The sequence below is a fragment of the Pholis gunnellus genome (assembly GCF_910591455.1).
Source record: "Pholis gunnellus genome assembly, chromosome: 10".
NCBI lineage: Eukaryota > Metazoa > Chordata > Actinopteri > Perciformes > Pholidae > Pholis > Pholis gunnellus.
In genome coordinates, this window is record NC_136537.1 from 1,758,614 (window position 1) to 1,830,702 (window position 72,089).

The window sequence follows — 72,089 nt, forward strand, 5'->3', positions numbered from 1 at the left end:
AAATGCTAATGGTGTGATAGTTGTATCGTCATAAAGCCTTTGTTTACTTACATAGCGAAGACCATTGAAACTTCATCAAAAAGTAGGCGGAGTTCATGTGACTTGGCTGCATTCAGTATTTAAGATGGGCAAATCTGAGCAGGAATCACCACTTCCACAGCTTCATGTGGAAGACAGATGATGCGAGGAACGAACCATCTGGACTATGGGGATCTCATGACTGCTCTCTGTAAGTCCTTTATGTTTCCTCAACTTGAGCATTGGCTTGTGTTTTTAATTCAGTAAGTGCTACTTGTTGAGGCGCTTGAACATGACATATACTACAGACTACATCTTAAGATAGATGTCAATGAAATCACATTCAGATAACCTCAAACAGAGACACTGATGATTGTTTCGTTCATAAGTGCTTCTCTTTGGGGTTGTCTTAGTTGTGTGTTCTTCAACAGACATATCAAGGGTCAAATACACAGACAGTAGATTTCCACCATTTTTAAATGACTAGCTAAATGCATAAATTAGGCACCAAAGTTACACAAGCACTGACTTGACTTGTGAATGCAGTAAGTGCTATTTGTTGGGGTCATTCTTCTGAGCTCTGAAATCCCAGCCACAACACAGATGATGCGAGGAACGAACCATCTGGACTATGGGGATCTCATGACTGCTCTCTATAAGTCATTTATGTTTCCTCAACTTGAGCATTGGCTTGTGTTTTTAATTCAGTAAGTGCTACTTGTTGAGGCGCTTGAACATGACAAATACTACAGACTACATCTTAAGATAGATGTCAATGAAATCGCATTCAGATAACCTCAAACAGAGACACTGATGATTGTTTCGTTCATAAGTGCTTCTCTTTGGGGTTGTCTTGGTTGTGTGTTCTTCAACAGAAATATCAAGGGTCAAATGCACAGACAGTAGATTTCCACCATTTTCAAATGACTAGCTAAATGCATAAATTAGGCACCAAAGTTACACAAGCACTGACTTGACTTGTGAACACAGTAAGTGCTATTTGTTGGGGTAGTTTTGATGAGCTCTGAAATCCAAGCCTTCTTTTCAAAGACTTTATGAAAAAAGCCATTCTAGATTGATTGTTACTGGTTAAAGCCCATGATTTCTAAGTCTTCATACTACCTTAACTTGAGCATTGACTGTTGAATTCACTAAGTGCTAAATGTTAGGGCAGTTTTAAGTGACAAAAGCAACAGAATGGAAGAAGAGGACAGAAGAAGACATATTTAAAAAAAGAATTGACTTTCACTTCACTTTAAAGAGAGCCACTGGTGATGCTTTTGTTTGGGTTGTTTTAATTGTTACAATCAAGTGGGATTGAATGCAATGTTTTTTTTCCCAATCTGATATCCAGTAATGGTCATTGGGATTACCCTTACAAAAACACTAACTTTGTTTCTCAATGCAGTAAGTGCTTTTTGTTGGGGTAGTTTTGCTGATCTCTAAATCTTCAAATTTTTAAGCTGTATTTCACTTCAAAACTCTGGTGAGATATGCACTAACATTTTACTCCCTGATTCTGCATTGGAATCAGTTTCAGATCTGTTGTCTATTGTTTCAGAAGCTGTCTTGGGGTCTTAAAGTGCCTTTTGGAGTAGATCTACAGTGCTAACTGTATTTCTTTGTATTGGTTCTAAGTACTCCTGATTGAGCTCCAACTTCAGGCCACCATGTGGCAAAGATTTGCACCAAGAAGACTCATTGCACTCTAATTGACCATTCATCAAATGCTAATGGTGTGATAGTTGTATCGTCATGAAGCCTTTGTTTACTTACATAGCGAAGACCATTGAAACTACATCAAAAAGTAGGCGGAGTTCATGTGACTTGGCTGCATTCAGTATTTAAGATGGGCAAATCTGAGCAGGAATCACCACTTCCACAGCTTCATGGGCACAACACAGATGATGCGAGGAACGAACCATCTGGACTATGGGGATCTCATGACTGCTCTCTGTAAGTCATTTATGTTTCCTCAACTTGAGCATTGGCTTGTGTTTTTAATTCAGTAAGTGCTACTTGTTGAGGCGCTTGAACATGACATATACTACAGACTACATCTTAAGATAGATGTCAATGAAATCACATTCAGATAACCTCAAACAGAGACACTGATGATTGTTTCGTTCATAAGTGCTTCTCTTTGGGGTTGTCTTGGTTGTGTGTTCTTCAACAGAAATATCAAGGGTCAAATGCACAGACAGTAGATTTCCACCATTTTCAAATGACTAGCTAAATGCATAAATTAGGCACCAAAGTTACACAAGCACTGACTTGACTTGTGAATGCAGTAAGTGCTATTTGTTGGGGTCATTCTTCTGAGCTCTGAAATCCCAGCCACAACACAGATGATGCGAGGAACGAACCATCTGGACTACGGGGATCTCATGACTGCTCTCTGTAAGTCATTTATGTTTCCTCAACTTGAGCATTGGCTTGTGTTTTTAATTCAGTAAGTGCTACTTGTTGAGGCGCTTGAACATGACATATACTACAGACTACATCTTAAGATAGATGACAATGAAATCACATTCAGATAACCTCAAACAGAGACACTGATGATTGTTTTGTTCATAAGTGCTTCTCTTTGGGGTTGTCTTAGTTGTGTGTTCTTCAACAGACATATCAAGGGTCAAATACACAGACAGTAGATTTCCACCATTTTCAAATGACTAGCTAAATGCATAAATTAGGCACCAAAGTTACCCAATTACAAGCAATGACTTGACTTGTGAATGCAGAAAGTGCTATTTGTTGCGGTAGTTTTGCTGATCTCTGCATCTTCAAGTGTGTAAGCTGTATTTCACTTCAAAACACTGGTGAGATATGCACTAACATTTTACTCCCTGATTCTGCATTGGAATTAGTTTCAGATCTGTTGTCTATTGTTTCAGAAGCTGTCTTGGGGTCTTAAAGTGCCTTTTGGAGTAGATCTACAGTGCTAACTGTATTTCTTTGTATTGGTTCTAAGTACTCCTGATTGAGCTCCAACTTCAGGCCACCATGTGGCAAAGATTTGCACCAAGAAGACTCATTGCACTCTAATTGACCATTCATCAAATGCTAATGGTGTGATAGTTGTATCTTCATAACGCCTTTGTTTACTTACATAGTCAAGACCATTGAAACTTCATCAAAAAGTAGGTGGAGTTCATGTGACTTGGCTGCATTCAGTATTTAAGATGGGCAAATCTGAGCAGGAATCACCACTTCCACAGCTTCATGGACACAACACAGATGATGCGAGGAACGAACCATCTGGACTATGGGGATCTCATGACTGCTCTCTGTAAGTCATTTATGTTTCCTCAACTTGAGCATTGGCTTGTGTTTTTAATTCAGTAAGTGCTACTTGTTGAGGCGCTTGAACATGACAAATACTACAGACTACATCTTAAGATAGATGTCAATGAAATCGCATTCAGATAACCTCAAACAGAGACACTGATGATTGTTTCGTTCATAAGTGCTTCTCTTTGGGGTTGTCTTGGTTGTGTGTTCTTCAACAGAAATATCAAGGGTCAAATGCACAGACAGTAGATTTCCACCATTTTCAAATGACTAGCTAAATGCATAAATTAGGCACCAAAGTTACACAAGCACTGACTTGACTTGTGAACACAGTAAGTGCTATTTGTTGGGGTAGTTTTGATGAGCTCTGAAATCCAAGCCTTCTTTTCAAAGACTTTATGAAGAAAGCCATTCTAGATTGATTGTTACTGGTTAAAGCCCATGATTTCTAAGTCTTCATACTACCTTAACTTGAGCATTGACTGTTGAATTCACTAAGTGCTAAATGTTAGGGCAGTTTTAAGTGACAAAAGCAACAGAATGGAAGAAGAGGACAGAAGAAGACATATTTAAAAAAAGAATTGACTTTCACTTCACTTTAAAGAGAGCCACTGGTGATGCTTTTGTTTGGGTTGTTTTAATTGTTACAATCAAGTGGGATTGAATGCAATGTTTTTTTTCCCAATCTGATATCCAGTAATGGTCATTGGGATTACCCTTACAAAAACACTAACTTTGTTTCTCAATGCAGTAAGTGCTTTTTGTTGGGGTAGTTTTGCTGATCTCTAAATCTTCAAATTTTTAAGCTGTATTTCACTTCAAAACTCTGGTGAGATATGCACTAACATTTTACTCCCTGATTCTGCATTGGAATCAGTTTCAGATCTGTTGTCTATTGTTTCAGAAGCTGTCTTGGGGTCTTAAAGTGCCTTTTGGAGTAGATCTACAGTGCTAACTGTATTTCTTTGTATTGGTTCTAAGTACTCCTGATTGAGCTCCAACTTCAGGCCACCATGTGGCAAAGATTTGCACCAAGAAGACTCATTGCACTCTAATTGACCATTCATCAAATGCTAATGGTGTGATAGTTCTATCGTCATAAAGCCTTTGTTTACTTACATAGCGAAGACCATTGAAACTTCATCAAAAAGTAGGCGGAGTTCATGTGACTTGGCTGCATTCAGTATTTAAGATGGGCAAATCTGAGCAGGAATCACCACTTCCACAGCTTCATGTGGAAGACAGATGATGCGAGGAACGAACCATCTGGACTATGGGGATCTCATGACTGCTCTCTGTAAGTCCTTTATGTTTCCTCAACTTGAGCATTGGCTTGTGTTTTTAATTCAGTAAGTGCTACTTGTTGAGGCACTTGAACATGACATATACTACAGACTACATCTTAAGATAGATGTCAATGAAATCACATTCAGATAACCTCAAACAGAGACACTGATGATTGTTTCGTTCATAAGTGCTTCTCTTTGGGGTTGTCTTGGTTGTGTGTTCTTCAACAGAAATATCAAGAGTCAAATGCACAGACAGTAGATTTCCACCATTTTCAAATGACTAGCTAAATGCATAAATTAGGCACCAAAGTTACACAAGCACTGACTTGACTTGTGAATGCAGTAAGTGCTATTTGTTGGGGTCATTCTTCTGAGCTCTGAAATCCCAGCCACAACACAGATGATGCGAGGAACGAACCATCTGGACTATGGGGATCTCATGACTGCTCTCTGTAAGTCCTTTATGTTTCCTCAACTTGAGCATTGGCTTGTGTTTTTAATTCAGTAAGTGCTACTTGTTGAGGCGCTTGAACATGACATATACTACAGACTACATCTTAAGATAGATGTCAATGAAATCACATTCAGATAACCTCAAACAGAGACACTGATGATTGTTTCGTTCATAAGTGCTTCTCTTTGGGGTTCTCTTGGTTGTGTGTTCTTCAACAGAACTATCAAGGGTCAAATGCACAGACAGTAGATTTCCACCATTTTCAAATGACTAGCTAAATGCATAAATTAGGCACCAAAGTTACCCAGACACAAGCACTGACTTGACTTGTGAACGCAGTAAGTGCTATTTGTTGTGGTAGTTTTGCTGAGCTCTGAAATCCAAGCCTTCTTTTCAAAGACTTTATGAAGAAAGCCATTCTAGATTGATTGTTACTGGTTAAAGCCCATGATTTCTAAGTCTTCATACTACCTTAACTTGAGCATTGACTGTTGAATTCACTAAGTGCTAAATGTTAGGGCAGTTTTAAGTGACAAAAGCAACAGAATGGAAGAAGAGGACAGAAGAAGACATATTTAAAAAAAGAATTGACTTTCACTTCACTTTAAAGAGAGCCACTGGTGATGCTTTTGTTTGGGTTGTTTTAATTGTTACAATCAAGTGGGATTGAATGCAATGTTTTTTTTCCCAATCTGATATCCAGTAATGGTCATTGGGATTACCCTTACAAAAACACTAACTTTGTTTCTCAATGCAGTAAGTGCTTTTTGTTGGGGTAGTTTTGCTGATCTCTAAATCTTCAAATTTTTAAGCTGTATTTCACTTCAAAACACTGGTGAGATATGCACTAACATTTTACTCCCTGATTCTGCATTGGAATTAGTTTCAGATCTGTTGTCTATTGTTTCAGAAGCTGTCTTGGGGTCTTAAAGTGCCTTTTGGAGTAGATCTACAGTGCTAACTGTATTTCTTTGTATTGGTTCTAAGTACTCCTGATTGAGCTCCAACTTCAGGCCACCATGTGGCAAAGATTTGCACCAAGAAGACTCATTGCACTCTAATTGACCATTCATCAAATGCTAATGGTGTGATAGTTGTATCTTCATAACGCCTTTGTTTACTTACATAGTCAAGACCATTGAAACTTCATCAAAAAGTAGGTGGAGTTCATGTGACTTGGCTGCATTCAGTATTTAAGATGGGCAAATCTGAGCAGGAATCACCACTTCCACAGCTTCATGGACACAACACAGATGATGCGAGGAACGAACCATCTGGACTATGGGGATCTCATGACTGCTCTCTGTAAGTCATTTATGTTTCCTCAACTTGAGCATTGGCTTGTGTTTTTAATTCAGTAAGTGCTACTTGTTGAGGCGCTTGAACATGACAAATACTACAGACTACATCTTAAGATAGATGTCAATGAAATCGCATTCAGATAACCTCAAACAGAGACACTGATGATTGTTTCGTTCATAAGTGCTTCTCTTTGGGGTTGTCTTGGTTGTGTGTTCTTCAACAGAAATATCAAGGGTCAAATGCACAGACAGTAGATTTCCACCATTTTCAAATGACTAGCTAAATGCATAAATTAGGCACCAAAGTTACACAAGCACTGACTTGACTTGTGAACACAGTAAGTGCTATTTGTTGGGGTAGTTTTGATGAGCTCTGAAATCCAAGCCTTCTTTTCAAAGACTTTATGAAGAAAGCCATTCTAGATTGATTGTTACTGGTTAAAGCCCATGATTTCTAAGTCTTCATACTACCTTAACTTGAGCATTGACTGTTGAATTCACTAAGTGCTAAATGTTAGGGCAGTTTTAAGTGACAAAAGCAACAGAATGGAAGAAGAGGACAGAAGAAGACATATTTAAAAAAAGAATTGACTTTCACTTCACTTTAAAGAGAGCCACTGGTGATGCTTTTGTTTGGGTTGTTTTAATTGTTACAATCAAGTGGGATTGAATGCAATGTTTTTTTTCCCAATCTGATATCCAGTAATGGTCATTGGGATTACCCTTACAAAAACACTAACTTTGTTTCTCAATGCAGTAAGTGCTTTTTGTTGGGGTAGTTTTGCTGATCTCTAAATCTTCAAATTTTTAAGCTGTATTTCACTTCAAAACACTGGTGAGATATGCACTAACATTTTACTCCCTGATTCTGCATTGGAATTAGTTTCAGATCTGTTGTCTATTGTTTCAGAAGCTGTCTTGGGGTCTTAAAGTGCCTTTTGGAGTAGATCTACAGTGCTAACTGTATTTCTTTGTATTGGTTCTAAGTACTCCTGATTGAGCTCCAACTTCAGGCCACCATGTGGCAAAGATTTGCACCAAGAAGACTCATTGCACTCTAATTGACCATTCATCAAATGCTAATGGTGTGATAGTTCTATCGTCATAAAGCCTTTGTTTACTTACATAGCGAAGACCATTGAAACTTCATCAAAAAGTAGGCGGAGTTCATGTGACTTGGCTGCATTCAGTATTTAAGATGGGCAAATCTGAGCAGGAATCACCACTTCCACAGCTTCATGTGGAAGACAGATGATGCGAGGAATGAACCATCTGGACTATGGGGATCTCATGACTGCTCTCTGTAAGTCCTTTATGTTTCCTCAACTTGAGCATTGGCTTGTGTTTTTAATTCAGTAAGTGCTACTTGTTGAGGCGCTTGAACATGACATATACTACAGACTACATCTTAAGATAGATGTCAATGAAATCACATTCAGATAACCTCAAACAGAGACACTGATGATTGTTTCGTTCATAAGTGCTTCTCTTTGGGGTTGTCTTAGTTGTGTGTTCTTCAACAGACATATCAAGGGTCAAATACACAGACAGTAGATTTCCACCATTTTCAAATGACTAGCTAAATGCATAAATTAGGCACCAAAGTTACACAAGCACTGACTTGACTTGTGAATGCAGTAAGTGCTATTTGTTGGGGTCATTCTTCTGAGCTCTGAAATCCCAGCCACAACACAGATGATGCGAGGAACGAACCATCTGGACTATGGGGATCTCATGACTGCTCTCTATAAGTCATTTATGTTTCCTCAACTTGAGCATTGGCTTGTGTTTTTAATTCAGTAAGTGCTACTTGTTGAGGCGCTTGAACATGACATATACTACAGACTACATCTTAAGATAGATGTCAATGAAATCACATTCAGATAACCTCAAACAGAGACACTGATGATTGTTTCGTTCATAAGTGCTTCTCTTTGGGGTTGTTTTGGTTGTGTGTTCTTCAACAGAAATATCAAGGGTCAAATGCCCAGACAGTAGATTTCCACCATTTTCAAATGACTAGCTAAATGCATAAATTAGGCACCAAAGTTACCCAAGCACAAGCACTGACTTGACTTGTGAATGCAGTAAGTGCTATTTGTTGGGGTAGTTTTGCTGAGCTCTGAAATCCAAGCCTTCTTTTCAAAGACTTTATGAAGAAAGCCATTCTAGATTGATTGTTACTGGTTAAAGCCCATGATTTCTAAGTCTTCATACTACCTTAACTTGAGCATTGACTGTTGAATTCACTAAGTGCTAAATGTTAGGGCAGTTTTAAGTGACAAAAGCAACAGAATGGAAGAAGAGGACAGAAGAAGACATATTTAAAAAAAGAATTGACTTTCACTTCACTTTAAAGAGAGCCACTGGTGATGCTTTTGTTTAGGGTTGTTTTAATTGTTACAATCAAGTGGGATTGAATGCAATGTTTTTTTCCCCATCTGATATCCAGTAATGGTCATTGGGATTACCCTTACAAAAACACTAACTTTGTTTCTCAATGCAGTAAGTGCTTTTTGTTGGGGTAGTTTTGCTGATCTCTAAATCTTCAAATTTTTAAGCTGTATTTCACTTCAAAACTCTGGTGAGATATGCACTAACATTTTACTCCCTGATTCTGCATTGGAATCAGTTTCAGATCTGTTGTCTATTGTTTCAGAAGCTGTCTTGGGGTCTTAAAGTGCCTTTTGGAGTAGATCTACAGTGCTAACTGTATTTCTTTGTATTGGTTCTAAGTACTCCTGATTGAGCTCCAACTTCAGGCCACCATGTGGCAAAGATTTGCACCAAGAAGACTCATTGCACTCTAATTGACCATTCATCAAATGCTAATGGTGTGATAGTTGTATCGTCATAAAGCCTTTGTTTACTTACATAGCGAAGACCATTGAAACTTCATCAAAAAGTAGGCGGAGTTCATGTGACTTGGCTGCATTCAGTATTTAAGATGGGCAAATCTGAGCAGGAATCACCACTTCCACAGCTTCATGTGGAAGACAGATGATGCGAGGAACGAACCATCTGGACTATGGGGATCTCATGACTGCTCTCTGTAAGTCCTTTATGTTTCCTCAACTTGAGCATTGGCTTGTGTTTTTAATTCAGTAAGTGCTACTTGTTGAGGCGCTTGAACATGACATATACTACAGACTACATCTTAAGATAGATGTCAATGAAATCACATTCAGATAACCTCAAACAGAGACACTGATGATTGTTTCGTTCATAAGTGCTTCTCTTTGGGGTTGTCTTAGTTGTGTGTTCTTCAACAGACATATCAAGGGTCAAATACACAGACAGTAGATTTCCACCATTTTCAAATGACTAGCTAAATGCATAAATTAGGCACCAAAGTTACACAAGCACTGACTTGACTTGTGAATGCAGTAAGTGCTATTTGTTGGGGTCATTCTTCTGAGCTCTGAAATCCCAGCCACAACACAGATGATGCGAGGAACGAACCATCTGGACTACGGGGATCTCATGACTGCTCTCTGTAAGTCATTTATGTTTCCTCAACTTGAGCATTGGCTTGTGTTTTTAATTCAGTAAGTGCTACTTGTTGAGGCGCTTGAACATGACATATACTACAGACTACATCTTAAGATAGATGTCAATGAAATCACATTCAGATAACCTCAAACAGAGACACTGATGATTGTTTTGTTCATAAGTGCTTCTCTTTGGGGTTGTCTTAGTTGTGTGTTCTTCAACAGACATATCAAGGGTCAAATACACAGACAGTAGATTTCCACCATTTTCAAATGACTAGCTAAATGCATAAATTAGGCACCAAAGTTACCCAATTACAAGCAATGACTTGACTTGTGAATGCAGTAAGTGCTATTTGTTGCGGTAGTTTTGCTGATCTCTGCATCTTCAAGTGTGTAAGCTGTATTTCACTTCAAAACACTGGTGAGATATGCACTAACATTTTACTCCCTGATTCTGCATTGGAATTAGTTTCAGATCTGTTGTCTATTGTTTCAGAAGCTGTCTTGGGGTCTTAAAGTGCCTTTTGGAGTAGATCTACAGTGCTAACTGTATTTCTTTGTATTGGTTCTAAGTACTCCTGATTGAGCTCCAACTTCAGGCCACCATGTGGCAAAGATTTGCACCAAGAAGACTCATTGCACTCTAATTGACCATTCATCAAATGCTAATGGTGTGATAGTTGTATCTTCATAACGCCTTTGTTTACTTACATAGTCAAGACCATTGAAACTTCATCAAAAAGTAGGTGGAGTTCATGTGACTTGGCTGCATTCAGTATTTAAGATGGGCAAATCTGAGCAGGAATCACCACTTCCACAGCTTCATGGACACAACACAGATGATGCGAGGAACGAACCATCTGGACTATGGGGATCTCATGACTGCTCTCTGTAAGTCATTTATGTTTCCTCAACTTGAGCATTGGCTTGTGTTTTTAATTCAGTAAGTGCTACTTGTTGAGGCGCTTGAACATGACAAATACTACAGACTACATCTTAAGATAGATGTCAATGAAATCGCATTCAGATAACCTCAAACAGAGACACTGATGATTGTTTCGTTCATAAGTGCTTCTCTTTGGGGTTGTCTTGGTTGTGTGTTCTTCAACAGAAATATCAAGGGTCAAATGCACAGACAGTAGATTTCCACCATTTTCAAATGACTAGCTAAATGCATAAATTAGGCACCAAAGTTACACAAGCACTGACTTGACTTGTGAACACAGTAAGTGCTATTTGTTGGGGTAGTTTTGATGAGCTCTGAAATCCAAGCCTTCTTTTCAAAGACTTTATGAAGAAAGCCATTCTAGATTGATTGTTACTGGTTAAAGCCCATGATTTCTAAGTCTTCATACTACCTTAACTTGAGCATTGACTGTTGAATTCACTAAGTGCTAAATGTTAGGGCAGTTTTAAGTGACAAAAGCAACAGAATGGAAGAAGAGGACAGAAGAAGACATATTTAAAAAAAGAATTGACTTTCACTTCACTTTAAAGAGAGCCACTGGTGATGCTTTTGTTTGGGTTGTTTTAATTGTTACAATCAAGTGGGATTGAATGCAATGTTTTTTTTCCCAATCTGATATCCAGTAATGGTCATTGGGATTACCCTTACAAAAACACTAACTTTGTTTCTCAATGCAGTAAGTGCTTTTTGTTGGGGTAGTTTTGCTGATCTCTAAATCTTCAAATTTTTAAGCTGTATTTCACTTCAAAACTCTGGTGAGATATGCACTAACATTTTACTCCCTGATTCTGCATTGGAATCAGTTTCAGATCTGTTGTCTATTGTTTCAGAAGCTGTCTTGGGGTCTTAAAGTGCCTTTTGGAGTAGATCTACAGTGCTAACTGTATTTCTTTGTATTGGTTCTAAGTACTCCTGATTGAGCTCCAACTTCAGGCCACCATGTGGCAAAGATTTGCACCAAGAAGACTCATTGCACTCTAATTGACCATTCATCAAATGCTAATGGTGTGATAGTTCTATCGTCATAAAGCCTTTGTTTACTTACATAGCGAAGACCATTGAAACTTCATCAAAAAGTAGGCGGAGTTCATGTGACTTGGCTGCATTCAGTATTTAAGATGGGCAAATCTGAGCAGGAATCACCACTTCCACAGCTTCATGTGGAAGACAGATGATGCGAGGAACGAACCATCTGGACTATGGGGATCTCATGACTGCTCTCTGTAAGTCCTTTATGTTTCCTCAACTTGAGCATTGGCTTGTGTTTTTAATTCAGTAAGTGCTACTTGTTGAGGCACTTGAACATGACATATACTACAGACTACATCTTAAGATAGATGTCAATGAAATCACATTCAGATAACCTCAAACAGAGACACTGATGATTGTTTCGTTCATAAGTGCTTCTCTTTGGGGTTGTCTTGGTTGTGTGTTCTTCAACAGAAATATCAAGAGTCAAATGCACAGACAGTAGATTTCCACCATTTTCAAATGACTAGCTAAATGCATAAATTAGGCACCAAAGTTACCCAAACACAAGCACTGACTTGACTTGTGAACGCAGTAAGTGCTATTTGTTGGGGTAGTTTTGCTGAGCTCTGAAATCCAAGCCTTCTTTTCAAAGACTTTATGAAGAAAGCCATTCTAGATTGATTGTTACTGGGTAAAGCCCATGATTTCTAAGTCTTCATACTACCTTAACTTGAGCATTGACTGTTGAATTCACTAAGTGCTAAATGTTAGGGCAGTTTTAAGTGACAAAAGCAACAGAATGGAAGAAGAGGACAGAAGAAGACATATTTAAAAAAAGAATTGACTTTCACTTCACTTTAAAGAGAGCCACTGGTGACGCTTTTGTTTGGGGTTGTTTTAATTGTTACAATCAAGTGGGATTGAATGCAATGTTTTTTCCCCATCTGATATCCAGTAATGGTCATTGGGATTACCCTTACAAAAACACTAACTTTGTTTCTCAATGCAGTAAGTGCTTTTTGTTGGGGTAGTTTTGCTGATCTCTAAATCTTCAAATTTTTAAGCTGTATTTCACTTCAAAACTCTGGTGAGATATGCACTAACATTTTACTCCCTGATTCTGCATTGGAATCAGTTTCAGATCTGTTGTCTATTGTTTCAGAAGCTGTCTTGGGGTCTTAAAGTGCCTTTTGGAGTAGATCTACAGTGCTAACTGTATTTCTTTGTATTGGTTCTAAGTACTCCTGATTGAGCTCCAACTTCAGGCCACCACGTGGCAAAGATTTGCACCAAGAAGACTCATTGCACTCTAATTGACCATTCATCAAATGCTAATGGTGTGATAGTTGTATCGTCATGAAGCCTTTGTTTACTTACATAGCGAAGACCATTGAAACTACATCAAAAAGTAGGCGGAGTTCATGTGACTTGGCTGCATTCAGTATTTAAGATGGGCAAATCTGAGCAGGAATCACCACTTCCACAGCTTCATGGGCACAACACAGATGATGCGAGGAACGAACCATCTGGACTATGGGGATCTCATGACTGCTCTCTGTAAGTCATTTATGTTTCCTCAACTTGAGCATTGGCTTGTGTATTTAATTCAGTAAGTGCTACTTGTTGAGGCGCTTGAACATGACATATACTACAGACTACATCTTAAGATAGATGTCAATGAAATCACATTCAGATAACCTCAAACAGAGACACTGATGATTGTTTCGTTCATAAGTGCTTCTCTTTGGGGTTGTCTTAGTTGTGTGTTCTTCAACAGAAATATCAAGGGTCAAATGCCCAGACAGTAGATTTCCACCATTTTCAAATGACTAGCTAAATGCATAAATTAGGCACCAAAGTTACCCAAACACAAGCACTGACTTGACTTGTGAATGCAGTAAGTGCTATTTGTTGGGGTAGTTTTGATGAGCTCTGAAATCCAAGCCTTCTTTTCAAAGACTTTATGAAGAAAGCCATTCTAGATTGATTGTTACTGGGTAAAGCCCATGATTTCTAAGTCTTCATACTACCTTAACTTGAGCATTGACTGTTGAATTCACTAAGTGCTAAATGTTAGGGCAGTTTTAAGTGACAAAAGCAACAGAATGGAAGAAGAGGACAGAAGAAGACATATTTAAAAAAAGAATTGACTTTCACTTCACTTTAAAGAGAGCCACTGGTGACGCTTTTGTTTGGGGTTGTTTTAATTGTTACAATCAAGTGGGATTGAATGCAATGTTTTTTCCCCATCTGATATCCAGTAATGGTCATTGGGATTACCCTTACAAAAACACTAACTTTGTTTCTCAATGCAGTAAGTGCTTTTTGTTGGGGTAGTTTTGCTGATCTCTAAATCTTCAAATTTTTAAGCTGTATTTCACTTCAAAACTCTGGTGAGATATGCACTAACATTTTACTCCCTGATTCTGCATTGGAATCAGTTTCAGATCTGTTGTCTATTGTTTCAGAAGCTGTCTTGGGGTCTTAAAGTGCCTTTTGGAGTAGATCTACAGTGCTAACTGTATTTCTTTGTATTGGTTCTAAGTACTCCTGATTGAGCTCCAACTTCAGGCCACCATGTGGCAAAGATTTGCACCAAGAAGACTCATTGCACTCTAATTGACCATTCATCAAATGCTAATGGTGTGATAGTTCTATCGTCATAAAGCCTTTGTTTACTTACATAGCGAAGACCATTGAAACTTCATCAAAAAGTAGGCGGAGTTCATGTGACTTGGCTGCATTCAGTATTTAAGATGGGCAAATCTGAGCAGGAATCACCACTTCCACAGCTTCATGTGGAAGACAGATGATGCGAGGAACGAACCATCTGGACTATGGGGATCTCATGACTGCTCTCTGTAAGTCCTTTATGTTTCCTCAACTTGAGCATTGGCTTGTGTTTTTAATTCAGTAAGTGCTACTTGTTGAGGCACTTGAACATGACATATACTACAGACTACATCTTAAGATAGATGTCAATGAAATCACATTCAGATAACCTCAAACAGAGACACTGATGATTGTTTCGTTCATAAGTGCTTCTCTTTGGGGTTGTCTTGGTTGTGTGTTCTTCAACAGAAATATCAAGAGTCAAATGCACAGACAGTAGATTTCCACCATTTTCAAATGACTAGCTAAATGCATAAATTAGGCACCAAAGTTACCCAAACACAAGCACTGACTTGACTTGTGAACGCAGTAAGTGCTATTTGTTGGGGTAGTTTTGCTGAGCTCTGAAATCCAAGCCTTCTTTTCAAAGACTTTATGAAGAAAGCCATTCTAGATTGATTGTTACTGGGTAAAGCCCATGATTTCTAAGTCTTCATACTACCTTAACTTGAGCATTGACTGTTGAATTCACTAAGTGCTAAATGTTAGGGCAGTTTTAAGTGACAAAAGCAACAGAATGGAAGAAGAGGACAGAAGAAGACATATTTAAAAAAAGAATTGACTTTCACTTCACTTTAAAGAGAGCCACTGGTGACGCTTTTGTTTGGGGTTGTTTTAATTGTTACAATCAAGTGGGATTGAATGCAATGTTTTTTCCCCATCTGATATCCAGTAATGGTCATTGGGATTACCCTTACAAAAACACTAACTTTGTTTCTCAATGCAGTAAGTGCTTTTTGTTGGGGTAGTTTTGCTGATCTCTAAATCTTCAAATTTTTAAGCTGTATTTCACTTCAAAACTCTGGTGAGATATGCACTAACATTTTACTCCCTGATTCTGCATTGGAATCAGTTTCAGATCTGTTGTCTATTGTTTCAGAAGCTGTCTTGGGGTCTTAAAGTGCCTTTTGGAGTAGATCTACAGTGCTAACTGTATTTCTTTGTATTGGTTCTAAGTACTCCTGATTGAGCTCCAACTTCAGGCCACCACGTGGCAAAGATTTGCACCAAGAAGACTCATTGCACTCTAATTGACCATTCATCAAATGCTAATGGTGTGATAGTTGTATCGTCATGAAGCCTTTGTTTACTTACATAGCGAAGACCATTGAAACTACATCAAAAAGTAGGCGGAGTTCATGTGACTTGGCTGCATTCAGTATTTAAGATGGGCAAATCTGAGCAGGAATCACCACTTCCACAGCTTCATGGGCACAACACAGATGATGCGAGGAACGAACCATCTGGACTATGGGGATCTCATGACTGCTCTCTGTAAGTCATTTATGTTTCCTCAACTTGAGCATTGGCTTGTGTATTTAATTCAGTAAGTGCTACTTGTTGAGGCGCTTGAACATGACATATACTACAGACTACATCTTAAGATAGATGTCAATGAAATCACATTCAGATAACCTCAAACAGAGACACTGATGATTGTTTCGTTCATAAGTGCTTCTCTTTGGGGTTGTCTTAGTTGTGTGTTCTTCAACAGAAATATCAAGGGTCAAATGCCCAGACAGTAGATTTCCACCATTTTCAAATGACTAGCTAAATGCATAAATTAGGCACCAAAGTTACCCAAACACAAGCACTGACTTGACTTGTGAATGCAGTAAGTGCTATTTGTTGGGGTAGTTTTGATGAGCTCTGAAATCCAAGCCTTCTTTTCAAAGACTTTATGAAGAAAGCCATTCTAGATTGATTGTTACTGGGTAAAGCCCATGATTTCTAAGTCTTCATACTACCTTAACTTGAGCATTGACTGTTGAATTCACTAAGTGCTAAATGTTAGGGCAGTTTTAAGTGACAAAAGCAACAGAATGGAAGAAGAGGACAGAAGAAGACATATTTAAAAAAAGAATTGACTTTCACTTCACTTTAAAGAGAGCCACTGGTGACGCTTTTGTTTGGGGTTGTTTTAATTGTTACAATCAAGTGGGATTGAATGCAATGTTTTTTCCCCATCTGATATCCAGTAATGGTCATTGGGATTACCCTTACAAAAACACTAACTTTGTTTCTCAATGCAGTAAGTGCTTTTTGTTGGGGTAGTTTTGCTGATCTCTGCATCTTCAAGTGTGTAAGCTGTATTTCACTTCAAAACACTGGTGAGATATGCACTAACATTTTACTCCCTGATTCTGCATTGGAATTAGTTTCAGATCTGTTGTCTATTGTTTCAGAAGCTGTCTTGGGGTCTTAAAGTGCCTTTTGGAGTAGATCTACAGTGCTAACTGTATTTCTTTGTATTGGTTCTAAGTACTCCTGATTGAGCTCCAACTTCAGGCCACCATGTGGCAAAGATTTGCACCAAGAAGACTCATTGCACTCTAATTGACCATTCATCAAATGCTAATGGTGTGATAGTTGTATCTTCATAACGCCTTTGTTTACTTACATAGTCAAGACCATTGAAACTTCATCAAAAAGTAGGTGGAGTTCATGTGACTTGGCTGCATTCAGTATTTAAGATGGGCAAATCTGAGCAGGAATCACCACTTCCACAGCTTCATGGGCACAACACAGATGATGCGAGGAACGAACCATCTGGACTATGGGGATCTCATGACTGCTCTCTGTAAGTCATTTATGTTTCCTCAACTTGAGCATTGGCTTGTGTATTTAATTCAGTAAGTGCTACTTGTTGAGGCGCTTGAACATGACATATACTACAGACTACATCTTAAGATAGATGTCAATGAAATCACATTCAGATAACCTCAAACAGAGACACTGATGATTGTTTCGTTCATAAGTGCTTCTCTTTGGGGTTGTCTTAGTTGTGTGTTCTTCAACAGAAATATCAAGGGTCAAATGCCCAGACAGTAGATTTCCACCATTTTCAAATGACTAGCTAAATGCATAAATTAGGCACCAAAGTTACCCAAACACAAGCACTGACTTGACTTGTGAATGCAGTAAGTGCTATTTGTTGGGGTAGTTTTGATGAGCTCTGAAATCCAAGCCTTCTTTTCAAAGACTTTATGAAGAAAGCCATTCTAGATTGATTGTTACTGGGTAAAGCCCATGATTTCTAAGTCTTCATACTACCTTAACTTGAGCATTGACTGTTGAATTCACTAAGTGCTAAATGTTAGGGCAGTTTTAAGTGACAAAAGCAACAGAATGGAAGAAGAGGACAGAAGAAGACATATTTAAAAAAAGAATTGACTTTCACTTCACTTTAAAGAGAGCCACTGGTGACGCTTTTGTTTGGGGTTGTTTTAATTGTTACAATCAAGTGGGATTGAATGCAATGTTTTTTCCCCATCTGATATCCAGTAATGGTCATTGGGATTACCCTTACAAAAACACTAACTTTGTTTCTCAATGCAGTAAGTGCTTTTTGTTGGGGTAGTTTTGCTGATCTCTAAATCTTCAAATTTTTAAGCTGTATTTCACTTCAAAACTCTGGTGAGATATGCACTAACATTTTACTCCCTGATTCTGCATTGGAATCAGTTTCAGATCTGTTGTCTATTGTTTCAGAAGCTGTCTTGGGGTCTTAAAGTGCCTTTTGGAGTAGATCTACAGTGCTAACTGTATTTCTTTGTATTGGTTCTAAGTACTCCTGATTGAGCTCCAACTTCAGGCCACCACGTGGCAAAGATTTGCACCAAGAAGACTCATTGCACTCTAATTGACCATTCATCAAATGCTAATAGGGTGATAGTTGTATCGTCATGAAGCCTTTGTTTACTTACATAGCGAAGACCATTGAAACTACATCAAAAAGTAGGCGGAGTTCATGTGACTTGGCTGCATTCAGTATTTAAGATGGGCAAATCTGAGCAGGAATCACCACTTCCACAGCTTCATGGGCATAACACAGATGATGCGAGGAACGAACCATCTGGACTATGGGGATCTCATGACTGCTCTCTGTAAGTCATTTATGTTTCCTCAACTTGAGCATTGGCTTGTGTTTTTAATTCAGTAAGTGCTACTTGTTGAGGCGCTTGAACATGACATATACTACAGACTACATCTTAAGATAGATGTCAATGAAATCACATTCAGATAACCTCAAACAGAGACACTGATGATTGTTTCGTTCATAAGTGCTTCTCTTTGGGGTTCTCTTGGTTGTGTGTTCTTCAACAGAAATATCAAGGGTCAAATGCACAGACAGTAGATTTCCACCATTTTCAAATGACTAGCTAAATGCATAAATTAGGCACCAAAGTTACACAAGCACTGACTTGACTTGTGAATGCAGTAAGTGCTATTTGTTGGGGTCATTCTTCTGAGCTCTGAAATCCCAGCCACAACACAGATGATGCGAGGAACGAACCATCTGGACTATGGGGATCTCATGACTGCTCTCTGTAAGTCATTTATGTTTCCTCAACTTGAGCATTGGCTTGTGTATTTAATTCAGTAAGTGCTACTTGTTGAGGCGCTTGAACATGACATATACTACAGACTACATCTTAAGATAGATGTCAATGAAATCACATTCAGATAACCTCAAACAGAGACACTGATGATTGTTTCGTTCATAAGTGCTTCTCTTTGGGGTTGTCTTAGTTGTGTGTTCTTCAACAGACATATCAAGGGTCAAATACACAGACAGTAGATTTCCACCATTTTCAAATGACTAGCTAAATGCATAAATTAGGCACCAAAGTTACCCAATTACAAGCAATGACTTGACTTGTGAATGCAGAAAGTGCTATTTGTTGCGGTAGTTTTGCTGATCTCTGCATCTTCAAGTGTGTAAGCTGTATTTCACTTCAAAACACTGGTGAGATATGCACTAACATTTTACTCCCTGATTCTGCATTGGAATTAGTTTCAGATCTGTTGTCTATTGTTTCAGAAGCTGTCTTGGGGTCTTAAAGTGCCTTTTGGAGTAGATCTACAGTGCTAACTGTATTTCTTTGTATTGGTTCTAAGTACTCCTGATTGAGCTCCAACTTCAGGCCACCATGTGGCAAAGATTTGCACCAAGAAGACTCATTGCACTCTAATTGACCATTCATCAAATGCTAATGGTGTGATAGTTGTATCTTCATAACGCCTTTGTTTACTTACATAGTCAAGACCATTGAAACTTCATCAAAAAGTAGGTGGAGTTCATGTGACTTGGCTGCATTCAGTATTTAAGATGGGCAAATCTGAGCAGGAATCACCACTTCCACAGCTTCATGGACACAACACAGATGATGCGAGGAACGAACCATCTGGACTATGGGGATCTCATGACTGCTCTCTGTAAGTCATTTATGTTTCCTCAACTTGAGCATTGGCTTGTGTTTTTAATTCAGTAAGTGCAACTTGTTGAGGCGCTTGAACATGACAAATACTACAGACTACATCTTAAGATAGATGTCAATGAAATCGCATTCAGATAACCTCAAACAGAGACACTGATGATTGTTTCGTTCATAAGTGCTTCTCTTTGGGGTTGTCTTGGTTGTGTGTTCTTCAACAGAAATATCAAGGGTCAAATGCACAGACAGTAGATTTCCACCATTTTCAAATGACTAGCTAAATGCATAAATTAGGCACCAAAGTTACACAAGCACTGACTTGACTTGTGAACACAGTAAGTGCTATTTGTTGGGGTAGTTTTGATGAGCTCTGAAATCCAAGCCTTCTTTTCAAAGACTTTATGAAGAAAGCCATTCTAGATTGATTGTTACTGGTTAAAGCCCATGATTTCTAAGTCTTCATACTACCTTAACTTGAGCATTGACTGTTGAATTCACTAAGTGCTAAATGTTAGGGCAGTTTTAAGTGACAAAAGCAACAGAATGGAAGGAGAGGACAGAAGAAGACATATTTAAAAAAAGAATTGACTTTCACTTCACTTTAAAGAGAGCCACTGGTGATGCTTTTGTTTGGGTTGTTTTAATTGTTACAATCAAGTGGGATTGAATGCAATGTTTTTTTTCCCAATCTGATATCCAGTAATGGTCATTGGGATTACCCTTACAAAAACACTAACTTTGTTTCTCAATGCAGTAAGTGCTTTTTGTTGGGGTAGTTTTGCTGATCTCTAAATCTTCAAATTTTTAAGCTGTATTTCACTTCAAAACTCTGGTGAGATATGCACTAACATTTTACTCCCTGATTCTGCATTGGAATCAGTTTCAGATCTGTTGTCTATTGTTTCAGAAGCTGTCTTGGGGTCTTAAAGTGCCTTTTGGAGTAGATCTACAGTGCTAACTGTATTTCTTTGTATTGGTTCTAAGTACTCCTGATTGAGCTCCAACTTCAGGCCACCACGTGGCAAAGATTTGCACCAAGAAGACTCATTGCACTCTAATTGACCATTCATCAAATGCTAATGGTGTGATAGTTCTATCGTCATGAAGCCTTTGTTTACTTACATAGCGAAGACCATTGAAACTACATCAAAAAGTAGGCGGAGTTCATGTGACTTGGCTGCATTCAGTATTTAAGATGGGCAAATCTGAGCAGGAATCACCACTTCCACAGCTTCATGGGCACAACACAGATGATGCGAGGAACGAACCATCTGGACTATGGGGATCTCATGACTGCTCTCTGTAAGTCATTTATGTTTCCTCAACTTGAGCATTGGCTTGTGTTTTTAATTCAGTAAGTGCTACTTGTTGAGGCGCTTGAACATGACATATACTACAGACTACATCTTAAGATAGATGTCAATGAAATCACATTCAGATAACCTCAAACAGAGACACTGATGATTGTTTCGTTCATAAGTGCTTCTCTTTGGGGTTCTCTTGGTTGTGTGTTCTTCAACAGAAATATCAAGGGTCAAATGCACAGACAGTAGATTTCCACCATTTTCAAATGACTAGCTAAATGCATAAATTAGGCACCAAAGTTACACAAGCACTGACTTGACTTGTGAATGCAGTAAGTGCTATTTGTTGGGGTCATTCTTCTGAGCTCTGAAATCCCAGCCACAACACAGATGATGCGAGGAACGAACCATCTGGACTACGGGGATCTCATGACTGCTCTCTGTAAGTCATTTATGTTTCCTCAACTTGAGCATTGGCTTGTGTTTTTAATTCAGTAAGTGCTACTTGTTGAGGCGCTTGAACATGACATATACTACAGACTACATCTTAAGATAGATGTCAATGAAATCACATTCAGATAACCTCAAACAGAGACACTGATGATTGTTTTGTTCATAAGTGCTTCTCTTTGGGGTTGTCTTAGTTGTGTGTTCTTCAACAGACATATCAAGGGTCAAATACACAGACAGTAGATTTCCACCATTTTCAAATGACTAGCTAAATGCATAAATTAGGCACCAAAGTTACCCAATTACAAGCAATGACTTGACTTGTGAATGCAGTAAGTGCTATTTGTTGCGGTAGTTTTGCTGATCTCTGCATCTTCAAGTGTGTAAGCTGTATTTCACTTCAAAACACTGGTGAGATATGCACTAACATTTTACTCCCTGATTCTGCATTGGAATTAGTTTCAGATCTGTTGTCTATTGTTTCAGAAGCTGTCTTGGGGTCTTAAAGTGCCTTTTGGAGTAGATCTACAGTGCTAACTGTATTTCTTTGTATTGGTTCTAAGTACTCCTGATTGAGCTCCAACTTCAGGCCACCATGTGGCAAAGATTTGCACCAAGAAGACTCATTGCACTCTAATTGACCATTCATCAAATGCTAATGGTGTGATAGTTGTATCTTCATAACGCCTTTGTTTACTTACATAGCGAAGACCATTGAAACTTCATCAAAAAGTAGGCGGAGTTCATGTGACTTGGCTGCATTCAGTATTTAAGATGGGCAAATCTGAGCAGGAATCACCACTTCCACAGCTTCATGTGGAAGACAGATGATGCGAGGAACGAACCATCTGGACTATGGGGATCTCATGACTGCTCTCTGTAAGTCCTTTATGTTTCCTCAACTTGAGCATTGGCTTGTGTTTTTAATTCAGTAAGTGCTACTTGTTGAGGCACTTGAACATGACATATACTACAGACTACATCTTAAGATAGATGTCAATGAAATCACATTCAGATAACCTCAAACAGAGACACTGATGATTGTTTCGTTCATAAGTGCTTCTCTTTGGGGTTGTCTTGGTTGTGTGTTCTTCAACAGAAATATCAAGAGTCAAATGCACAGACAGTAGATTTCCACCATTTTCAAATGACTAGCTAAATGCATAAATTAGGCACCAAAGTTACCCAAACACAAGCACTGACTTGACTTGTGAACGCAGTAAGTGCTATTTGTTGGGGTAGTTTTGCTGAGCTCTGAAATCCAAGCCTTCTTTTCAAAGACTTTATGAAGAAAGCCATTCTAGATTGATTGTTACTGGGTAAAGCCCATGATTTCTAAGTCTTCATACTACCTTAACTTGAGCATTGACTGTTGAATTCACTAAGTGCTAAATGTTAGGGCAGTTTTAAGTGACAAAAGCAACAGAATGGAAGAAGAGGACAGAAGAAGACATATTTAAAAAAAGAATTGACTTTCACTTCACTTTAAAGAGAGCCACTGGTGACGCTTTTGTTTGGGGTTGTTTTAATTGTTACAATCAAGTGGGATTGAATGCAATGTTTTTTCCCCATCTGATATCCAGTAATGGTCATTGGGATTACCCTTACAAAAACACTAACTTTGTTTCTCAATGCAGTAAGTGCTTTTTGTTGGGGTAGTTTTGCTGATCTCTAAATCTTCAAATTTTTAAGCTGTATTTCACTTCAAAACTCTGGTGAGATATGCACTAACATTTTACTCCCTGATTCTGCATTGGAATCAGTTTCAGATCTGTTGTCTATTGTTTCAGAAGCTGTCTTGGGGTCTTAAAGTGCCTTTTGGAGTAGATCTACAGTGCTAACTGTATTTCTTTGTATTGGTTCTAAGTACTCCTGATTGAGCTCCAACTTCAGGCCACCACGTGGCAAAGATTTGCACCAAGAAGACTCATTGCACTCTAATTGACCATTCATCAAATGCTAATGGTGTGATAGTTGTATCGTCATGAAGCCTTTGTTTACTTACATAGCGAAGACCATTGAAACTACATCAAAAAGTAGGCGGAGTTCATGTGACTTGGCTGCATTCAGTATTTAAGATGGGCAAATCTGAGCAGGAATCACCACTTCCACAGCTTCATGGGCACAACACAGATGATGCGAGGAACGAACCATCTGGACTATGGGGATCTCATGACTGCTCTCTGTAAGTCATTTATGTTTCCTCAACTTGAGCATTGGCTTGTGTATTTAATTCAGTAAGTGCTACTTGTTGAGGCGCTTGAACATGACATATACTACAGACTACATCTTAAGATAGATGTCAATGAAATCACATTCAGATAACCTCAAACAGAGACACTGATGATTGTTTCGTTCATAAGTGCTTCTCTTTGGGGTTGTCTTAGTTGTGTGTTCTTCAACAGAAATATCAAGGGTCAAATGCCCAGACAGTAGATTTCCACCATTTTCAAATGACTAGCTAAATGCATAAATTAGGCACCAAAGTTACCCAAACACAAGCACTGACTTGACTTGTGAATGCAGTAAGTGCTATTTGTTGGGGTAGTTTTGATGAGCTCTGAAATCCAAGCCTTCTTTTCAAAGACTTTATGAAGAAAGCCATTCTAGATTGATTGTTACTGGGTAAAGCCCATGATTTCTAAGTCTTCATACTACCTTAACTTGAGCATTGACTGTTGAATTCACTAAGTGCTAAATGTTAGGGCAGTTTTAAGTGACAAAAGCAACAGAATGGAAGAAGAGGACAGAAGAAGACATATTTAAAAAAAGAATTGACTTTCACTTCACTTTAAAGAGAGCCACTGGTGACGCTTTTGTTTGGGGTTGTTTTAATTGTTACAATCAAGTGGGATTGAATGCAATGTTTTTTCCCCATCTGATATCCAGTAATGGTCATTGGGATTACCCTTACAAAAACACTAACTTTGTTTCTCAATGCAGTAAGTGCTTTTTGTTGGGGTAGTTTTGCTGATCTCTGCATCTTCAAGTGTGTAAGCTGTATTTCACTTCAAAACACTGGTGAGATATGCACTAACATTTTACTCCCTGATTCTGCATTGGAATTAGTTTCAGATCTGTTGTCTATTGTTTCAGAAGCTGTCTTGGGGTCTTAAAGTGCCTTTTGGAGTAGATCTACAGTGCTAACTGTATTTCTTTGTATTGGTTCTAAGTACTCCTGATTGAGCTCCAACTTCAGGCCACCATGTGGCAAAGATTTGCACCAAGAAGACTCATTGCACTCTAATTGACCATTCATCAAATGCTAATGGTGTGATAGTTGTATCTTCATAACGCCTTTGTTTACTTACATAGTCAAGACCATTGAAACTTCATCAAAAAGTAGGTGGAGTTCATGTGACTTGGCTGCATTCAGTATTTAAGATGGGCAAATCTGAGCAGGAATCACCACTTCCACAGCTTCATGGGCACAACACAGATGATGCGAGGAACGAACCATCTGGACTATGGGGATCTCATGACTGCTCTCTGTAAGTCATTTATGTTTCCTCAACTTGAGCATTGGCTTGTGTATTTAATTCAGTAAGTGCTACTTGTTGAGGCGCTTGAACATGACATATACTACAGACTACATCTTAAGATAGATGTCAATGAAATCACATTCAGATAACCTCAAACAGAGACACTGATGATTGTTTCGTTCATAAGTGCTTCTCTTTGGGGTTGTCTTAGTTGTGTGTTCTTCAACAGAAATATCAAGGGTCAAATGCCCAGACAGTAGATTTCCACCATTTTCAAATGACTAGCTAAATGCATAAATTAGGCACCAAAGTTACCCAAACACAAGCACTGACTTGACTTGTGAATGCAGTAAGTGCTATTTGTTGGGGTAGTTTTGATGAGCTCTGAAATCCAAGCCTTCTTTTCAAAGACTTTATGAAGAAAGCCATTCTAGATTGATTGTTACTGGGTAAAGCCCATGATTTCTAAGTCTTCATACTACCTTAACTTGAGCATTGACTGTTGAATTCACTAAGTGCTAAATGTTAGGGCAGTTTTAAGTGACAAAAGCAACAGAATGGAAGAAGAGGACAGAAGAAGACATATTTAAAAAAAGAATTGACTTTCACTTCACTTTAAAGAGAGCCACTGGTGACGCTTTTGTTTGGGGTTGTTTTAATTGTTACAATCAAGTGGGATTGAATGCAATGTTTTTTCCCCATCTGATATCCAGTAATGGTCATTGGGATTACCCTTACAAAAACACTAACTTTGTTTCTCAATGCAGTAAGTGCTTTTTGTTGGGGTAGTTTTGCTGATCTCTAAATCTTCAAATTTTTAAGCTGTATTTCACTTCAAAACTCTGGTGAGATATGCACTAACATTTTACTCCCTGATTCTGCATTGGAATCAGTTTCAGATCTGTTGTCTATTGTTTCAGAAGCTGTCTTGGGGTCTTAAAGTGCCTTTTGGAGTAGATCTACAGTGCTAACTGTATTTCTTTGTATTGGTTCTAAGTACTCCTGATTGAGCTCCAACTTCAGGCCACCACGTGGCAAAGATTTGCACCAAGAAGACTCATTGCACTCTAATTGACCATTCATCAAATGCTAATAGGGTGATAGTTGTATCGTCATGAAGCCTTTGTTTACTTACATAGCGAAGACCATTGAAACTACATCAAAAAGTAGGCGGAGTTCATGTGACTTGGCTGCATTCAGTATTTAAGATGGGCAAATCTGAGCAGGAATCACCACTTCCACAGCTTCATGGGCATAACACAGATGATGCGAGGAACGAACCATCTGGACTATGGGGATCTCATGACTGCTCTCTGTAAGTCCTTTATGTTTCCTCAACTTGAGCATTGGCTTGTGTTTTTAATTCAGTAAGTGCTACTTGTTGAGGCGCTTGAACATGACATATACTACAGACTACATCTTAAGATAGATGTCAATGAAATCACATTCAGATAACCTCAAACAGAGACACTGATGATTGTTTCGTTCATAAGTGCTTCTCTTTGGGGTTCTCTTGGTTGTGTGTTCTTCAACAGAAATATCAAGGGTCAAATGCACAGACAGTAGATTTCCACCATTTTCAAATGACTAGCTAAATGCATAAATTAGGCACCAAAGTTACACAAGCACTGACTTGACTTGTGAATGCAGTAAGTGCTATTTGTTGGGGTCATTCTTCTGAGCTCTGAAATCCCAGCCACAACACAGATGATGCGAGGAACGAACCATCTGGACTATGGGGATCTCATGACTGCTCTCTGTAAGTCATTTATGTTTCCTCAACTTGAGCATTGGCTTGTGTATTTAATTCAGTAAGTGCTACTTGTTGAGGCGCTTGAACATGACATATACTACAGACTACATCTTAAGATAGATGTCAATGAAATCACATTCAGATAACCTCAAACAGAGACACTGATGATTGTTTCGTTCATAAGTGCTTCTCTTTGGGGTTGTCTTAGTTGTGTGTTCTTCAACAGACATATCAAGGGTCAAATACACAGACAGTAGATTTCCACCATTTTCAAATGACTAGCTAAATGCATAAATTAGGCACCAAAGTTACCCAATTACAAGCAATGACTTGACTTGTGAATGCAGAAAGTGCTATTTGTTGCGGTAGTTTTGCTGATCTCTGCATCTTCAAGTGTGTAAGCTGTATTTCACTTCAAAACACTGGTGAGATATGCACTAACATTTTACTCCCTGATTCTGCATTGGAATTAGTTTCAGATCTGTTGTCTATTGTTTCAGAAGCTGTCTTGGGGTCTTAAAGTGCCTTTTGGAGTAGATCTACAGTGCTAACTGTATTTCTTTGTATTGGTTCTAAGTACTCCTGATTGAGCTCCAACTTCAGGCCACCATGTGGCAAAGATTTGCACCAAGAAGACTCATTGCACTCTAATTGACCATTCATCAAATGCTAATGGTGTGATAGTTGTATCTTCATAACGCCTTTGTTTACTTACATAGTCAAGACCATTGAAACTTCATCAAAAAGTAGGTGGAGTTCATGTGACTTGGCTGCATTCAGTATTTAAGATGGGCAAATCTGAGCAGGAATCACCACTTCCACAGCTTCATGGACACAACACAGATGATGCGAGGAACGAACCATCTGGACTATGGGGATCTCATGACTGCTCTCTGTAAGTCATTTATGTTTCCTCAACTTGAGCATTGGCTTGTGTTTTTAATTCAGTAAGTGCAACTTGTTGAGGCGCTTGAACATGACAAATACTACAGACTACATCTTAAGATAGATGTCAATGAAATCGCATTCAGATAACCTCAAACAGAGACACTGATGATTGTTTCGTTCATAAGTGCTTCTCTTTGGGGTTGTCTTGGTTGTGTGTTCTTCAACAGAAATATCAAGGGTCAAATGCACAGACAGTAGATTTCCACCATTTTCAAATGACTAGCTAAATGCATAAATTAGGCACCAAAGTTACACAAGCACTGACTTGACTTGTGAACACAGTAAGTGCTATTTGTTGGGGTAGTTTTGATGAGCTCTGAAATCCAAGCCTTCTTTTCAAAGACTTTATGAAGAAAGCCATTCTAGATTGATTGTTACTGGTTAAAGCCCATGATTTCTAAGTCTTCATACTACCTTAACTTGAGCATTGACTGTTGAATTCACTAAGTGCTAAATGTTAGGGCAGTTTTAAGTGACAAAAGCAACAGAATGGAAGGAGAGGACAGAAGAAGACATATTTAAAAAAAGAATTGACTTTCACTTCACTTTAAAGAGAGCCACTGGTGATGCTTTTGTTTGGGTTGTTTTAATTGTTACAATCAAGTGGGATTGAATGCAATGTTTTTTTTCCCAATCTGATATCCAGTAATGGTCATTGGGATTACCCTTACAAAAACACTAACTTTGTTTCTCAATGCAGTAAGTGCTTTTTGTTGGGGTAGTTTTGCTGATCTCTAAATCTTCAAATTTTTAAGCTGTATTTCACTTCAAAACTCTGGTGAGATATGCACTAACATTTTACTCCCTGATTCTGCATTGGAATCAGTTTCAGATCTGTTGTCTATTGTTTCAGAAGCTGTCTTGGGGTCTTAAAGTGCCTTTTGGAGTAGATCTACAGTGCTAACTGTATTTCTTTGTATTGGTTCTAAGTACTCCTGATTGAGCTCCAACTTCAGGCCACCACGTGGCAAAGATTTGCACCAAGAAGACTCATTGCACTCTAATTGACCATTCATCAAATGCTAATGGTGTGATAGTTCTATCGTCATGAAGCCTTTGTTTACTTACATAGCGAAGACCATTGAAACTACATCAAAAAGTAGGCGGAGTTCATGTGACTTGGCTGCATTCAGTATTTAAGATGGGCAAATCTGAGCAGGAATCACCACTTCCACAGCTTCATGGGCACAACACAGATGATGCGAGGAACGAACCATCTGGACTATGGGGATCTCATGACTGCTCTCTGTAAGTCATTTATGTTTCCTCAACTTGAGCATTGGCTTGTGTTTTTAATTCAGTAAGTGCTACTTGTTGAGGCGCTTGAACATGACATATACTACAGACTACATCTTAAGATAGATGTCAATGAAATCACATTCAGATAACCTCAAACAGAGACACTGATGATTGTTTCGTTCATAAGTGCTTCTCTTTGGGGTTCTCTTGGTTGTGTGTTCTTCAACAGAAATATCAAGGGTCAAATGCACAGACAGTAGATTTCCACCATTTTCAAATGACTAGCTAAATGCATAAATTAGGCACCAAAGTTACACAAGCACTGACTTGACTTGTGAATGCAGTAAGTGCTATTTGTTGGGGTCATTCTTCTGAGCTCTGAAATCCCAGCCACAACACAGATGATGCGAGGAACGAACCATCTGGACTACGGGGATCTCATGACTGCTCTCTGTAAGTCATTTATGTTTCCTCAACTTGAGCATTGGCTTGTGTTTTTAATTCAGTAAGTGCTACTTGTTGAGGCGCTTGAACATGACATATACTACAGACTACATCTTAAGATAGATGTCAATGAAATCACATTCAGATAACCTCAAACAGAGACACTGATGATTGTTTTGTTCATAAGTGCTTCTCTTTGGGGTTGTCTTAGTTGTGTGTTCTTCAACAGACATATCAAGGGTCAAATACACAGACAGTAGATTTCCACCATTTTCAAATGACTAGCTAAATGCATAAATTAGGCACCAAAGTTACCCAATTACAAGCAATGACTTGACTTGTGAATGCAGTAAGTGCTATTTGTTGCGGTAGTTTTGCTGATCTCTGCATCTTCAAGTGTGTAAGCTGTATTTCACTTCAAAACACTGGTGAGATATGCACTAACATTTTACTCCCTGATTCTGCATTGGAATTAGTTTCAGATCTGTTGTCTATTGTTTCAGAAGCTGTCTTGGGGTCTTAAAGTGCCTTTTGGAGTAGATCTACAGTGCTAACTGTATTTCTTTGTATTGGTTCTAAGTACTCCTGATTGAGCTCCAACTTCAGGCCACCATGTGGCAAAGATTTGCACCAAGAAGACTCATTGCACTCTAATTGACCATTCATCAAATGCTAATGGTGTGATAGTTGTATCTTCATAACGCCTTTGTTTACTTACATAGTCAAGACAATTGAAACTTCATCAAAAAGTAGGTGGAGTTCATGTGACTTGGCTGCATTCAGTATTTAAGATGGGCAAATCTGAGCAGGAATCACCACTTCCACAGCTTCATGGACACAACACAGATGATGCGAGGAACGAACCATCTGGACTATGGGGATCTCATGACTGCTCTCTGTAAGTCATTTATGTTTCCTCAACTTGAGCATTGGCTTGTGTTTTTAATTCAGTAAGTGCTACTTGTTGAGGCGCTTGAACATGACAAATACTACAGACTACATCTTAAGATAGATGTCAATGAAATCGCATTCAGATAACCTCAAACAGAGACACTGATGATTGTTTCGTTCATAAGTGCTTCTCTTTGGGGTTGTCTTGGTTGTGTGTTCTTCAACAGAAATATCAAGGGTCAAATGCACAGACAGTAGATTTCCACCATTTTCAAATGACTAGCTAAATGCATAAATTAGGCACCAAAGTTACACAAGCACTGACTTGACTTGTGAACACAGTAAGTGCTATTTGTTGGGGTAGTTTTGATGAGCTCTGAAATCCAAGCCTTCTTTTCAAAGACTTTATGAAGAAAGCCATTCTAGATTGATTGTTACTGGTTAAAGCCCATGATTTCTAAGTCTTCATACTACCTTAACTTGAGCATTGACTGTTGAATTCACTAAGTGCTAAATGTTAGGGCAGTTTTAAGTGACAAAAGCAACAGAATGGAAGAAGAGGACAGAAGAAGACATATTTAAAAAAAGAATTGACTTTCACTTCACTTTAAAGAGAGCCACTGGTGATGCTTTTGTTTGGGTTGTTTTAATTGTTACAATCAAGTGGGATTGAATGCAATGTTTTTTTTCCCAATCTGATATCCAGTAATGGTCATTGGGATTACCCTTACAAAAACACTAACTTTGTTTCTCAATGCAGTAAGTGCTTTTTGTTGGGGTAGTTTTGCTGATCTCTAAATCTTCAAATTTTTAAGCTGTATTTCACTTCAAAACTCTGGTGAGATATGCACTAACATTTTACTCCCTGATTCTGCATTGGAATCAGTTTCAGATCTGTTGTCTATTGTTTCAGAAGCTGTCTTGGGGTCTTAAAGTGCCTTTTGGAGTAGATCTACAGTGCTAACTGTATTTCTTTGTATTGGTTCTAAGTACTCCTGATTGAGCTCCAACTTCAGGCCACCATGTGGCAAAGATTTGCACCAAGAAGACTCATTGCACTCTAATTGACCATTCATCAAATGCTAATGGTGTGATAGTTCTATCGTCATAAAGCCTTTGTTTACTTACATAGCGAAGACCATTGAAACTTCATCAAAAAGTAGGCGGAGTTCATGTGACTTGGCTGCATTCAGTATTTAAGATGGGCAAATCTGAGCAGGAATCACCACTTCCACAGCTTCATGTGGAAGACAGATGATGCGAGGAACGAACCATCTGGACTATGGGGATCTCATGACTGCTCTCTGTAAGTCATTTATGTTTCCTCAACTTGAGCATTGGCTTGTGTTTTTAATTCAGTAAGTGCTACTTGTTGAGGCGCTTGAACATGACATATACTACAGACTACATCTTAAGATAGATGTCAATGAAATCACATTCAGATAACCTCAAACAGAGACACTGATGATTGTTTCGTTCATAAGTGCTTCTCTTTGGGGTTCTCTTGGTTGTGTGTTCTTCAACAGAAATATCAAGGGTCAAATGCACAGACAGTAGATTTCCACCATTTTCAAATGACTAGCTAAATGCATAAATTAGGCACCAAAGTTACACAAGCACTGACTTGACTTGTGAATGCAGTAAGTGCTATTTGTTGGGGTCATTCTTCTGAGCTCTGAAATCCCAGCCACAACACAGATGATGCGAGGAACGAACCATCTGGACTACGGGGATCTCATGACTGCTCTCTGTAAGTCATTTATGTTTCCTCAACTTGAGCATTGGCTTGTGTTTTTAATTCAGTAAGTGCTACTTGTTGAGGCGCTTGAACATGACATATACTACAGACTACATCTTAAGATAGATGTCAATGAAATCACATTCAGATAACCTCAAACAGAGACACTGATGATTGTTTTGTTCATAAGTGCTTCTCTTTGGGGTTGTCTTAGTTGTGTGTTCTTCAACAGACATATCAAGGGTCAAATACACAGACAGTAGATTTCCACCATTTTCAAATGACTAGCTAAATGCATAAATTAGGCACCAAAGTTACCCAAACACAAGCACTGACTTGACTTGTGAACGCAGTAAGTGCTATTTGTTGGGGTAGTTTTGCTGAGCTCTGAAATCCAAGCCTTCTTTTCAAAGACTTTATGAAGAAAGCCATTCTAGATTGATTGTTACTGGGTAAAGCCCATGATTTCTAAGTCTTCATACTACCTTAACTTGAGCATTGACTGTTGAATTCACTAAGTGCTAAATGTTAGGGCAGTTTTAAGTGACAAAAGCAACAGAATGGAAGAAGAGGACAGAAGAAGACATATTTAAAAAAAGAATTGACTTTCACTTCACTTTAAAGAGAGCCACTGGTGACGCTTTTGTTTGGGGTTGTTTTAATTGTTACAATCAAGTGGGATTGAATGCAATGTTTTTTCCCCATCTGATATCCAGTAATGGTCATTGGGATTACCCTTACAAAAACACTAACTTTGTTTCTCAATGCAGTAAGTGCTTTTTGTTGGGGTAGTTTTGCTGATCTCTAAATCTTCAAATTTTTAAGCTGTATTTCACTTCAAAACTCTGGTGAGATATGCACTAACATTTTACTCCCTGATTCTGCATTGGAATCAGTTTCAGATCTGTTGTCTATTGTTTCAGAAGCTGTCTTGGGGTCTTAAAGTGCCTTTTGGAGTAGATCTACAGTGCTAACTGTATTTCTTTGTATTGGTTCTAAGTACTCCTGATTGAGCTCCAACTTCAGGCCACCACGTGGCAAAGATTTGCACCAAGAAGACTCATTGCACTCTAATTGACCATTCATCAAATGCTAATGGTGTGATAGTTGTATCGTCATGAAGCCTTTGTTTACTTACATAGCGAAGACCATTGAAACTACATCAAAAAGTAGGCGGAGTTCATGTGACTTGGCTGCATTCAGTATTTAAGATGGGCAAATCTGAGCAGGAATCACCACTTCCACAGCTTCATGGGCACAACACAGATGATGCGAGGAACGAACCATCTGGACTATGGGGATCTCATGACTGCTCTCTGTAAGTCCTTTATGTTTCCTCAACTTGAGCATTGGCTTGTGTATTTAATTCAGTAAGTGCTACTTGTTGAGGCGCTTGAACATGACATATACTACAGACTACATCTTAAGATAGATGTCAATGAAATCACATTCAGATAACCTCAAACAGAGACACTGATGATTGTTTCGTTCATAAGTGCTTCTCTTTGGGGTTGTCTTAGTTGTGTGTTCTTCAACAGAAATATCAAGGGTCAAATGCCCAGACAGTAGATTTCCACCATTTTCAAATGACTAGCTAAATGCATAAATTAGGCACCAAAGTTACCCAAACACAAGCACTGACTTGACTTGTGAATGCAGTAAGTGCTATTTGTTGGGGTAGTTTTGATGAGCTCTGAAATCCAAGCCTTCTTTTCAAAGACTTTATGAAGAAAGCCATTCTAGATTGATTGTTACTGGGTAAAGCCCATGATTTCTAAGTCTTCATACTACCTTAACTTGAGCATTGACTGTTGAATTCACTAAGTGCTAAATGTTAGGGCAGTTTTAAGTGACAAAAGCAACAGAATGGAAGAAGAGGACAGAAGAAGACATATTTAAAAAAAGAATTGACTTTCACTTCACTTTAAAGAGAGCCACTGGTGACGCTTTTGTTTGGGGTTGTTTTAATTGTTACAATCAAGTGGGATTGAATGCAATGTTTTTTCCCCATCTGATATCCAGTAATGGTCATTGGGATTACCCTTACAAAAACACTAACTTTGTTTCTCAATGCAGTAAGTGCTTTTTGTTGGGGTAGTTTTGCTGATCTCTAAATCTTCAAATTTTTAAGCTGTATTTCACTTCAAAACTCTGGTGAGATATGCACTAACATTTTACTCCCTGATTCTGCATTGGAATCAGTTTCAGATCTGTTGTCTATTGTTTCAGAAGCTGTCTTGGGGTCTTAAAGTGCCTTTTGGAGTAGATCTACAGTGCTAACTGTATTTCTTTGTATTGGTTCTAAGTACTCCTGATTGAGCTCCAACTTCAGGCCACCATGTGGCAAAGATTTGCACCAAGAAGACTCATTGCACTCTAATTGACCATTCATCAAATGCTAATGGTGTGATAGTTCTATCGTCATAAAGCCTTTGTTTACTTACATAGCGAAGACCATTGAAACTTCATCAAAAAGTAGGCGGAGTTCATGTGACTTGGCTGCATTCAGTATTTAAGATGGGCAAATCTGAGCAGGAATCACCACTTCCACAGCTTCATGTGGAAGACAGATGATGCGAGGAACGAACCATCTGGACTATGGGGATCTCATGACTGCTCTCTGTAAGTCCTTTATGTTTCCTCAACTTGAGCATTGGCTTGTGTTTTTAATTCAGTAAGTGCTACTTGTTGAGGCACTTGAACATGACATATACTACAGACTACATCTTAAGATAGATGTCAATGAAATCACATTCAGATAACCTCAAACAGAGACACTGATGATTGTTTCGTTCATAAGTGCTTCTCTTTGGGGTTGTCTTGGTTGTGTGTTCTTCAACAGAAATATCAAGAGTCAAATGCACAGACAGTAGATTTCCACCATTTTCAAATGACTAGCTAAATGCATAAATTAGGCACCAAAGTTACCCAAACACAAGCACTGACTTGACTTGTGAACGCAGTAAGTGCTATTTGTTGGGGTAGTTTTGCTGAGCTCTGAAATCCAAGCCTTCTTTTCAAAGACTTTATGAAGAAAGCCATTCTAGATTGATTGTTACTGGGTAAAGCCCATGATTTCTAAGTCTTCATACTACCTTAACTTGAGCATTGACTGTTGAATTCACTAAGTGCTAAATGTTAGGGCAGTTTTAAGTGACAAAAGCAACAGAATGGAAGAAGAGGACAGAAGAAGACATATTTAAAAAAAGAATTGACTTTCACTTCACTTTAAAGAGAGCCACTGGTGACGCTTTTGTTTGGGGTTGTTTTAATTGTTACAATCAAGTGGGATTGAATGCAATGTTTTTTCCCCATCTGATATCCAGTAATGGTCATTGGGATTACCCTTACAAAAACACTAACTTTGTTTCTCAATGCAGTAAGTGCTTTTTGTTGGGGTAGTTTTGCTGATCTCTAAATCTTCAAATTTTTAAGCTGTATTTCACTTCAAAACTCTGGTGAGATATGCACTAACATTTTACTCCCTGATTCTGCATTGGAATCAGTTTCAGATCTGTTGTCTATTGTTTCAGAAGCTGTCTTGGGGTCTTAAAGTGCCTTTTGGAGTAGATCTACAGTGCTAACTGTATTTCTTTGTATTGGTTCTAAGTACTCCTGATTGAGCTCCAACTTCAGGCCACCACGTGGCAAAGATTTGCACCAAGAAGACTCATTGCACTCTAATTGACCATTCATCAAATGCTAATGGTGTGATAGTTGTATCGTCATGAAGCCTTTGTTTACTTACATAGCGAAGACCATTGAAACTACATCAAAAAGTAGGCGGAGTTCATGTGACTTGGCTGCATTCAGTATTTAAGATGGGCAAATCTGAGCAGGAATCACCACTTCCACAGCTTCATGGGCACAACACAGATGATGCGAGGAACGAACCATCTGGACTATGGGGATCTCATGACTGCTCTCTGTAAGTCATTTATGTTTCCTCAACTTGAGCATTGGCTTGTGTATTTAATTCAGTAAGTGCTACTTGTTGAGGCGCTTGAACATGACATATACTACAGACTACATCTTAAGATAGATGTCAATGAAATCACATTCAGATAACCTCAAACAGAGACACTGATGATTGTTTCGTTCATAAGTGCTTCTCTTTGGGGTTGTCTTAGTTGTGTGTTCTTCAACAGAAATATCAAGGGTCAAATGCCCAGACAGTAGATTTCCACCATTTTCAAATGACTAGCTAAATGCATAAATTAGGCACCAAAGTTACCCAAACACAAGCACTGACTTGACTTGTGAATGCAGTAAGTGCTATTTGTTGGGGTAGTTTTGATGAGCTCTGAAATCCAAGCCTTCTTTTCAAAGACTTTATGAAGAAAGCCATTCTAGATTGATTGTTACTGGGTAAAGCCCATGATTTCTAAGTCTTCATACTACCTTAACTTGAGCATTGACTGTTGAATTCACTAAGTGCTAAATGTTAGGGCAGTTTTAAGTGACAAAAGCAACAGAATGGAAGAAGAGGACAGAAGAAGACATATTTAAAAAAAGAATTGACTTTCACTTCACTTTAAAGAGAGCCACTGGTGACGCTTTTGTTTGGGGTTGTTTTAATTGTTACAATCAAGTGGGATTGAATGCAATGTTTTTTCCCCATCTGATATCCAGTAATGGTCATTGGGATTACCCTTACAAAAACACTAACTTTGTTTCTCAATGCAGTAAGTGCTTTTTGTTGGGGTAGTTTTGCTGATCTCTAAATCTTCAAATTTTTAAGCTGTATTTCACTTCAAAACTCTGGTGAGATATGCACTAACATTTTACTCCCTGATTCTGCATTGGAATCAGTTTCAGATCTGTTGTCTATTGTTTCAGAAGCTGTCTTGGGGTCTTAAAGTGCCTTTTGGAGTAGATCTACAGTGCTAACTGTATTTCTTTGTATTGGTTCTAAGTACTCCTGATTGAGCTCCAACTTCAGGCCACCATGTGGCAAAGATTTGCACCAAGAAGACTCATTGCACTCTAATTGACCATTCATCAAATGCTAATGGTGTGATAGTTCTATCGTCATAAAGCCTTTGTTTACTTACATAGCGAAGACCATTGAAACTTCATCAAAAAGTAGGCGGAGTTCATGTGACTTGGCTGCATTCAGTATTTAAGATGGGCAAATCTGAGCAGGAATCACCACTTCCACAGCTTCATGTGGAAGACAGATGATGCGAGGAACGAACCATCTGGACTATGGGGATCTCATGACTGCTCTCTGTAAGTCCTTTATGTTTCCTCAACTTGAGCATTGGCTTGTGTTTTTAATTCAGTAAGTGCTACTTGTTGAGGCACTTGAACATGACATATACTACAGACTACATCTTAAGATAGATGTCAATGAAATCACATTCAGATAACCTCAAACAGAGACACTGATGATTGTTTCGTTCATAAGTGCTTCTCTTTGGGGTTGTCTTGGTTGTGTGTTCTTCAACAGAAATATCAAGAGTCAAATGCACAGACAGTAGATTTCCACCATTTTCAAATGACTAGCTAAATGCATAAATTAGGCACCAAAGTTACCCAAACACAAGCACTGACTTGACTTGTGAACGCAGTAAGTGCTATTTGTTGGGGTAGTTTTGCTGAGCTCTGAAATCCAAGCCTTCTTTTCAAAGACTTTATGAAGAAAGCCATTCTAGATTGATTGTTACTGGGTAAAGCCCATGATTTCTAAGTCTTCATACTACCTTAACTTGAGCATTGACTGTTGAATTCACTAAGTGCTAAATGTTAGGGCAGTTTTAAGTGACAAAAGCAACAGAATGGAAGAAGAGGACAGAAGAAGACATATTTAAAAAAAGAATTGACTTTCACTTCACTTTAAAGAGAGCCACTGGTGACGCTTTTGTTTGGGGTTGTTTTAATTGTTACAATCAAGTGGGATTGAATGCAATGTTTTTTCCCCATCTGATATCCAGTAATGGTCATTGGGATTACCCTTACAAAAACACTAACTTTGTTTCTCAATGCAGTAAGTGCTTTTTGTTGGGGTAGTTTTGCTGATCTCTAAATCTTCAAATTTTTAAGCTGTATTTCACTTCAAAACTCTGGTGAGATATGCACTAACATTTTACTCCCTGATTCTGCATTGGAATCAGTTTCAGATCTGTTGTCTATTGTTTCAGAAGCTGTCTTGGGGTCTTAAAGTGCCTTTTGGAGTAGATCTACAGTGCTAACTGTATTTCTTTGTATTGGTTCTAAGTACTCCTGATTGAGCTCCAACTTCAGGCCACCACGTGGCAAAGATTTGCACCAAGAAGACTCATTGCACTCTAATTGACCATTCATCAAATGCTAATGGTGTGATAGTTGTATCGTCATGAAGCCTTTGTTTACTTACATAGCGAAGACCATTGAAACTACATCAAAAAGTAGGCGGAGTTCATGTGACTTGGCTGCATTCAGTATTTAAGATGGGCAAATCTGAGCAGGAATCACCACTTCCACAGCTTCATGGGCACAACACAGATGATGCGAGGAACGAACCATCTGGACTATGGGGATCTCATGACTGCTCTCTGTAAGTCATTTATGTTTCCTCAACTTGAGCATTGGCTTGTGTATTTAATTCAGTAAGTGCTACTTGTTGAGGCGCTTGAACATGACATATACTACAGACTACATCTTAAGATAGATGTCAATGAAATCACATTCAGATAACCTCAAACAGAGACACTGATGATTGTTTCGTTCATAAGTGCTTCTCTTTGGGGTTGTCTTAGTTGTGTGTTCTTCAACAGAAATATCAAGGGTCAAATGCCCAGACAGTAGATTTCCACCATTTTCAAATGACTAGCTAAATGCATAAATTAGGCACCAAAGTTACCCAAACACAAGCACTGACTTGACTTGTGAATGCAGTAAGTGCTATTTGTTGGGGTAGTTTTGATGAGCTCTGAAATCCAAGCCTTCTTTTCAAAGACTTTATGAAGAAAGCCATTCTAGATTGATTGTTACTGGGTAAAGCCCATGATTTCTAAGTCTTCATACTACCTTAACTTGAGCATTGACTGTTGAATTCACTAAGTGCTAAATGTTAGGGCAGTTTTAAGTGACAAAAGCAACAGAATGGAAGAAGAGGACAGAAGAAGACATATTTAAAAAAAGAATTGACTTTCACTTCACTTTAAAGAGAGCCACTGGTGACGCTTTTGTTTGGGGTTGTTTTAATTGTTACAATCAAGTGGGATTGAATGCAATGTTTTTTCCCCATCTGATATCCAGTAATGGTCATTGGGATTACCCTTACAAAAACACTAACTTTGTTTCTCAATGCAGTAAGTGCTTTTTGTTGGGGTAGTTTTGCTGATCTCTAAATCTTCAAATTTTTAAGCTGTATTTCACTTCAAAACTCTGGTGAGATATGCACTAACATTTTACTCCCTGATTCTGCATTGGAATCAGTTTCAGATCTGTTGTCTATTGTTTCAGAAGCTGTCTTGGGGTCTTAAAGTGCCTTTTGGAGTAGATCTACAGTGCTAACTGTATTTCTTTGTATTGGTTCTAAGTACTCCTGATTGAGCTCCAACTTCAGGCCACCACGTGGCAAAGATTTGCACCAAGAAGACTCATTGCACTCTAATTGACCATTCATCAAATGCTAATAGGGTGATAGTTGTATCGTCATGAAGCCTTTGTTTACTTACATAGCGAAGACCATTGAAACTACATCAAAAAGTAGGCGGAGTTCATGTGACTTGGCTGCATTCAGTATTTAAGATGGGCAAATCTGAGCAGGAATCACCACTTCCACAGCTTCATGGGCATAACACAGATGATGCGAGGAACGAACCATCTGGACTATGGGGATCTCATGACTGCTCTCTGTAAGTCATTTATGTTTCCTCAACTTGAGCATTGGCTTGTGTTTTTAATTCAGTAAGTGCTACTTGTTGAGGCGCTTGAACATGACATATACTACAGACTACATCTTAAGATAGATGTCAATGAAATCACATTCAGATAACCTCAAACAGAGACACTGATGATTGTTTCGTTCATAAGTGCTTCTCTTTGGGGTTCTCTTGGTTGTGTGTTCTTCAACAGAAATATCAAGGGTCAAATGCACAGACAGTAGATTTCCACCATTTTCAAATGACTAGCTAAATGCATAAATTAGGCACCAAAGTTACACAAGCACTGACTTGACTTGTGAATGCAGTAAGTGCTATTTGTTGGGGTCATTCTTCTGAGCTCTGAAATCCCAGCCACAACACAGATGATGCGAGGAACGAACCATCTGGACTATGGGGATCTCATGACTGCTCTCTGTAAGTCATTTATGTTTCCTCAACTTGAGCATTGGCTTGTGTATTTAATTCAGTAAGTGCTACTTGTTGAGGCGCTTGAACATGACATATACTACAGACTACATCTTAAGATAGATGTCAATGAAATCACATTCAGATAACCTCAAACAGAGACACTGATGATTGTTTCGTTCATAAGTGCTTCTCTTTGGGGTTGTCTTAGTTGTGTGTTCTTCAACAGACATATCAAGGGTCAAATACACAGACAGTAGATTTCCACCATTTTCAAATGACTAGCTAAATGCATAAATTAGGCACCAAAGTTACCCAATTACAAGCAATGACTTGACTTGTGAATGCAGAAAGTGCTATTTGTTGCGGTAGTTTTGCTGATCTCTGCATCTTCAAGTGTGTAAGCTGTATTTCACTTCAAAACACTGGTGAGATATGCACTAACATTTTACTCCCTGATTCTGCATTGGAATTAGTTTCAGATCTGTTGTCTATTGTTTCAGAAGCTGTCTTGGGGTCTTAAAGTGCCTTTTGGAGTAGATCTACAGTGCTAACTGTATTTCTTTGTATTGGTTCTAAGTACTCCTGATTGAGCTCCAACTTCAGGCCACCATGTGGCAAAGATTTGCACCAAGAAGACTCATTGCACTCTAATTGACCATTCATCAAATGCTAATGGTGTGATAGTTGTATCTTCATAACGCCTTTGTTTACTTACATAGTCAAGACCATTGAAACTTCATCAAAAAGTAGGTGGAGTTCATGTGACTTGGCTGCATTCAGTATTTAAGATGGGCAAATCTGAGCAGGAATCACCACTTCCACAGCTTCATGGACACAACACAGATGATGCGAGGAACGAACCATCTGGACTATGGGGATCTCATGACTGCTCTCTGTAAGTCATTTATGTTTCCTCAACTTGAGCATTGGCTTGTGTTTTTAATTCAGTAAGTGCAACTTGTTGAGGCGCTTGAACATGACAAATACTACAGACTACATCTTAAGATAGATGTCAATGAAATCGCATTCAGATAACCTCAAACAGAGACACTGATGATTGTTTCGTTCATAAGTGCTTCTCTTTGGGGTTGTCTTGGTTGTGTGTTCTTCAACAGAAATATCAAGGGTCAAATGCACAGACAGTAGATTTCCACCATTTTCAAATGACTAGCTAAATGCATAAATTAGGCACCAAAGTTACACAAGCACTGACTTGACTTGTGAACACAGTAAGTGCTATTTGTTGGGGTAGTTTTGATGAGCTCTGAAATCCAAGCCTTCTTTTCAAAGACTTTATGAAGAAAGCCATTCTAGATTGATTGTTACTGGTTAAAGCCCATGATTTCTAAGTCTTCATACTACCTTAACTTGAGCATTGACTGTTGAATTCACTAAGTGCTAAATGTTAGGGCAGTTTTAAGTGACAAAAGCAACAGAATGGAAGGAGAGGACAGAAGAAGACATATTTAAAAAAAGAATTGACTTTCACTTCACTTTAAAGAGAGCCACTGGTGATGCTTTTGTTTGGGTTGTTTTAATTGTTACAATCAAGTGGGATTGAATGCAATGTTTTTTTTCCCAATCTGATATCCAGTAATGGTCATTGGGATTACCCTTACAAAAACACTAACTTTGTTTCTCAATGCAGTAAGTGCTTTTTGTTGGGGTAGTTTTGCTGATCTCTAAATCTTCAAATTTTTAAGCTGTATTTCACTTCAAAACTCTGGTGAGATATGCACTAACATTTTACTCCCTGATTCTGCATTGGAATCAGTTTCAGATCTGTTGTCTATTGTTTCAGAAGCTGTCTTGGGGTCTTAAAGTGCCTTTTGGAGTAGATCTACAGTGCTAACTGTATTTCTTTGTATTGGTTCTAAGTACTCCTGATTGAGCTCCAACTTCAGGCCACCACGTGGCAAAGATTTGCACCAAGAAGACTCATTGCACTCTAATTGACCATTCATCAAATGCTAATGGTGTGATAGTTCTATCGTCATGAAGCCTTTGTTTACTTACATAGCGAAGACCATTGAAACTACATCAAAAAGTAGGCGGAGTTCATGTGACTTGGCTGCATTCAGTATTTAAGATGGGCAAATCTGAGCAGGAATCACCACTTCCACAGCTTCATGGGCACAACACAGATGATGCGAGGAACGAACCATCTGGACTATGGGGATCTCATGACTGCTCTCTGTAAGTCATTTATGTTTCCTCAACTTGAGCATTGGCTTGTGTTTTTAATTCAGTAAGTGCTACTTGTTGAGGCGCTTGAACATGACATATACTACAGACTACATCTTAAGATAGATGTCAATGAAATCACATTCAGATAACCTCAAACAGAGACACTGATGATTGTTTCGTTCATAAGTGCTTCTCTTTGGGGTTCTCTTGGTTGTGTGTTCTTCAACAGAAATATCAAGGGTCAAATGCACAGACAGTAGATTTCCACCATTTTCAAATGACTAGCTAAATGCATAAATTAGGCACCAAAGTTACACAAGCACTGACTTGACTTGTGAATGCAGTAAGTGCTATTTGTTGGGGTCATTCTTCTGAGCTCTGAAATCCCAGCCACAACACAGATGATGCGAGGAACGAACCATCTGGACTACGGGGATCTCATGACTGCTCTCTGTAAGTCATTTATGTTTCCTCAACTTGAGCATTGGCTTGTGTTTTTAATTCAGTAAGTGCTACTTGTTGAGGCGCTTGAACATGACATATACTACAGACTACATCTTAAGATAGATGTCAATGAAATCACATTCAGATAACCTCAAACAGAGACACTGATGATTGTTTTGTTCATAAGTGCTTCTCTTTGGGGTTGTCTTAGTTGTGTGTTCTTCAACAGACATATCAAGGGTCAAATACACAGACAGTAGATTTCCACCATTTTCAAATGACTAGCTAAATGCATAAATTAGGCACCAAAGTTACCCAATTACAAGCAATGACTTGACTTGTGAATGCAGTAAGTGCTATTTGTTGCGGTAGTTTTGCTGATCTCTGCATCTTCAAGTGTGTAAGCTGTATTTCACTTCAAAACACTGGTGAGATATGCACTAACATTTTACTCCCTGATTCTGCATTGGAATTAGTTTCAGATCTGTTGTCTATTGTTTCAGAAGCTGTCTTGGGGTCTTAAAGTGCCTTTTGGAGTAGATCTACAGTGCTAACTGTATTTCTTTGTATTGGTTCTAAGTACTCCTGATTGAGCTCCAACTTCAGGCCACCATGTGGCAAAGATTTGCACCAAGAAGACTCATTGCACTCTAATTGACCATTCATCAAATGCTAATGGTGTGATAGTTGTATCTTCATAACGCCTTTGTTTACTTACATAGTCAAGACCATTGAAACTTCATCAAAAAGTAGGTGGAGTTCATGTGACTTGGCTGCATTCAGTATTTAAGATGGGCAAATCTGAGCAGGAATCACCACTTCCACAGCTTCATGGACACAACACAGATGATGCGAGGAACGAACCATCTGGACTATGGGGATCTCATGACTGCTCTCTGTAAGTCATTTATGTTTCCTCAACTTGAGCATTGGCTTGTGTTTTTAATTCAGTAAGTGCAACTTGTTGAGGCGCTTGAACATGACAAATACTACAGACTACATCTTAAGATAGATGTCAATGAAATCGCATTCAGATAACCTCAAACAGAGACACTGATGATTGTTTCGTTCATAAGTGCTTCTCTTTGGGGTTGTCTTGGTTGTGTGTTCTTCAACAGAAATATCAAGGGTCAAATGCACAGACAGTAGATTTCCACCATTTTCAAATGACTAGCTAAATGCATAAATTAGGCACCAAAGTTACACAAGCACTGACTTGACTTGTGAACACAGTAAGTGCTATTTGTTGGGGTAGTTTTGATGAGCTCTGAAATCCAAGCCTTCTTTTCAAAGACTTTATGAAGAAAGCCATTCTAGATTGATTGTTACTGGTTAAAGCCCATGATTTCTAAGTCTTCATACTACCTTAACTTGAGCATTGACTGTTGAATTCACTAAGTGCTAAATGTTAGGGCAGTTTTAAGTGACAAAAGCAACAGAATGGAAGAAGAGGACAGAAGAAGACATATTTAAAAAAAGAATTGACTTTCACTTCACTTTAAAGAGAGCCACTGGTGATGCTTTTGTTTGGGTTGTTTTAATTGTTACAATCAAGTGGGATTGAATGCAATGTTTTTTTTCCCAATCTGATATCCAGTAATGGTCATTGGGATTACCCTTACAAAAACACTAACTTTGTTTCTCAATGCAGTAAGTGCTTTTTGTTGGGGTAGTTTTGCTGATCTCTAAATCTTCAAATTTTTAAGCTGTATTTCACTTCAAAACTCTGGTGAGATATGCACTAACATTTTACTCCCTGATTCTGCATTGGAATCAGTTTCAGATCTGTTGTCTATTGTTTCAGAAGCTGTCTTGGGGTCTTAAAGTGCCTTTTGGAGTAGATCTACAGTGCTAACTGTATTTCTTTGTATTGGTTCTAAGTACTCCTGATTGAGCTCCAACTTCAGGCCACCATGTGGCAAAGATTTGCACCAAGAAGACTCATTGCACTCTAATTGACCATTCATCAAATGCTAATGGTGTGATAGTTCTATCGTCATAAAGCCTTTGTTTACTTACATAGCGAAGACCATTGAAACTTCATCAAAAAGTAGGCGGAGTTCATGTGACTTGGCTGCATTCAGTATTTAAGATGGGCAAATCTGAGCAGGAATCACCACTTCCACAGCTTCATGTGGAAGACAGATGATGCGAGGAACGAACCATCTGGACTATGGGGATCTCATGACTGCTCTCTGTAAGTCATTTATGTTTCCTCAACTTGAGCATTGGCTTGTGTTTTTAATTCAGTAAGTGCTACTTGTTGAGGCGCTTGAACATGACATATACTACAGACTACATCTTAAGATAGATGTCAATGAAATCACATTCAGATAACCTCAAACAGAGACACTGATGATTGTTTCGTTCATAAGTGCTTCTCTTTGGGGTTCTCTTGGTTGTGTGTTCTTCAACAGAAATATCAAGGGTCAAATGCACAGACAGTAGATTTCCACCATTTTCAAATGACTAGCTAAATGCATAAATTAGGCACCAAAGTTACACAAGCACTGACTTGACTTGTGAATGCAGTAAGTGCTATTTGTTGGGGTCATTCTTCTGAGCTCTGAAATCCCAGCCACAACACAGATGATGCGAGGAACGAACCATCTGGACTACGGGGATCTCATGACTGCTCTCTGTAAGTCATTTATGTTTCCTCAACTTGAGCATTGGCTTGTGTTTTTAATTCAGTAAGTGCTACTTGTTGAGGCGCTTGAACATGACATATACTACAGACTACATCTTAAGATAGATGTCAATGAAATCACATTCAGATAACCTCAAACAGAGACACTGATGATTGTTTTGTTCATAAGTGCTTCTCTTTGGGGTTGTCTTAGTTGTGTGTTCTTCAACAGACATATCAAGGGTCAAATACACAGACAGTAGATTTCCACCATTTTCAAATGACTAGCTAAATGCATAAATTAGGCACCAAAGTTACCCAAACACAAGCACTGACTTGACTTGTGAACGCAGTAAGTGCTATTTGTTGGGGTAGTTTTGCTGAGCTCTGAAATCCAAGCCTTCTTTTCAAAGACTTTATGAAGAAAGCCATTCTAGATTGATTGTTACTGGGTAAAGCCCATGATTTCTAAGTCTTCATACTACCTTAACTTGAGCATTGACTGTTGAATTCACTAAGTGCTAAATGTTAGGGCAGTTTTAAGTGACAAAAGCAACAGAATGGAAGAAGAGGACAGAAGAAGACATATTTAAAAAAAGAATTGACTTTCACTTCACTTTAAAGAGAGCCACTGGTGACGCTTTTGTTTGGGGTTGTTTTAATTGTTACAATCAAGTGGGATTGAATGCAATGTTTTTTCCCCATCTGATATCCAGTAATGGTCATTGGGATTACCCTTACAAAAACACTAACTTTGTTTCTCAATGCAGTAAGTGCTTTTTGTTGGGGTAGTTTTGCTGATCTCTAAATCTTCAAATTTTTAAGCTGTATTTCACTTCAAAACTCTGGTGAGATATGCACTAACATTTTACTCCCTGATTCTGCATTGGAATCAGTTTCAGATCTGTTGTCTATTGTTTCAGAAGCTGTCTTGGGGTCTTAAAGTGCCTTTTGGAGTAGATCTACAGTGCTAACTGTATTTCTTTGTATTGGTTCTAAGTACTCCTGATTGAGCTCCAACTTCAGGCCACCACGTGGCAAAGATTTGCACCAAGAAGACTCATTGCACTCTAATTGACCATTCATCAAATGCTAATGGTGTGATAGTTGTATCGTCATGAAGCCTTTGTTTACTTACATAGCGAAGACCATTGAAACTACATCAAAAAGTAGGCGGAGTTCATGTGACTTGGCTGCATTCAGTATTTAAGATGGGCAAATCTGAGCAGGAATCACCACTTCCACAGCTTCATGGGCACAACACAGATGATGCGAGGAACGAACCATCTGGACTATGGGGATCTCATGACTGCTCTCTGTAAGTCATTTATGTTTCCTCAACTTGAGCATTGGCTTGTGTATTTAATTCAGTAAGTGCTACTTGTTGAGGCGCTTGAACATGACATATACTACAGACTACATCTTAAGATAGATGTCAATGAAATCACATTCAGATAACCTCAAACAGAGACACTGATGATTGTTTCGTTCATAAGTGCTTCTCTTTGGGGTTGTCTTAGTTGTGTGTTCTTCAACAGAAATATCAAGGGTCAAATGCCCAGACAGTAGATTTCCACCATTTTCAAATGACTAGCTAAATGCATAAATTAGGCACCAAAGTTACCCAAACACAAGCACTGACTTGACTTGTGAATGCAGTAAGTGCTATTTGTTGGGGTAGTTTTGATGAGCTCTGAAATCCAAGCCTTCTTTTCAAAGACTTTATGAAGAAAGCCATTCTAGATTGATTGTTACTGGGTAAAGCCCATGATTTCTAAGTCTTCATACTACCTTAACTTGAGCATTGACTGTTGAATTCACTAAGTGCTAAATGTTAGGGCAGTTTTAAGTGACAAAAGCAACAGAATGGAAGAAGAGGACAGAAGAAGACATATTTAAAAAAAGAATTGACTTTCACTTCACTTTAAAGAGAGCCACTGGTGACGCTTTTGTTTGGGGTTGTTTTAATTGTTACAATCAAGTGGGATTGAATGCAATGTTTTTTCCCCATCTGATATCCAGTAATGGTCATTGGGATTACCCTTACAAAAACACTAACTTTGTTTCTCAATGCAGTAAGTGCTTTTTGTTGGGGTAGTTTTGCTGATCTCTAAATCTTCAAATTTTTAAGCTGTATTTCACTTCAAAACTCTGGTGAGATATGCACTAACATTTTACTCCCTGATTCTGCATTGGAATCAGTTTCAGATCTGTTGTCTATTGTTTCAGAAGCTGTCTTGGGGTCTTAAAGTGCCTTTTGGAGTAGATCTACAGTGCTAACTGTATTTCTTTGTATTGGTTCTAAGTACTCCTGATTGAGCTCCAACTTCAGGCCACCATGTGGCAAAGATTTGCACCAAGAAGACTCATTGCACTCTAATTGACCATTCATCAAATGCTAATGGTGTGATAGTTCTATCGTCATAAAGCCTTTGTTTACTTACATAGCGAAGACCATTGAAACTTCATCAAAAAGTAGGCGGAGTTCATGTGACTTGGCTGCATTCAGTATTTAAGATGGGCAAATCTGAGCAGGAATCACCACTTCCACAGCTTCATGTGGAAGACAGATGATGCGAGGAACGAACCATCTGGACTATGGGGATCTCATGACTGCTCTCTGTAAGTCCTTTATGTTTCCTCAACTTGAGCATTGGCTTGTGTTTTTAATTCAGTAAGTGCTACTTGTTGAGGCACTTGAACATGACATATACTACAGACTACATCTTAAGATAGATGTCAATGAAATCACATTCAGATAACCTCAAACAGAGACACTGATGATTGTTTCGTTCATAAGTGCTTCTCTTTGGGGTTGTCTTGGTTGTGTGTTCTTCAACAGAAATATCAAGAGTCAAATGCACAGACAGTAGATTTCCACCATTTTCAAATGACTAGCTAAATGCATAAATTAGGCACCAAAGTTACCCAAACACAAGCACTGACTTGACTTGTGAACGCAGTAAGTGCTATTTGTTGGGGTAGTTTTGCTGAGCTCTGAAATCCAAGCCTTCTTTTCAAAGACTTTATGAAGAAAGCCATTCTAGATTGATTGTTACTGGGTAAAGCCCATGATTTCTAAGTCTTCATACTACCTTAACTTGAGCATTGACTGTTGAATTCACTAAGTGCTAAATGTTAGGGCAGTTTTAAGTGACAAAAGCAACAGAATGGAAGAAGAGGACAGAAGAAGACATATTTAAAAAAAGAATTGACTTTCACTTCACTTTAAAGAGAGCCACTGGTGACGCTTTTGTTTGGGGTTGTTTTAATTGTTACAATCAAGTGGGATTGAATGCAATGTTTTTTCCCCATCTGATATCCAGTAATGGTCATTGGGATTACCCTTACAAAAACACTAACTTTGTTTCTCAATGCAGTAAGTGCTTTTTGTTGGGGTAGTTTTGCTGATCTCTAAATCTTCAAATTTTTAAGCTGTATTTCACTTCAAAACTCTGGTGAGATATGCACTAACATTTTACTCCCTGATTCTGCATTGGAATCAGTTTCAGATCTGTTGTCTATTGTTTCAGAAGCTGTCTTGGGGTCTTAAAGTGCCTTTTGGAGTAGATCTACAGTGCTAACTGTATTTCTTTGTATTGGTTCTAAGTACTCCTGATTGAGCTCCAACTTCAGGCCACCACGTGGCAAAGATTTGCACCAAGAAGACTCATTGCACTCTAATTGACCATTCATCAAATGCTAATGGTGTGATAGTTGTATCGTCATGAAGCCTTTGTTTACTTACATAGCGAAGACCATTGAAACTACATCAAAAAGTAGGCGGAGTTCATGTGACTTGGCTGCATTCAGTATTTAAGATGGGCAAATCTGAGCAGGAATCACCACTTCCACAGCTTCATGGGCACAACACAGATGATGCGAGGAACGAACCATCTGGACTATGGGGATCTCATGACTGCTCTCTGTAAGTCATTTATGTTTCCTCAACTTGAGCATTGGCTTGTGTATTTAATTCAGTAAGTGCTACTTGTTGAGGCGCTTGAACATGACATATACTACAGACTACATCTTAAGATAGATGTCAATGAAATCACATTCAGATAACCTCAAACAGAGACACTGATGATTGTTTCGTTCATAAGTGCTTCTCTTTGGGGTTGTCTTAGTTGTGTGTTCTTCAACAGAAATATCAAGGGTCAAATGCCCAGACAGTAGATTTCCACCATTTTCAAATGACTAGCTAAATGCATAAATTAGGCACCAAAGTTACCCAAACACAAGCACTGACTTGACTTGTGAATGCAGTAAGTGCTATTTGTTGGGGTAGTTTTGATGAGCTCTGAAATCCAAGCCTTCTTTTCAAAGACTTTATGAAGAAAGCCATTCTAGATTGATTGTTACTGGGTAAAGCCCATGATTTCTAAGTCTTCATACTACCTTAACTTGAGCATTGACTGTTGAATTCACTAAGTGCTAAATGTTAGGGCAGTTTTAAGTGACAAAAGCAACAGAATGGAAGAAGAGGACAGAAGAAGACATATTTAAAAAAAGAATTGACTTTCACTTCACTTTAAAGAGAGCCACTGGTGACGCTTTTGTTTGGGGTTGTTTTAATTGTTACAATCAAGTGGGATTGAATGCAATGTTTTTTCCCCATCTGATATCCAGTAATGGTCATTGGGATTACCCTTACAAAAACACTAACTTTGTTTCTCAATGCAGTAAGTGCTTTTTGTTGGGGTAGTTTTGCTGATCTCTAAATCTTCAAATTTTTAAGCTGTATTTCACTTCAAAACTCTGGTGAGATATGCACTAACATTTTACTCCCTGATTCTGCATTGGAATCAGTTTCAGATCTGTTGTCTATTGTTTCAGAAGCTGTCTTGGGGTCTTAAAGTGCCTTTTGGAGTAGATCTACAGTGCTAACTGTATTTCTTTGTATTGGTTCTAAGTACTCCTGATTGAGCTCCAACTTCAGGCCACCACGTGGCAAAGATTTGCACCAAGAAGACTCATTGCACTCTAATTGACCATTCATCAAATGCTAATAGGGTGATAGTTGTATCGTCATGAAGCCTTTGTTTACTTACATAGCGAAGACCATTGAAACTACATCAAAAAGTAGGCGGAGTTCATGTGACTTGGCTGCATTCAGTATTTAAGATGGGCAAATCTGAGCAGGAATCACCACTTCCACAGCTTCATGGGCATAACACAGATGATGCGAGGAACGAACCATCTGGACTATGGGGATCTCATGACTGCTCTCTGTAAGTCATTTATGTTTCCTCAACTTGAGCATTGGCTTGTGTTTTTAATTCAGTAAGTGCTACTTGTTGAGGCGCTTGAACATGACATATACTACAGACTACATCTTAAGATAGATGTCAATGAAATCACATTCAGATAACCTCAAACAGAGACACTGATGATTGTTTCGTTCATAAGTGCTTCTCTTTGGGGTTCTCTTGGTTGTGTGTTCTTCAACAGAAATATCAAGGGTCAAATGCACAGACAGTAGATTTCCACCATTTTCAAATGACTAGCTAAATGCATAAATTAGGCACCAAAGTTACACAAGCACTGACTTGACTTGTGAATGCAGTAAGTGCTATTTGTTGGGGTCATTCTTCTGAGCTCTGAAATCCCAGCCACAACACAGATGATGCGAGGAACGAACCATCTGGACTATGGGGATCTCATGACTGCTCTCTGTAAGTCATTTATGTTTCCTCAACTTGAGCATTGGCTTGTGTATTTAATTCAGTAAGTGCTACTTGTTGAGGCGCTTGAACATGACATATACTACAGACTACATCTTAAGATAGATGTCAATGAAATCACATTCAGATAACCTCAAACAGAGACACTGATGATTGTTTCGTTCATAAGTGCTTCTCTTTGGGGTTGTCTTAGTTGTGTGTTCTTCAACAGACATATCAAGGGTCAAATACACAGACAGTAGATTTCCACCATTTTCAAATGACTAGCTAAATGCATAAATTAGGCACCAAAGTTACCCAATTACAAGCAATGACTTGACTTGTGAATGCAGAAAGTGCTATTTGTTGCGGTAGTTTTGCTGATCTCTGCATCTTCAAGTGTGTAAGCTGTATTTCACTTCAAAACACTGGTGAGATATGCACTAACATTTTACTCCCTGATTCTGCATTGGAATTAGTTTCAGATCTGTTGTCTATTGTTTCAGAAGCTGTCTTGGGGTCTTAAAGTGCCTTTTGGAGTAGATCTACAGTGCTAACTGTATTTCTTTGTATTGGTTCTAAGTACTCCTGATTGAGCTCCAACTTCAGGCCACCATGTGGCAAAGATTTGCACCAAGAAGACTCATTGCACTCTAATTGACCATTCATCAAATGCTAATGGTGTGATAGTTGTATCTTCATAACGCCTTTGTTTACTTACATAGTCAAGACCATTGAAACTTCATCAAAAAGTAGGTGGAGTTCATGTGACTTGGCTGCATTCAGTATTTAAGATGGGCAAATCTGAGCAGGAATCACCACTTCCACAGCTTCATGGACACAACACAGATGATGCGAGGAACGAACCATCTGGACTATGGGGATCTCATGACTGCTCTCTGTAAGTCATTTATGTTTCCTCAACTTGAGCATTGGCTTGTGTTTTTAATTCAGTAAGTGCAACTTGTTGAGGCGCTTGAACATGACAAATACTACAGACTACATCTTAAGATAGATGTCAATGAAATCGCATTCAGATAACCTCAAACAGAGACACTGATGATTGTTTCGTTCATAAGTGCTTCTCTTTGGGGTTGTCTTGGTTGTGTGTTCTTCAACAGAAATATCAAGGGTCAAATGCACAGACAGTAGATTTCCACCATTTTCAAATGACTAGCTAAATGCATAAATTAGGCACCAAAGTTACACAAGCACTGACTTGACTTGTGAACACAGTAAGTGCTATTTGTTGGGGTAGTTTTGATGAGCTCTGAAATCCAAGCCTTCTTTTCAAAGACTTTATGAAGAAAGCCATTCTAGATTGATTGTTACTGGTTAAAGCCCATGATTTCTAAGTCTTCATACTACCTTAACTTGAGCATTGACTGTTGAATTCACTAAGTGCTAAATGTTAGGGCAGTTTTAAGTGACAAAAGCAACAGAATGGAAGGAGAGGACAGAAGAAGACATATTTAAAAAAAGAATTGACTTTCACTTCACTTTAAAGAGAGCCACTGGTGATGCTTTTGTTTGGGTTGTTTTAATTGTTACAATCAAGTGGGATTGAATGCAATGTTTTTTTTCCCAATCTGATATCCAGTAATGGTCATTGGGATTACCCTTACAAAAACACTAACTTTGTTTCTCAATGCAGTAAGTGCTTTTTGTTGGGGTAGTTTTGCTGATCTCTAAATCTTCAAATTTTTAAGCTGTATTTCACTTCAAAACTCTGGTGAGATATGCACTAACATTTTACTCCCTGATTCTGCATTGGAATCAGTTTCAGATCTGTTGTCTATTGTTTCAGAAGCTGTCTTGGGGTCTTAAAGTGCCTTTTGGAGTAGATCTACAGTGCTAACTGTATTTCTTTGTATTGGTTCTAAGTACTCCTGATTGAGCTCCAACTTCAGGCCACCATGTGGCAAAGATTTGCACCAAGAAGACTCATTGCACTCTAATTGACCATTCATCAAATGCTAATGGTGTGATAGTTCTATCGTCATAAAGCCTTTGTTTACTTACATAGCGAAGACCATTGAAACTTCATCAAAAAGTAGGCGGAGTTCATGTGACTTGGCTGCATTCAGTATTTAAGATGGGCAAATCTGAGCAGGAATCACCACTTCCACAGCTTCATGTGGAAGACAGATGATGCGAGGAACGAACCATCTGGACTATGGGGATCTCATGACTGCTCTCTGTAAGTCATTTATGTTTCCTCAACTTGAGCATTGGCTTGTGTTTTTAATTCAGTAAGTGCTACTTGTTGAGGCGCTTGAACATGACATATACTACAGACTACATCTTAAGATAGATGTCAATGAAATCACATTCAGATAACCTCAAACAGAGACACTGATGATTGTTTCGTTCATAAGTGCTTCTCTTTGGGGTTCTCTTGGTTGTGTGTTCTTCAACAGAAATATCAAGGGTCAAATGCACAGACAGTAGATTTCCACCATTTTCAAATGACTAGCTAAATGCATAAATTAGGCACCAAAGTTACACAAGCACTGACTTGACTTGTGAATGCAGTAAGTGCTATTTGTTGGGGTCATTCTTCTGAGCTCTGAAATCCCAGCCACAACACAGATGATGCGAGGAACGAACCATCTGGACTACGGGGATCTCATGACTGCTCTCTGTAAGTCATTTATGTTTCCTCAACTTGAGCATTGGCTTGTGTTTTTAATTCAGTAAGTGCTACTTGTTGAGGCGCTTGAACACGACATATACTACAGACTACATCTTAAGATAGATGTCAATGAAATCACATTCAGATAACCTCAAACAGAGACACTGATGATTGTTTTGTTCATAAGTGCTTCTCTTTGGGGTTGTCTTAGTTGTGTGTTCTTCAACAGACATATCAAGGGTCAAATACACAGACAGTAGATTTCCACCATTTTCAAATGACTAGCTAAATGCATAAATTAGGCACCAAAGTTACCCAATTACAAGCAATGACTTGACTTGTGAATGCAGTAAGTGCTATTTGTTGCGGTAGTTTTGCTGATCTCTGCATCTTCAAGTGTGTAAGCTGTATTTCACTTCAAAACACTGGTGAGATATGCACTAACATTTTACTCCCTGATTCTGCATTGGAATTAGTTTCAGATCTGTTGTCTATTGTTTCAGAAGCTGTCTTGGGGTCTTAAAGTGCCTTTTGGAGTAGATCTACAGTGCTAACTGTATTTCTTTGTATTGGTTCTAAGTACTCCTGATTGAGCTCCAACTTCAGGCCACCATGTGGCAAAGATTTGCACCAAGAAGACTCATTGCACTCTAATTGACCATTCATCAAATGCTAATGGTGTGATAGTTGTATCTTCATAACGCCTTTGTTTACTTACATAGTCAAGACCATTGAAACTTCATCAAAAAGTAGGTGGAGTTCATGTGACTTGGCTGCATTCAGTATTTAAGATGGGCAAATCTGAGCAGGAATCACCACTTCCACAGCTTCATGGACACAACACAGATGATGCGAGGAACGAACCATCTGGACTATGGGGATCTCATGACTGCTCTCTGTAAGTCATTTATGTTTCCTCAACTTGAGCATTGGCTTGTGTTTTTAATTCAGTAAGTGCTACTTGTTGAGGCGCTTGAACATGACAAATACTACAGACTACATCTTAAGATAGATGTCAATGAAATCGCATTCAGATAACCTCAAACAGAGACACTGATGATTGTTTCGTTCATAAGTGCTTCTCTTTGGGGTTGTCTTGGTTGTGTGTTCTTCAACAGAAATATCAAGGGTCAAATGCACAGACAGTAGATTTCCACCATTTTCAAATGACTAGCTAAATGCATAAATTAGGCACCAAAGTTACACAAGCACTGACTTGACTTGTGAACACAGTAAGTGCTATTTGTTGGGGTAGTTTTGATGAGCTCTGAAATCCAAGCCTTCTTTTCAAAGACTTTATGAAGAAAGCCATTCTAGATTGATTGTTACTGGTTAAAGCCCATGATTTCTAAGTCTTCATACTACCTTAACTTGAGCATTGACTGTTGAATTCACTAAGTGCTAAATGTTAGGGCAGTTTTAAGTGACAAAAGCAACAGAATGGAAGAAGAGGACAGAAGAAGACATATTTAAAAAAAGAATTGACTTTCACTTCACTTTAAAGAGAGCCACTGGTGATGCTTTTGTTTGGGTTGTTTTAATTGTTACAATCAAGTGGGATTGAATGCAATGTTTTTTTTCCCAATCTGATATCCAGTAATGGTCATTGGGATTACCCTTACAAAAACACTAACTTTGTTTCTCAATGCAGTAAGTGCTTTTTGTTGGGGTAGTTTTGCTGATCTCTAAATCTTCAAATTTTTAAGCTGTATTTCACTTCAAAACTCTGGTGAGATATGCACTAACATTTTACTCCCTGATTCTGCATTGGAATCAGTTTCAGATCTGTTGTCTATTGTTTCAGAAGCTGTCTTGGGGTCTTAAAGTGCCTTTTGGAGTAGATCTACAGTGCTAACTGTATTTCTTTGTATTGGTTCTAAGTACTCCTGATTGAGCTCCAACTTCAGGCCACCATGTGGCAAAGATTTGCACCAAGAAGACTCATTGCACTCTAATTGACCATTCATCAAATGCTAATGGTGTGATAGTTCTATCGTCATAAAGCCTTTGTTTACTTACATAGCGAAGACCATTGAAACTTCATCAAAAAGTAGGCGGAGTTCATGTGACTTGGCTGCATTCAGTATTTAAGATGGGCAAATCTGAGCAGGAATCACCACTTCCACAGCTTCATGTGGAAGACAGATGATGCGAGGAACGAACCATCTGGACTATGGGGATCTCATGACTGCTCTCTGTAAGTCCTTTATGTTTCCTCAACTTGAGCATTGGCTTGTGTTTTTAATTCAGTAAGTGCTACTTGTTGAGGCACTTGAACATGACATATACTACAGACTACATCTTAAGATAGATGTCAATGAAATCACATTCAGATAACCTCAAACAGAGACACTGATGATTGTTTCGTTCATAAGTGCTTCTCTTTGGGGTTGTCTTGGTTGTGTGTTCTTCAACAGAAATATCAAGAGTCAAATGCACAGACAGTAGATTTCCACCATTTTCAAATGACTAGCTAAATGCATAAATTAGGCACCAAAGTTACCCAAACACAAGCACTGACTTGACTTGTGAACGCAGTAAGTGCTATTTGTTGGGGTAGTTTTGCTGAGCTCTGAAATCCAAGCCTTCTTTTCAAAGACTTTATGAAGAAAGCCATTCTAGATTGATTGTTACTGGGTAAAGCCCATGATTTCTAAGTCTTCATACTACCTTAACTTGAGCATTGACTGTTGAATTCACTAAGTGCTAAATGTTAGGGCAGTTTTAAGTGACAAAAGCAACAGAATGGAAGAAGAGGACAGAAGAAGACATATTTAAAAAAAGAATTGACTTTCACTTCACTTTAAAGAGAGCCACTGGTGACGCTTTTGTTTGGGGTTGTTTTAATTGTTACAATCAAGTGGGATTGAATGCAATGTTTTTTCCCCATCTGATATCCAGTAATGGTCATTGGGATTACCCTTACAAAAACACTAACTTTGTTTCTCAATGCAGTAAGTGCTTTTTGTTGGGGTAGTTTTGCTGATCTCTAAATCTTCAAATTTTTAAGCTGTATTTCACTTCAAAACTCTGGTGAGATATGCACTAACATTTTACTCCCTGATTCTGCATTGGAATCAGTTTCAGATCTGTTGTCTATTGTTTCAGAAGCTGTCTTGGGGTCTTAAAGTGCCTTTTGGAGTAGATCTACAGTGCTAACTGTATTTCTTTGTATTGGTTCTAAGTACTCCTGATTGAGCTCCAACTTCAGGCCACCACGTGGCAAAGATTTGCACCAAGAAGACTCATTGCACTCTAATTGACCATTCATCAAATGCTAATGGTGTGATAGTTGTATCGTCATGAAGCCTTTGTTTACTTACATAGCGAAGACCATTGAAACTACATCAAAAAGTAGGCGGAGTTCATGTGACTTGGCTGCATTCAGTATTTAAGATGGGCAAATCTGAGCAGGAATCACCACTTCCACAGCTTCATGGGCACAACACAGATGATGCGAGGAACGAACCATCTGGACTATGGGGATCTCATGACTGCTCTCTGTAAGTCATTTATGTTTCCTCAACTTGAGCATTGGCTTGTGTATTTAATTCAGTAAGTGCTACTTGTTGAGGCGCTTGAACATGACATATACTACAGACTACATCTTAAGATAGATGTCAATGAAATCACATTCAGATAACCTCAAACAGAGACACTGATGATTGTTTCGTTCATAAGTGCTTCTCTTTGGGGTTGTCTTAGTTGTGTGTTCTTCAACAGAAATATCAAGGGTCAAATGCCCAGACAGTAGATTTCCACCATTTTCAAATGACTAGCTAAATGCATAAATTAGGCACCAAAGTTACCCAAACACAAGCACTGACTTGACTTGTGAATGCAGTAAGTGCTATTTGTTGGGGTAGTTTTGATGAGCTCTGAAATCCAAGCCTTCTTTTCAAAGACTTTATGAAGAAAGCCATTCTAGATTGATTGTTACTGGTTAAAGCCCATGATTTCTAAGTCTTCATACTACCTTAACTTGAGCATTGACTGTTGAATTCACTAAGTGCTAAATGTTAGGGCAGTTTTAAGTGACAAAAGCAACAGAATGGAAGAAGAGGACAGAAGAAGACATATTTAAAAAAAGAATTGACTTTCACTTCACTTTAAAGAGAGCCACTGGTGATGCTTTTGTTTGGGTTGTTTTAATTGTTACAATCAAGTGGGATTGAATGCAATGTTTTTTTTCCCAATCTGATATCCAGTAATGGTCATTGGGATTACCCTTACAAAAACACTAACTTTGTTTCTCAATGCAGTAAGTGCTTTTTGTTGGGGTAGTTTTGCTGATCTCTAAATCTTCAAATTTTTAAGCTGTATTTCACTTCAAAACTCTGGTGAGATATGCACTAACATTTTACTCCCTGATTCTGCATTGGAATCAGTTTCAGATCTGTTGTCTATTGTTTCAGAAGCTGTCTTGGGGTCTTAAAGTGCCTTTTGGAGTAGATCTACAGTGCTAACTGTATTTCTTTGTATTGGTTCTAAGTACTCCTGATTGAGCTCCAACTTCAGGCCACCATGTGGCAAAGATTTGCACCAAGAAGACTCATTGCACTCTAATTGACCATTCATCAAATGCTAATGGTGTGATAGTTGTATCGTCATAAAGCCTTTGTTTACTTACATAGCGAAGACCATTGAAACTTCATCAAAAAGTAGGCGGAGTTCATGTGACTTGGCTGCATTCAGTATTTAAGATGGGCAAATCTGAGCAGGAATCACCACTTCCACAGCTTCATGTGGAAGACAGATGATGCGAGGAACGAACCATCTGGACTATGGGGATCTCATGACTGCTCTCTGTAAGTCCTTTATGTTTCCTCAACTTGAGCATTGGCTTGTGTTTTTAATTCAGTAAGTGCTACTTGTTGAGGCGCTTGAACATGACATATACTACAGACTACATCTTAAGATAGATGTCAATGAAATCACATTCAGATAACGTCAAACAGAGACACTGATGATTGTTTTGTTCATAAGTGCTTCTCTTTGGGGTTCTCTTGGTTGTGTGTTCTTCAACAGAAATATCAAGGGTCAAATGCACAGACAGTAGATTTCCACCATTTTCAAATGACTAGCTAAATGCATAAATTAGGCACCAAAGTTACACAAGCACTGACTTGACTTGTGAACACAGTAAGTGCTATTTGTTGGGGTAGTTTTGATGAGCTCTGAAATCCAAGCCTTCTTTTCAAAGACTTTATGAAGAAAGCCATTCTAGATTGATTGTTACTGGTTAAAGCCCATGATTTCTAAGTCTTCATACTACCTTAACTTGAGCATTGACTGTTGAATTCACTAAGTGCTAAATGTTAGGGCAGTTTTAAGTGACAAAAGCAACAGAATGGAAGAAGAGGACAGAAGAAGACATATTTAAAAAAAGAATTGACTTTCACTTCACTTTAAAGAGAGCCACTGGTGATGCTTTTGTTTGGGTTGTTTTAATTGTTACAATCAAGTGGGATTGAATGCAATGTTTTTTTTCCCAATCTGATATCCAGTAATGGTCATTGGGATTACCCTTACAAAAACACTAACTTTGTTTCTCAATGCAGTAAGTGCTTTTTGTTGGGGTAGTTTTGCTGATCTCTAAATCTTCAAATTTTTAAGCTGTATTTCACTTCAAAACTCTGGTGAGATATGCACTAACATTTTACTCCCTGATTCTGCATTGGAATCAGTTTCAGATCTGTTGTCTATTGTTTCAGAAGCTGTCTTGGGGTCTTAAAGTGCCTTTTGGAGTAGATCTACAGTGCTAACTGTATTTCTTTGTATTGGTTCTAAGTACTCCTGATTGAGCTCCAACTTCAGGCCACCATGTGGCAAAGATTTGCACCAAGAAGACTCATTGCACTCTAATTGACCATTCATCAAATGCTAATGGTGTGATAGTTGTATCGTCATAAAGCCTTTGTTTACTTACATAGCGAAGACCATTGAAACTTCATCAAAAAGTAGGTAGAGTTCATGTGACTTGGCTGCATTCAGTATTTAAGATGGGCAAATCTGAGCAGGAATCACCACTTCCACAGCTTCATGGGCACAACACAGATGATGCGAGGAACGAACCATCTGGACTATGGGGATCTCATGACTGCTCTCTGTAAGTCATTTATGTTTCCTCAACTTGAGCATTGGCTTGTGTTTTTAATTCAGTAAGTGCTACTTGTTGAGGCGCTTGAACATGACATATACTACAGACTACATCTTAAGATAGATGTCAATGAAATCACATTCAGATAACCTCAAACAGAGACACTGATGATTGTTTCGTTCATAAGTGCTTCTCTTTGGGGTTCTCTTGGTTGTGTGTTCTTCAACAGAAATATCAAGGGTCAAATGCACAGACAGTAGATTTCCACCATTTTCAAATGACTAGCTAAATGCATAAATTAGGCACCAAAGTTACACAAGCACTGACTTGACTTGTGAATGCAGTAAGTGCTATTTGTTGGGGTCATTCTTCTGAGCTCTGAAATCCCAGCCACAACACAGATGATGCGAGGAACGAACCATCTGGACTACGGGGATCTCATGACTGCTCTCTGTAAGTCATTTATGTTTCCTCAACTTGAGCATTGGCTTGTGTTTTTAATTCAGTAAGTGCTACTTGTTGAGGCGCTTGAACATGACATATACTACAGACTACATCTTAAGATAGATGTCAATGAAATCACATTCAGATAACCTCAAACAGAGACACTGATGATTGTTTCGTTCATAAGTGCTTCTCTTTGGGGTTGTCTTGGTTGTGTGTTCTTCAACAGAAATATCAAGGGTCAAATGCCCAGACAGTAGATTTCCACCATTTTCAAATGACTAGCTAAATGCATAAATTAGGCACCAAAGTTACCCAAACACAAGCACTGACTTGACTTGTGAATGCAGTAAGTGCTATTTGTTGGGGTAGTTTTGATGAGCTCTGAAATCCAAGCCTTCTTTTCAAAGACTTTATGAAGAAAGCCATTCTAGATTGATTGTTACTGGTTAAAGCCCATGATTTCTAAGTCTTCATACTACCTTAACTTGAGCATTGACTGTTGAATTCACTAAGTGCTAAATGTTAGGGCAGTTTTAAGTGACAAAAGCAACAGAATGGAAGAAGAGGACAGAAGAAGACATATTTAAAAAAAGAATTGACTTTCACTTCACTTTAAAGAGAGCCACTGGTGATGCTTTTGTTTGGGTTGTTTTAATTGTTACAATCAAGTGGGATTGAATGCAATGTTTTTTTTCCCAATCTGATATCCAGTAATGGTCATTGGGATTACCCTTACAAAAACACTAACTTTGTTTCTCAATGCAGTAAGTGCTTTTTGTTGGGGTAGTTTTGCTGATCTCTAAATCTTCAAATTTTTAAGCTGTATTTCACTTCAAAACTCTGGTGAGATATGCACTAACATTTTACTCCCTGATTCTGCATTGGAATCAGTTTCAGATCTGTTGTCTATTGTTTCAGAAGCTGTCTTGGGGTCTTAAAGTGCCTTTTGGAGTAGATCTACAGTGCTAACTGTATTTCTTTGTATTGGTTCTAAGTACTCCTGATTGAGCTCCAACTTCAGGCCACCATGTGGCAAAGATTTGCACCAAGAAGACTCATTGCACTCTAATTGACCATTCATCAAATGCTAATGGTGTGATAGTTGTATCGTCATAAAGCCTTTGTTTACTTACATAGCGAAGACCATTGAAACTTCATCAAAAAGTAGGCGGAGTTCATGTGACTTGGCTGCATTCAGTATTTAAGATGGGCAAATCTGAGCAGGAATCACCACTTCCACAGCTTCATGTGGAAGACAGATGATGCGAGGAACGAACCATCTGGACTATGGGGATCTCATGACTGCTCTCTGTAAGTCCTTTATGTTTCCTCAACTTGAGCATTGGCTTGTGTTTTTAATTCAGTAAGTGCTACTTGTTGAGGCGCTTGAACATGACATATACTACAGACTACATCTTAAGATAGATGTCAATGAAATCACATTCAGATAACCTCAAACAGAGACACTGATGATTGTTTCGTTCATAAGTGCTTCTCTTTGGGGTTGTCTTGGTTGTGTGTTCTTCAACAGAAATATCAAGAGTCAAATGCACAGACAGTAGATTTCCACCATTTTCAAATGACTAGCTAAATGCATAAATTAGGCACCAAAGTTACCCAAACACAAGCACTGACTTGACTTGTGAACGCAGTAAGTGCTATTTGTTGTGGTAGTTTTGCTGAGCTCTGAAATCCAAGCCTTCTTTTCAAAGACTTTATGAAGAAAGCCATTCTAGATTGATTGTTACTGGTTAAAGCCCATGATTTCTAAGTCTTCATACTACCTTAACTTGAGCATTGACTGTTGAATTCACTAAGTGCTAAATGTTAGGGCAGTTTTAAGTGACAAAAGCAACAGAATGGAAGAAGAGGACAGAAGAAGACATATTTAAAAAAAGAATTGACTTTCACTTCACTTTAAAGAGAGCCACTGGTGATGCTTTTGTTTGGGTTGTTTTAATTGTTACAATCAAGTGGGATTGAATGCAATGTTTTTTTTCCCAATCTGATATCCAGTAATGGTCATTGGGATTACCCTTACAAAAACACTAACTTTGTTTCTCAATGCAGTAAGTGCTTTTTGTTGGGGTAGTTTTGCTGATCTCTAAATCTTCAAATTTTTAAGCTGTATTTCACTTCAAAACTCTGGTGAGATATGCACTAACATTTTACTCCCTGATTCTGCATTGGAATCAGTTTCAGATCTGTTGTCTATTGTTTCAGAAGCTGTCTTGGGGTCTTAAAGTGCCTTTTGGAGTAGATCTACAGTGCTAACTGTATTTCTTTGTATTGGTTCTAAGTACTCCTGATTGAGCTCCAACTTCAGGCCACCATGTGGCAAAGATTTGCACCAAGAAGACTCATTGCACTCTAATTGACCATTCATCAAATGCTAATGGTGTGATAGTTGTATCGTCATAAAGCCTTTGTTTACTTACATAGCGAAGACCCTTGAAACTTCATCAAAAAGTAGGTGGAGTTCATGTGACTTGGCTGCATTCAGTATTTAAGATGGGCAAATCTGAGCAGGAATCACCACTTCCACAGCTTCATGTGGAAGACAGATGATGCGAGGAACGAACCATCTGGACTATGGGGATCTCATGACTGCTCTCTGTAAGTCCTTTATGTTTCCTCAACTTGAGCATTGGCTTGTGTTTTTAATTCAGTAAGTGCTACTTGCTGAGGCGCTTGAACATGACATATACTACAGACTACATCTTAAGATAGATGTCAATGAAATCACATTCAGATAACCTCAAACAGAGACACTGATGATTGTTTCGTTCATAAGTGCTTCTCTTTGGGGTTCTCTTGGTTGTGTGTTCTTCAACAGAAATATCAAGGGTCAAATGCACAGACAGTAGATTTCCACCATTTTCAAATGACTAGCTAAATGCATAAATTAGGCACCAAAGTTACACAAGCACTGACTTGACTTGTGAATGCAGTAAGTGCTATTTGTTGGGGTCATTCTTCTGAGCTCTGAAATCCCAGCCACAACACAGATGATGCGAGGAACGAACCATCTGGACTATGGGGATCTCATGACTGCTCTCTGTAAGTCCTTTATGTTTCCTCAACTTGAGCATTGGCTTGTGTTTTTAATTCAGTAAGTGCTACTTGTTGAGGCGCTTGAACATGACATATACTACAGACTACATCTTAAGATAGATGTCAATGAAATCACATTCAGATAACCTCAAACAGAGACACTGATGATTGTTTCGTTCATAAGTGCTTCTCTTTGGGGTTCTCTTGGTTGTGTGTTCTTCAACAGAACTATCAAGGGTCAAATGCACAGACAGTAGATTTCCACCATTTTCAAATGACTAGCTAAATGCATAAATTAGGCACCAAAGTTACCCAGACACAAGCACTGACTTGACTTGTGAACGCAGTAAGTGCTATTTGTTGTGGTAGTTTTGCTGAGCTCTGAAATCCAAGCCTTCTTTTCAAAGACTTTATGAAGAAAGCCATTCTAGATTGATTGTTACTGGTTAAAGCCCATGATTTCTAAGTCTTCATACTACCTTAACTTGAGCATTGACTGTTGAATTCACTAAGTGCTAAATGTTAGGGCAGTTTTAAGTGACAAAAGCAACAGAATGGAAGAAGAGGACAGAAGAAGACATATTTAAAAAAAGAATTGACTTTCACTTCACTTTAAAGAGAGCCACTGGTGATGCTTTTGTTTGGGTTGTTTTAATTGTTACAATCAAGTGGGATTGAATGCAATGTTTTTTTTCCCAATCTGATATCCAGTAATGGTCATTGGGATTACCCTTACAAAAACACTAACTTTGTTTCTCAATGCAGTAAGTGCTTTTTGTTGGGGTAGTTTTGCTGATCTCTAAATCTTCAAATTTTTAAGCTGTATTTCACTTCAAAACACTGGTGAGATATGCACTAACATTTTACTCCCTGATTCTGCATTGGAATTAGTTTCAGATCTGTTGTCTATTGTTTCAGAAGCTGTCTTGGGGTCTTAAAGTGCCTTTTGGAGTAGATCTACAGTGCTAACTGTATTTCTTTGTATTGGTTCTAAGTACTCCTGATTGAGCTCCAACTTCAGGCCACCATGTGGCAAAGATTTGCACCAAGAAGACTCATTGCACTCTAATTGACCATTCATCAAATGCTAATGGTGTGATAGTTGTATCTTCATAACGCCTTTGTTTACTTACATAGTCAAGACCATTGAAACTTCATCAAAAAGTAGGTGGAGTTCATGTGACTTGGCTGCATTCAGTATTTAAGATGGGCAAATCTGAGCAGGAATCACCACTTCCACAGCTTCATGGACACAACACAGATGATGCGAGGAACGAACCATCTGGACTATGGGGATCTCATGACTGCTCTCTGTAAGTCATTTATGTTTCCTCAACTTGAGCATTGGCTTGTGTTTTTAATTCAGTAAGTGCTACTTGTTGAGGCGCTTGAACATGACAAATACTACAGACTACATCTTAAGATAGATGTCAATGAAATCGCATTCAGATAACCTCAAACAGAGACACTGATGATTGTTTCGTTCATAAGTGCTTCTCTTTGGGGTTGTCTTGGTTGTGTGTTCTTCAACAGAAATATCAAGGGTCAAATGCACAGACAGTAGATTTCCACCATTTTCAAATGACTAGCTAAATGCATAAATTAGGCACCAAAGTTACACAAGCACTGACTTGACTTGTGAACACAGTAAGTGCTATTTGTTGGGGTAGTTTTGATGAGCTCTGAAATCCAAGCCTTCTTTTCAAAGACTTTATGAAGAAAGCCATTCTAGATTGATTGTTACTGGTTAAAGCCCATGATTTCTAAGTCTTCATACTACCTTAACTTGAGCATTGACTGTTGAATTCACTAAGTGCTAAATGTTAGGGCAGTTTTAAGTGACAAAAGCAACAGAATGGAAGAAGAGGACAGAAGAAGACATATTTAAAAAAAGAATTGACTTTCACTTCACTTTAAAGAGAGCCACTGGTGATGCTTTTGTTTGGGTTGTTTTAATTGTTACAATCAAGTGGGATTGAATGCAATGTTTTTTTTCCCAATCTGATATCCAGTAATGGTCATTGGGATTACCCTTACAAAAACACTAACTTTGTTTCTCAATGCAGTAAGTGCTTTTTGTTGGGGTAGTTTTGCTGATCTCTAAATCTTCAAATTTTTAAGCTGTATTTCACTTCAAAACTCTGGTGAGATATGCACTAACATTTTACTCCCTGATTCTGCATTGGAATCAGTTTCAGATCTGTTGTCTATTGTTTCAGAAGCTGTCTTGGGGTCTTAAAGTGCCTTTTGGAGTAGATCTACAGTGCTAACTGTATTTCTTTGTATTGGTTCTAAGTACTCCTGATTGAGCTCCAACTTCAGGCCACCATGTGGCAAAGATTTGCACCAAGAAGACTCATTGCACTCTAATTGACCATTCATCAAATGCTAATGGTGTGATAGTTCTATCGTCATAAAGCCTTTGTTTACTTACATAGCGAAGACCATTGAAACTTCATCAAAAAGTAGGCGGAGTTCATGTGACTTGGCTGCATTCAGTATTTAAGATGGGCAAATCTGAGCAGGAATCACCACTTCCACAGCTTCATGTGGAAGACAGATGATGCGAGGAATGAACCATCTGGACTATGGGGATCTCATGACTGCTCTCTGTAAGTCCTTTATGTTTCCTCAACTTGAGCATTGGCTTGTGTTTTTAATTCAGTAAGTGCTACTTGTTGAGGCGCTTGAACATGACATATACTACAGACTACATCTTAAGATAGATGTCAATGAAATCACATTCAGATAACCTCAAACAGAGACACTGATGATTGTTTCGTTCATAAGTGCTTCTCTTTGGGGTTGTCTTAGTTGTGTGTTCTTCAACAGACATATCAAGGGTCAAATACACAGACAGTAGATTTCCACCATTTTCAAATGACTAGCTAAATGCATAAATTAGGCACCAAAGTTACACAAGCACTGACTTGACTTGTGAATGCAGTAAGTGCTATTTGTTGGGGTCATTCTTCTGAGCTCTGAAATCCCAGCCACAACACAGATGATGCGAGGAACGAACCATCTGGACTATGGGGATCTCATGACTGCTCTCTATAAGTCATTTATGTTTCCTCAACTTGAGCATTGGCTTGTGTTTTTAATTCAGTAAGTGCTACTTGTTGAGGCGCTTGAACATGACATATACTACAGACTACATCTTAAGATAGATGTCAATGAAATCACATTCAGATAACCTCAAACAGAGACACTGATGATTGTTTCGTTCATAAGTGCTTCTCTTTGGGGTTGTTTTGGTTGTGTGTTCTTCAACAGAAATATCAAGGGTCAAATGCCCAGACAGTAGATTTCCACCATTTTCAAATGACTAGCTAAATGCATAAATTAGGCACCAAAGTTACCCAAGCACAAGCACTGACTTGACTTGTGAATGCAGTAAGTGCTATTTGTTGGGGTAGTTTTGCTGAGCTCTGAAATCCAAGCCTTCTTTTCAAAGACTTTATGAAGAAAGCCATTCTAGATTGATTGTTACTGGTTAAAGCCCATGATTTCTAAGTCTTCATACTACCTTAACTTGAGCATTGACTGTTGAATTCACTAAGTGCTAAATGTTAGGGCAGTTTTAAGTGACAAAAGCAACAGAATGGAAGAAGAGGACAGAAGAAGACATATTTAAAAAAAGAATTGACTTTCACTTCACTTTAAAGAGAGCCACTGGTGATGCTTTTGTTTAGGGTTGTTTTAATTGTTACAATCAAGTGGGATTGAATGCAATGTTTTTTTCCCCATCTGATATCCAGTAATGGTCATTGGGATTACCCTTACAAAAACACTAACTTTGTTTCTCAATGCAGTAAGTGCTTTTTGTTGGGGTAGTTTTGCTGATCTCTAAATCTTCAAATTTTTAAGCTGTATTTCACTTCAAAACTCTGGTGAGATATGCACTAACATTTTACTCCCTGATTCTGCATTGGAATCAGTTTCAGATCTGTTGTCTATTGTTTCAGAAGCTGTCTTGGGGTCTTAAAGTGCCTTTTGGAGTAGATCTACAGTGCTAACTGTATTTCTTTGTATTGGTTCTAAGTACTCCTGATTGAGCTCCAACTTCAGGCCACCATGTGGCAAAGATTTGCACCAAGAAGACTCATTGCACTCTAATTGACCATTCATCAAATGCTAATGGTGTGATAGTTGTATCGTCATAAAGCCTTTGTTTACTTACATAGCGAAGACCATTGAAACTTCATCAAAAAGTAGGCGGAGTTCATGTGACTTGGCTGCATTCAGTATTTAAGATGGGCAAATCTGAGCAGGAATCACCACTTCCACAGCTTCATGTGGAAGACAGATGATGCGAGGAACGAACCATCTGGACTATGGGGATCTCATGACTGCTCTCTGTAAGTCCTTTATGTTTCCTCAACTTGAGCATTGGCTTGTGTTTTTAATTCAGTAAGTGCTACTTGTTGAGGCGCTTGAACATGACATATACTACAGACTACATCTTAAGATAGATGTCAATGAAATCACATTCAGATAACCTCAAACAGAGACACTGATGATTGTTTCGTTCATAAGTGCTTCTCTTTGGGGTTGTCTTAGTTGTGTGTTCTTCAACAGACATATCAAGGGTCAAATACACAGACAGTAGATTTCCACCATTTTCAAATGACTAGCTAAATGCATAAATTAGGCACCAAAGTTACACAAGCACTGACTTGACTTGTGAATGCAGTAAGTGCTATTTGTTGGGGTCATTCTTCTGAGCTCTGAAATCCCAGCCACAACACAGATGATGCGAGGAACGAACCATCTGGACTACGGGGATCTCATGACTGCTCTCTGTAAGTCATTTATGTTTCCTCAACTTGAGCATTGGCTTGTGTTTTTAATTCAGTAAGTGCTACTTGTTGAGGCGCTTGAACATGACATATACTACAGACTACATCTTAAGATAGATGTCAATGAAATCACATTCAGATAACCTCAAACAGAGACACTGATGATTGTTTTGTTCATAAGTGCTTCTCTTTGGGGTTGTCTTAGTTGTGTGTTCTTCAACAGACATATCAAGGGTCAAATACACAGACAGTAGATTTCCACCATTTTCAAATGACTAGCTAAATGCATAAATTAGGCACCAAAGTTACCCAATTACAAGCAATGACTTGACTTGTGAATGCAGTAAGTGCTATTTGTTGCGGTAGTTTTGCTGATCTCTGCATCTTCAAGTGTGTAAGCTGTATTTCACTTCAAAACACTGGTGAGATATGCACTAACATTTTACTCCCTGATTCTGCATTGGAATTAGTTTCAGATCTGTTGTCTATTGTTTCAGAAGCTGTCTTGGGGTCTTAAAGTGCCTTTTGGAGTAGATCTACAGTGCTAACTGTATTTCTTTGTATTGGTTCTAAGTACTCCTGATTGAGCTCCAACTTCAGGCCACCATGTGGCAAAGATTTGCACCAAGAAGACTCATTGCACTCTAATTGACCATTCATCAAATGCTAATGGTGTGATAGTTGTATCTTCATAACGCCTTTGTTTACTTACATAGTCAAGACCATTGAAACTTCATCAAAAAGTAGGTGGAGTTCATGTGACTTGGCTGCATTCAGTATTTAAGATGGGCAAATCTGAGCAGGAATCACCACTTCCACAGCTTCATGGACACAACACAGATGATGCGAGGAACGAACCATCTGGACTATGGGGATCTCATGACTGCTCTCTGTAAGTCATTTATGTTTCCTCAACTTGAGCATTGGCTTGTGTTTTTAATTCAGTAAGTGCTACTTGTTGAGGCGCTTGAACATGACAAATACTACAGACTACATCTTAAGATAGATGTCAATGAAATCGCATTCAGATAACCTCAAACAGAGACACTGATGATTGTTTCGTTCATAAGTGCTTCTCTTTGGGGTTGTCTTGGTTGTGTGTTCTTCAACAGAAATATCAAGGGTCAAATGCACAGACAGTAGATTTCCACCATTTTCAAATGACTAGCTAAATGCATAAATTAGGCACCAAAGTTACACAAGCACTGACTTGACTTGTGAATGCAGTAAGTGCTATTTGTTGGGGTCATTCTTCTGAGCTCTGAAATCCCAGCCACAACACAGATGATGCGAGGAACGAACCATCTGGACTACGGGGATCTCATGACTGCTCTCTGTAAGTCATTTATGTTTCCTCAACTTGAGCATTGGCTTGTGTTTTTAATTCAGTAAGTGCTACTTGTTGAGGCGCTTGAACATGACATATACTACAGACTACATCTTAAGATAGATGTCAATGAAATCACATTCAGATAACCTCAAACAGAGACACTGATGATTGTTTCGTTCATAAGTGCTTCTCTTTGGGGTTGTTTTGGTTGTGTGTTCTTCAACAGAAATATCAAGGGTCAAATGCCCAGACAGTAGATTTCCACCATTTTCAAATGACTAGCTAAATGCATAAATTAGGCACCAAAGTTACCCAAACACAAGCACTGACTTGACTTGTGAATGCAGTAAGTGCTATTTGTTGGGGTAGTTTTGATGAGCTCTGAAATCCAAGCCTTCTTTTCAAAGACTTTATGAAGAAAGCCATTCTAGATTGATTGTTACTGGTTAAAGCCCATGATTTCTAAGTCTTCATACTACCTTAACTTGAGCATTGACTGTTGAATTCACTAAGTGCTAAATGTTAGGGCAGTTTTAAGTGACAAAAGCAACAGAATGGAAGAAGAGGACAGAAGAAGACATATTTAAAAAAAGAATTGACTTTCACTTCACTTTAAAGAGAGCCACTGGTGATGCTTTTGTTTGGGTTGTTTTAATTGTTACAATCAAGTGGGATTGAATGCAATGTTTTTTTTCCCAATCTGATATCCAGTAATGGTCATTGGGATTACCCTTACAAAAACACTAACTTTGTTTCTCAATGCAGTAAGTGCTTTTTGTTGGGGTAGTTTTGCTGATCTCTAAATCTTCAAATTTTTAAGCTGTATTTCACTTCAAAACTCTGGTGAGATATGCACTAACATTTTACTCCCTGATTCTGCATTGGAATCAGTTTCAGATCTGTTGTCTATTGTTTCAGAAGCTGTCTTGGGGTCTTAAAGTGCCTTTTGGAGTAGATCTACAGTGCTAACTGTATTTCTTTGTATTGGTTCTAAGTACTCCTGATTGAGCTCCAACTTCAGGCCACCATGTGGCAAAGATTTGCACCAAGAAGACTCATTGCACTCTAATTGACCATTCATCAAATGCTAATGGTGTGATAGTTGTATCGTCATAAAGCCTTTGTTTACTTACATAGCGAAGACCATTGAAACTTCATCAAAAAGTAGGCGGAGTTCATGTGACTTGGCTGCATTCAGTATTTAAGATGGGCAAATCTGAGCAGGAATCACCACTTCCACAGCTTCATGTGGAAGACAGATGATGCGAGGAACGAACCATCTGGACTATGGGGATCTCATGACTGCTCTCTGTAAGTCCTTTATGTTTCCTCAACTTGAGCATTGGCTTGTGTTTTTAATTCAGTAAGTGCTACTTGTTGAGGCGCTTGAACATGACATATACTACAGACTACATCTTAAGATAGATGTCAATGAAATCACATTCAGATAACCTCAAACAGAGACACTGATGATTGTTTCGTTCATAAGTGCTTCTCTTTGGGGTTGTCTTGGTTGTGTGTTCTTCAACAGAAATATCAAGAGTCAAATGCACAGACAGTAGATTTCCACCATTTTCAAATGACTAGCTAAATGCATAAATTAGGCACCAAAGTTACACAAGCACTGACTTGACTTGTGAACGCAGTAAGTGCTATTTGTTGTGGTAGTTTTGCTGAGCTCTGAAATCCAAGCCTTCTTTTCAAAGACTTTATGAAGAAAGCCATTCTAGATTGATTGTTACTGGTTAAAGCCCATGATTTCTAAGTCTTCATACTACCTTAACTTGAGCATTGACTGTTGAATTCACTAAGTGCTAAATGTTAGGGCAGTTTTAAGTGACAAAAGCAACAGAATGGAAGAAGAGGACAGAAGAAGACATATTTAAAAAAAGAATTGACTTTCACTTCACTTTAAAGAGAGCCACTGGTGATGCTTTTGTTTGGGTTGTTTTAATTGTTACAATCAAGTGGGATTGAATGCAATGTTTTTTTTCCCAATCTGATATCCAGTAATGGTCATTGGGATTACCCTTACAAAAACACTAACTTTGTTTCTCAATGCAGTAAGTGCTTTTTGTTGGGGTAGTTTTGCTGATCTCTAAATCTTCAAATTTTTAAGCTGTATTTCACTTCAAAACTCTGGTGAGATATGCACTAACATTTTACTCCCTGATTCTGCATTGGAATCAGTTTCAGATCTGTTGTCTATTGTTTCAGAAGCTGTCTTGGGGTCTTAAAGTGCCTTTTGGAGTAGATCTACAGTGCTAACTGTATTTCTTTGTATTGGTTCTAAGTACTCCTGATTGAGCTCCAACTTCAGGCCACCATGTGGCAAAGATTTGCACCAAGAAGACTCATTGCACTCTA